Source organism: Microcaecilia unicolor, chromosome 1 (genome assembly GCF_901765095.1).
Source record: "Microcaecilia unicolor chromosome 1, aMicUni1.1, whole genome shotgun sequence".
Classification (NCBI taxonomy): Eukaryota; Metazoa; Chordata; class Amphibia; order Gymnophiona; family Siphonopidae; genus Microcaecilia; species Microcaecilia unicolor.
Window position 1 is genome coordinate 20,465,655 of NC_044031.1, and position 60,948 is coordinate 20,526,602.

Sequence of the window (60,948 nt, forward strand, 5' to 3'; positions counted from 1 at the left end):
CTCTAACTTTGTACCTGAGGCAATGGAGGGTTAAGTGACTTGCACAAGATCACAAGGAGCAGCAGCGGGATTTGAACCGGCCACCTCTGGATTGCAAGACCGGTGCTCTAACCACTAGGCCACTCCTCCATTCCATGTATATACCACACACTCGATCTCAGCCCTCTCGCCTTAATTTTAATTCTTCCACGGTTGCGACAGGAGCCGCGCTGTCTTACAGCCCCTTCAATTATTTATTTTTTTCCAGCGATTTTTATTGGTTTTATATATGAAAGTACAAGAAGTTGAGTATAAGTATATAAACGTGGACAGTAAAAGACCTAAACGTGTGCCATCTTGAAAAGGTACTCAAAGCATTAGTAATGAGAAAAATGCAACTGTAATTATTATTATTAGCATTTGTATAGCGCATTTGGGTGTAGATAATATGATGTCTGTAATATTAAACATGAATAGAACTCTTGTAGAAGAGGAGGTCTGTTTATTATAACATAGTATATTGAGTGTAATATTATGAACTTCGTAAGAAAGAGGACAAAGGAGACCATATGGAACATATGGAACTGACCAATTCTCTCAGCGCCAACCCTCGTCGTCTCTTCGCCACCCTTAACTCTCTCCTCAAAGTGCCCTCCGCTCCCACCCCCCTCACTCTCACCTCAATCACTGGCTGACTACTTCCGCGACAAGGTGCAAAAGATCAACCTTGAGTTCACTACCAAGCCACCTCCTCCCCTTCACCCTTCAACCCTCTCCCTCAACCAACCAACCCTGGCCTCTTTCTCCTCCTTTCCTGATATCACCAAGGAGGAAACCGCCCGCCTTCTTTCCTCCTCGAAATGCACCACTTGTTCCTCTGATCCCATCCCCACCAACTTACTTAACACCATCTCTCATACTGTCACCCCCTCCATCTGTCATATCCTCAACCTCTCTCTCTCCACTGCAACTGTCCCTGACACCTTCAAGCACGCCATAGTCACACCTCTCCTCAAAAAACCATCACTTGACCCTACCTGTCCCTCCAACTACCGCCCCATCTCCCTCCTACCCTTCCTCTCCAAAATATTTGAGCGTGCTGTTCACAGCCGCTGCCTTGATTTTCTCTCCTCTCATGCCATCCTCGATCTGCTTCAATCCGGTTTTCGCCCTCTACACTCGACAGAAACAGCACTCTCTAAAGTCTGTAATGACCTGTTCCTTGCCAAATCCAGAGGCCACTATTCCATCCTCATCCTCCTTGATCTATCCGCCGCTTTTGACACTGTCAATCATGATTTACTTCTTGCCACACTGTCCTCATTTGGGTTCCAGGGTTCTGTCCTCTCCTGGTTCTCCTCCTATCTCTCCCACAGCACCTTCAGAGTACACTCTCATGGATCTTCCTCCACCCCCATCCCGCTCTCTGTTGGAGTTCCCCAGGGATCTGTCCTTGGACCCCTTCTTTTTTCAATCTACACCTCTTCCCTGGGCTCACTGATCTCATCTCATGGTTTCCAGTATCATCTCTATGCTGATGACACCCAGCTGTATCTCTCCACACCAGACATCACCTCGGAGACCCAGGCCAAGGTATCGGCCTGCTTATCCGACATTGCTGCATGGATGTCCAACCGCCACCTGAAACTGAACATGTCCAAGACTGAGCTTATCGTCTTTCCACCAAAACCCACTTCTCCTCTTCCTCCACTCTCTATCTCAGTTGATGGCACCCTCATCCTCCCCGTCTCATCTGCCCGCAACCTCGGAGTCATCTTCGACTCCTCCCTCTCCTTCTCTGCGCATATCCAGCAGATAGCCAAGACCTGTCGCTTCTTTCTCTTTAACATCAGCAAAATTCGCCCTTTCCTCTCTGAACACACTACCCGTACTCTCGTCCACGCTTTCATTACCTCTCGCCTTGACTCCTGCAACCTACTCTTCACTGGCCTCCCACTTAGCCATCTATCCCCCCTTCAATCCGTTCAGAACTCTGCTGCACGTCTTATATTCCGCCTGAACCGATACACTCATATCACCCCTCTCCTCAGGTCACTTCACTGGCTTCCAATCAGATACCGCATACAGTTCAAGCTTCTCCTTACCTATAAACGCACTCAGTCTGCAGCCCCTCATTACCTCTCTACCCTCATTTCCCCTTACGTTCCCGCCCGTAACCTCCGCTCACAGGACAAATCCCTCCTCTCAGCACCCTTCTCCACCACCGCCAACTCCAGGCTCCGCTCATTCTGCCTCGCCTCACCCTATGCTTGGAATAAACTTCCTGAGCCCTTACGCCAAGCCCCCTCCCTACCCATCTTCAAATCCTTGCTCAAAGCCCACCTCTTCAATGTTGCTTTCGGCACCTAACCTTTATACCTTTCAGGAAATCTAGACTGCCCCTATTTGACTGACTGTACATTTGTCCTTTAGATTGTAAGCTCCTTGAGCAGGGACTGTCCTATGTTAAATTGTACAGCGCTGCGTAACCCTAGTAGCGCTTTAGAAATGTCAAGTAGTAGTAGTAGTAGTAGTAAGGGTAGAAGGTCGTGGTGGTGGGTTATTATAGTTGCTCGCTGTTATTATTGTTTTCTATTTGTAATTTATACACAACAGTTGTACAGCATATTGTTCCTTTTTATACTTCAATAAAAATATTTAAATATAAAATCATAATTGTTTGAGACTTCTGCAAATGAGGACAGAGCCCATGGGGATGGGGCAGGGACAGAACCTGCGGGGACAGGACAGAGACAGGGCCTGTGGGGACTGGACGTGGACAAACTTTGTCCCTGTGTCATTCTCTACTGCAGACCAGAACGGTTGTATGTTCGGGCATTCATATAACATATGCAGTAAGGTGCCAAAAGATCGGCCCTCAAATTCCTCAACCTGAACTTTCCCAGCTGTAAAGGAATGAAATACAAACAGGCTTATGCTACTACCTTTGCGTACAAAAGTACACAATTTTGGAACGCACTACCCATGGCCCTAAAAACCATGACCAATCTAACCAGCTTTCGCAAAGCTTTGAAAACACATCTCTTCAACAGAGCCTACAAAAGTCACCCGCAATGAAACAAATCATTCCTTAAATCACCCAAGTACACCAAAACACCTCTCACACGACCTTACCTAACACCTTCTACCTAAATTCCTCTTTCACCTCAGCTTATGATCGACTGTTTTCTTATATCATGTAATGATGTTCTCATTTCCATACTCTGTAAGCCATACTGAGCCTGCAAAAAGGTGGGAAAATGTGGGGTACAAATACAATAAATAAATAAATCAATTTGCATATTGCAGTGCCAGCAGAGGTTAATTGACACAGATCTGCGGCACGTAGTTTCTCGGGGGTCCAAACACCTCGATGATACAGAAAAACGTTGATTGACGTGAACGTGCTGATGATATTGACTTGAGTGTCGCCGTCCAAAGATTCTCTTTTTTTTTTTTTGTGATTGTTTTGTGTCCATTTCCCAAAGGGACCAAATGTTGTCCCCTTTGTTAAAATGATGAGCAATTAACATTTTATATAACAAGGATGCACAAAGCAGGGAGTAGGAAAAGTAGGCTCTTCCAAGAAACCGGAGACGACGTATGTAGAAAATCAAATTTTTATTCCAAGGAAAACACTGACACACTTGACTCTGACTCGACACGGCTGTGTTTCGGCACCAAAGCCCGCCTTCATCAGGAGTCTTTACTGAGGAAAATTTAATGGAAGGTCTGGAGCTCTCAGTCGTGACAGTTCTACTCCGCAGCTGCTCCAGAGGTCCTCTGCAACTCCTCACTCTGAACGTCACAGTGAGTAAACCCTGTTGCATCCACCTCTCCTGGCGCCGAAACACAGCTGTGTCGAGTCAGAGTGAAGTGTGTCAGTGTTTTCCTTGGAATAAAGATTTGATTTTCTACATACGTCTTCTCCGGTTTCTTGGAAGAGCCTACTTTTTCCTACTCCCTGCTTTGTGCATTTCTTTGCGTAGGAACTCAGTGTACCTCCACCTTTGTGGTGGTTCTTTTCTTTTGATATAACAAGGACGCTACATGTCCTTTACTGAGTGCAGAGGAGGGCGCAGGTGATTAACTCCCTTGAGAAAACGTACCACATCTGGCTGCGAGGCCAGGGAAGCACCCTTCAGGCTGGAGCCGAGCCTGCTTCTGCTTTTAATAATGGCGCCGCGACTGGAAGAAAAATGCAATATTTAAAGGTAGGGCAGCGGCAGGAAGCAAATGAGGGCTAGTGGGGAGCTGAGGGCAGACGGGATGGACGACCTGGGGAGCGGGGAAGCCTGCAGCTTGTCGCGGGGTGGGGGCAGCAGGCAAAGAAGGTCCCAAGCCTCTTATACGGGGCGCCTATGGACTGTTGCTAGTGGAGGAGTAGCCTAGTGGTTAGTGCAGCAGATTCTGATTCTGGGGAACTGAGTTCAATTCCCACTGCAGCTCCTTGTGACTCTGGGCAAGTCACTTAACCCTCCATTGCCCCTGGTACAAAATAAGTACCAGAATGTAGTTGCAAAAACCTCAGAAAGGCGGTATATCAAGTCCCATTTTCCTTTCCCTTTCCCTCTTTCTTCCTTCTTTCCTAGAACTGTTTACACCCAAGGTGATTGTGATCAGATCATGTATTTCTGAGAAACAGTGGTCACTCAGCCTGTGTCCCTGAAGGCCTTGAACCAAGGTCTGAACCAAAGTTTATAGGTGAGATATTCTACATTGGTGGGGCAATTGCAGGGGGTATTTTTCAGGAGGGGATAGTTGTGTTGGGTTGGAGCAGTTTAGGGGGGTGGTTCAATTGCTGAACTGAACGATAGTGGAGAAAAAGGGGAAAAACCCTGGTATCAACAGACAAAACTGACTCTAGAGACAAACACAGTTCCTGACAACCCGTCCTCCATCCTAAAACGTCAGGAGAATGAAGCCAGCTGAAATCTACTGCATTCTGAGCACCACCACATTTTTCTTAGTGGTTTCTGGTTTGTGTTTCAGGTGCGGGTGACATTTGAGGACATCACTGTCTCTTTTTCCCAGGAGGAGTGGGCGTATTTAGATGAAGGGCAGAAGGAGCTTTACAGGGAGGTGATGAAGGAGAACTATCAGACCTTGATCTCACTGGGTAAGGACTACATTATTTGCATTTTAAGTAACAGCATCTGATTTATTAAAAATAATTTGATACATTTTTCTGTAGCTCCTCCACTCCAGAAACTTCTATATAGGATCAAAATTTGTGTCAGCCCTGCTTTCAATCTTAAGATAGAGGAGTGTGGTAGCCGTAGCCGTGTTAGTCCACTCTTAAGGTTATCAATAGAAATCAAACAAAATGAGACATGGAAAAGAAAATAAGATGATACCTTTTTTATTGGACATAACTTAATACATTTCTTGATTAGCTTTCGAAGGTTGCCCTTCTTCGTCAGATCGGAAATAAGCAAATGTGCTAGCTGACAGTGTATATAAGTGAAAACATTCAAGCATTACTATGACAGTCTGACAGGGTGGGAGGATGGGGGTGGGTCGGAGGTATGCATGGGGACATCAAAGCATATCATTGATATTCTAACAGGATGGGTGTGGATAGGTGAGGGGTGGGGTGATCAACAGAGACATACAGCTTTATGGTTTATAATGGGCTAGGAACCCCAGATCCTTGTTAAGTCCTTTCTGTTGGGTGTTAAAATATTCAATCATTCTGACTTCAAAGGTCTTATGTTCTTGTATGGTTTTAAAGTTACCTTTCAGGATTCTCACTGTGAAGTCACTGGTACAGTGTCCTGGTCCTGTAAAATGTTGACCAACAGGTGTGGGAACCAGCATTGTTCATGTGATGTCTATGTAAATTGAATCTTGTCTTAAGCATCTGGCCTGTTTCTCCAATATAGCATCCTTCGTTACATTTTTTACACTGAATGATATATACCACATTGGAAGATGAGCAAGTGAAAGATCCTTTTATGTTGAATATCTTTCCTTTGTGGATGACTTTGGGGTCCTTTGAAATATTTTGGCATAGTTTGCAACTGGATAAATTACAGGGAAGTGTGCCCTTCTGTTCTGTGTGCCCTTCTGTTCCTCACCTATCCACACCCATCCTGTTAGAATATCAATGATATGCTTTGATGTCCCCATGCATACCTCCGACCCACCCCCATCCTCCCACCCTGTCAGACTGTCATAGTAATGCTTGAATGTTTTCACTTATATACACTGTCAGCTAGCACATTTGCTTATTTCCAATCTGACGAAGAAGGGCAACCTTCGAAAGCTAATCAAGAAATGTATTATGTCCAATAAAAAAGGTATCATCTTATTTTCTTTTCCATGTTTTATTTTGTTTGATTTCTATTGATAACCATAAAAAAAAAAATTCCCACACAAAACAGCCCAAAACCTGCCCAAAAACCGCACACACCCCACCCCGACGTCATCACCCCGCCCCTTCTGTCATCAACCCCGCCCCTTCCATCATCAACCCCGCCCCTGCCGTCATCAGCCCCACCCCTTCCGTCATCGCCCCGCCCAAAATGTCACAAACCCCGCCTCTGTCGCCATTAGCCCCACCCCCCGCCGGCCGAAAAACCGCCCCAAAACCCGCACAAAAAAACCAAAACCAGCCCAAAAAGCCGCAACCCGCCCAATTGGGCGGGAAAACCGCCCATCTGGCAATGCTGGGCGGGGCCCAGAGACTGATTTTCGAGGCTTCAGAGCTTCGAACATACGAACCTTGGCTTCAGTGACGTCAGCAGCCAATAGAACGTTGAGGGTGAATTTTATATATATATAGATATGATTTGCAGAGACCATCACAGAGCAGGATTATAGCAACTAGAAAGCTGGGACACAAAATCTTCCTTTGTAGGACCTCTGATCTCTCTCCCCACAGGAGGATCCCAGAGTCCCTTCTCCAGGTCTGCTTGGGGTCCAGACTGTGCAGTGTGTCCCAGGTTAGAAAGGTGCAGCAGTATTTGCAACAGATTAACAGGAAGATAGGGACAGTCTCCTACCTGAGCAGAAGCTCCTGCAGGCATTTTCCTGTCTGCTTTCGCAGTTTGCAGAATTAGAAATGAAGGGATCTTTCTTTGGCTGAGGAATAGGAGCTGAAGATTTGACTCTTGCAGTGCTGGGAGAAGGGACACAACAAGGGCAGAACCTGAGTCTTACAGCTGCAAATACCTTGAAAAAGCCTCCACTCCTCCTGCTCTGCTGCACAGACTGATGACATCACAATAGGACAAGGAGAGGGAGGGGCTTTAGACTGAGACCTCCTGATCCGGTTCAGAGCAAAGGAGATTAGATTGACAACAGTCTTTTCTTCTCTCCACCCCTTTTACTTCTGATTGGTCAGAATGTTAATGAAGACGGGAAGAGGAGTTTTGTCCTTTCTAGGAGCTTCTCTTCCCTCCCTTATCAGTGGAAGAGGGCGGACTCTTCTACTGCTAGTCCCACCCCAGGCACGATTCTGACCAATCAGCACTAAAAGGGGTAGCGTCAACAAGAAAAGGCTGCGTCGTTTCTCTTAACAGGCTTAGCTCTCAATGTATAGAGGAGGCTGAAATAGAGTAGTTACTTACCTGTAACAGGTGTTCTCCGAAGACAGCAGGCTGCATATTCTCACAAGTGGGTGACGTCACGTCGGCCCCAGAGGATTTTAAAGCAAAATCTAAAAAATCTCTTTAACGGCGTTCCGTCGCGCGAGCGATCGCACAGCGCATGTGCGCACACATCTTCCCGCTCGCTGTGCGGACACGCCCCTCAGTTAAATCCAAAAGATGAAGGAGACAACTCCAAAAGGGGAGGTGGGAGGGTTTGTGAGAATATGCAGCCTGCTGTCTTCGGAGAACACCTGTTACAGGTAAGTAACTACTCTTTCTCCGAAGACAAGCAGGCTGATATTCTCACAAGTGGGGTATCCCTAGCTTCCAGGCTTACACAACACAACAAACAGTGGTCAATTGAGTCTCGCAATGGCGAGGCCAGAATAAAAATTGACCTGAAAAGAAGAAACATCTAAATGAGTGTAGCCTGGAACAGAACAAAAATGGGCCTAGGAGGGTTGGAGTTGGATTCTAAACCCCAAAGAAGTTCTGCAGCCCCGACTGCCCAAACCGACTGTCGCGTCGGCTATCCTGCTGAAGGCAGTAGTGAGATGTGAATGTGTGGACTGATGACCACGCCGCAGCTTTGCAGATCTCTTCAATAGTGACTGATCTTAGATGAGCCACCGACTCAGCCATGGCTCTAATTTTGTGAGCCGTGCCATGGCCCTCTAGAGTCAGTCCAGTTTGGACAAAAACGAAGGAAATGCAATCTGCTAGCCAAGAAGAAATGGTGCGGTTTCCGACAGCAACTCCTCTCTATTGGCATTAAAAGAAATAAATAACTGGTCGGACTGTCTGAGGGGGCTCGTCCGTTCCACGTAAAAAGTGCGCTGCTTGCTTTCGCCAGGGCTTGTAAGATGAGGGAGAAAGGATGTTGGCAAGACAATTGACTGGATCAGATGGTACTCCGATACCACCGCCAGTAAGAACTTTGGCTGCATGCGGAGAACTACTCTGTTAAGATGAAAAGTAAGGTAAGGCGCTTGAGCTACTAGAGTCTGAAGCTCACCGACCTTACGAGTTGAAGGAACAGCTATCAAGGAAAATGACCTTCCAGGTCCAATACTTCAGATGGCAGGAATCCAGTGGCTCAAATTGAGTTTTCAGCAGCTGGATGAAAACGACATTGAGACCCCAAGATACTGGAGAAGGATTGATAAGGGCTTTGACTGAAGCATAAGAGCCAACTTTCAAAATAACCCCCCCTAGACACATTCAAGGAATTCTCTCAATATTGGGAGAGAAGTAAACCTCTCATGAAGTGGACAGCTAAAGGCTGACCTTTTACACGTTGATGATAAGCACTTATTGCACGAAGATGAACACTGACAGAGTTGGTCTTGAGACCAGACTCAGACAGGTGTAGAAAGAACTCAAGCAAGGTCTGTATAAGACAAGAGGCAGGATCTAGGGCCTTGCTGTCACACCAGACAGCAAACCCCTTCCATGAAAAAGAATAACACCTCTTCGTGGAATCTGGAAGACTCAACGAAATCCATACTCTCAACATCCAGACCGTGTGAGCCAGAGATTGGAGGATGGGATGTAGAAGTGCCCCCTCGTTCTGCGTAATGAGAGCTGGAAAACATTCCAACTCCAGAAGAAGAGGGAACCATATCTGACGCGGCTAGAAGGGAGCGAACAGAATCATGGCTCCACAATCTTGCTTGAGAATCAGCAAAGTCTTTTCCACCAGAGGTATGGGAGGATACGCATACAGAAAGCCTGTCCCCCAATGAAGGAGAAAGGCATCCGATGCTAGCCTACCGTGAACCTGCAGCCTGGAACAGAACTGAGGGACTTTGTGATTGGACTAAGTGGCAAAAAGATCCACTGAGGGGGTGTCTCACTCCCGGAAGATCTTTCGAGCTACAGCCACGCTCAACAACCATGACTGTAGCATTATCCTGCTCAGCCTGTCGGCCAGACTGCTGTTTACGCCAACTAGATAAGTGGCTTGGAGAAAACATGCCGCGTTGGCGGGCCCACCGCTACATCTGCATGGCATCCTGACTCAGAGGGCAAGATCCAGTACCCCTTTGTTATCGAGTACATCGCAACCCGATTGTTTGGTTGAATTAGAATAATTTGGTTGGATAGCCGACCCCAGGAGGGATGCAACCTTCGTCAGCAGCTTTTGTGGCTGAGGAAGTTGGAAGGGACGCCCCAGAATCAAATTGGAGAGAATTGACCACCTCTGAAGGGAATTCCGAAAACTGGTGAACAGTTGGGTCACATCCTCCAGATACCCTGAACTTGATACCACTGGGAAGCTAGGATGCACTGAGCGGATGTCATGTGTAAATGTGCCATGGGAGTTACGTGAACTGTGGAAGCCATGTGCCTAGAAGTCTCAATATTTACTGTGCTGTAATCTGTTGAGACGGGCAATCATCGTGTTAAGGGAACACATGCACTCCCAGTCCATGAAGAGACGCTGCAACAACAGCCAGGCACTAGGGAAACATTCTCTGGACGCAAACTGGGTATAAGTATCCTGTAAGTCCAGAGAGCATAGCCAATCGTTTTCCTGAAGTATGGGAAGAAGGATGCCCAGGGAAAGCATCCTGAACCAAATATCTGTGTAGGCCCCTTATGTCTATGATGGGACGCAACCCACAAGGAAGCACCTGGAATAGAATCTCAACCCTTCTTGCCCTGGTGGAACGGGCTTGACTGCATTGGCGCTGAGAAAGGCGGAGAGTTCCTCTGCAAGTACCCACTTGTGATGGAAGCTAAAGGATTAAGCTCCCAATGAGCAATATGGGGGGTTTGATTCCAGATTGAGAAAGTATCCTAACCGGACTATTTGAAGAATCCACCGGTTGGAGGTTACAAGAAGCAACCTTTGGTGGAGAAAAGTTAGACCTCCCCCCGACAGGCAGATTAGCCGGTACGGACATTTTTTTTTTTATGGTGGCTATTCTGAATTGGAGCCAGTCAAAAACCCGTCCCTGGTTTTTGCGGAGTAGCTGCAGGGGCCTGATTAGGTGCACGCCGTTGACTAGAACGAGCGTGCTGTGGCATAGCCTGAACCGGCTGTCGAGAAGCAGGAGTATCCGTACGATCCCTTAAGGCACAAGGAAAACTTCTCTTCTCTTTAAAGAACTTCCGAGATGAGGAAGTGTATGCACAGAATATCTACAATTTTCTGCTAAGTCCCCTCCTCCAGGTGAGAGGCACGCAGTCATGAGAGTCTGTGCATCACTATACCCAGAGCAGAAATCTAGATGTTACATTACAAGTGTTGAAAATGCCCCTGGACAGGAACCTGCGACACACCATTGAAAAGGTTTAGCCTGCTCCGGTGGGAATGCTCGTAAAGATCTGGCAGGACTCGATTTTGGACACGATCATGCCAGCCTGGTACGCCGTTCTCCCAAAAGAGGCTAAGGATGTATGCTCTGGCTCCGGGGGCGCCGAAACAAGTTTTTAGAACTCCTATCTGTTCTGAGAGCAGAATCCACCACCGCAGAATCATGAGGTAACTGAGGCCTAATGAAACTGGGTTCCCCATGGATCCGATACTGGGATTCAGTCTTCTTATATCATGTGGTAGAAGACTTAGGTGAAGATGGATAGTCCAGGACCTCGAGCATCTGGGGCCTTGGGCTGATTCACAATCTCCACTGTAATGTGTCGAGACAGATAGAAGATCTAGAGAATTCTCAGCAGAGAAAACCCCATGACCTTCATGTTCATCAGATGAGCCATCATTGAATTGAGCTAACAACTCAGACAGAGCAGCTCAGATCCAAACCCGTCCGACATGGAGGCCCGGTAACCTCTATGACGGGGTCGAGAAGTTGACTCTCCAGACGACTCCAGTGAAGGAGAATCGACCCAGTAGGCTGCGAACACCAATACCGGAGGCAGCATCGGTGAAGGAGATCTAATCCCAGGTGAAAAGCTAGATGCCGCAGGAGGCGCTAGCACCAATGGCACTCGATGGTACCCATGGTACCGTGTCCATAACAGAGATGGGACCGATGGTACCGATAGTACCCATGGCACCGACGGTACCGATGGTACACATGGTACCGATGGTACCCATGATACCCGGTACCGATGGTACCCATGATACCTGGTACCAATGGTACCCATGGTACTGATGGTACCTGGTACCGATGATAGTCATGATATCTGGTATCGATGGTACCCATGGTACCCATGACATCTGGTACCGATGGTACCCATGATACCTGGTACCGATGGCACCGACGGTACCGATGGTACACATGGTACTGATGGTACCCATGATACCCGGTACCGATGGTACCCATGATACCCGGTACCAATGGTACCCATGGTATCGATGATACCTGGTACCGATGGTACCCATGACATCTGGTACCGATGGTACCCATGGTACCGATTATACCTGGTACCGATGATACCCATGATACCTGGTACCGATGGTACCCATGACATCTGGTACCGATGGTACCCATGATACCTGGTACCAATGGTACCCATGGTATCGATGATACCTGGTACCGATGGTACCCATGACATCTGGTACCGATGGTACCCGTGGTACCGATTATACCTGGTACCGATGATACCCGTGATACCTGGTACCGATGGTACTCATGATACCTGGTACCAATGGTACCCATGGTATCGATGATACCTGGTACTGATGGTACCCATGGTACCGATGATACCCATGATACCTGGTACCGATGGTACTCATGATACCTGGTACCGATGGTACCCATGACATCTGGTACCGATGGTACCCATGATACCGATCGTACCCATGATACCCGGTACCGATGGTACCCATGATACCTGGTACCGATGGTACCGATACCTGGTACCGATGGTACCCATGACATCTGGTACTGATGGGGCCATCATGATACCTGGTACCGATGGTACCGACGTCTGATGCCAGGATACCTCCATAACAGAGGGAGCAAAGCTCTGGGCACCGATGGTACCGACGTCCGCCGATGCGCCCGAATGACCTGCAAAGCAGGAGGCGCTGAGGCAGGTGGAGACCCACTCGATGCATCACTGTACCCAGCGTGCATCAGTCTCTATAGGACTCAAAAATTGATCTCCTTTGGGCATCCCTGGCAAGTAGCATATGTCTCGTCATTTTGAGACACTACTTGCACTTCTCAGGGAGATGATCCGGCCCAAGACACGTCCGCCGATGCGCCCGAATGACCTGCAAAGCAGGAGGCGCCGAGGCGGGTGGAGACTCACTCGATGCATCCGGTTGCAGCGGGTACAAGGCTTAAAGTCAGTGGTGTGCTGGAGCAGGCTCTCACAGCTCTCGAGAGCCATTTGTTAAGTTTTAAATAATTTGGGGACTTTAACAAATGGATTCTTTTACTTTGCTGGCGAGAGAGAGCCCACAGATAACAATTTACCAGCACACTCTTTTTTAATAAGAAAAAAGAAACTTATAAAGAAATACCTATAAGTTTTGATTCTCATTTCAGGCACAGCCCCTTGTGACTCTGGCAATTACTTAACCTTTCCTTGCCCCAGGTACAAAAATTACCTGTATATGTAAGCCACAATGAGCCTGCCATGAGAAAGTACAAATTAAAAAATAAAGAACACCCAAAAGGGTAAAATAAAAAAGAGATTTAACTCCGAGGACCTGAAGAAAACACGAAGCACTAACGAACTCCGTGTCTCCTCAGACGCGGAAAAAGAAGAACTGAGGGGCGTGTCCGCACAGCGAGCGGGAAGATGTGTGCGCACATGCGCGGTGCGATCGCTCGCGCGACGGAACGCCATAAAAGAGATTTTTAGATTTTGCTTTAAAATCCTCCGGGGCCAACGTGACGTCACCCACTTGTGAGAATATCAGCCTGCTTGTCTTCGGAGAATAATCTTTACTTTGTTCTATTCATTTGCAGATTCATTAGTAACTTCCAGCTCCAAATCTCAGCTTCAGCCCTTTTGTCCCTTCTAGTTCTTCCTACACTGCAAAAGACAAATCCTTCAGCTCCTCTTCATCAACCAGAGAAAGCCCCAAATTAATTTCTAATCCTGCAAACTGCAAAAGGTGCCCCTCAGTTAGGAGATTGTCCCCAACTTCCTGTTTTGTTGCAAACACTACTACTACTTGACATTTCTAAAGCGCTACTAGGGTTACGCAGCGCTGTACAATTTAACATGGAAGGACAGTCCCTGCTCAAGGAGCTTACAATCTAAAAGACAGGTGTACAATCTAAAGACAAGTATAGAGTCCATCTGATAGGGAATACTATATTGCACAAAAGGTTAGGTGCCGAAAGCAGCATTGTACTTGTAAAATAAGGCCCGTTTCGGTGAGAAATGAAACGGGCGCTAGCAAGGTTTTCCTTTGAGTATGTATGTTTGACAGAGTGTGTTTGACAGTGACTGTGTGTGAGAGAGAGAGTGAATGTGAGAGTGTATGTGTGTGTGAGTGAGAGAGAGATAGACTGTGACAGTGTGTGTGTGTGGGAGAGAGAAAGACAGAATGTCGATTGATTGTGTTGTGTGTGTGTGTCACAGAGAGACACAGCGTGGCTGTGTGTGAGAGAGTTTTGCTGTGTGTGTGAGAGATACCGACAGAGTGTGTGTGTCAGAGAATGTGTCTGTGAGACAGAGAGAGGTAGGGTTGCGGGGTAGGCAGTTTTTGAGGAGGGGGGCGACGTGCAAAGAGGGGGATCAGCGGGGCCAGTCGGGTGGGGAGGGTAGCAGCATGGCTGTAGGCATTTCAAGGAAGTTTGTGTGCGTATGTGACTGACATTGTTGAAGTTTGTGTGCGTATGTGACTGACATTGTGTGTGTGTGTGTGTGTGTGCAACAGAGGGGTAGGCGCGGGCTTGACATGCACGGAGGGGGATCTGCAGACTTGGAGGGGGGGGAGTGGGGGAGTGTGAGAGATGGAGTGTGTGTGTGTTTAACACTGTAGGGTGTGTGTGTGTGTAAAATATGCCTTAACAATGTTCAGCCAAATACATTTTCAAGCATCCTGTATCTGGTCTGCAGCACTTTAAAAACAATTATTATTATTTGTTTTTCTGGAGGTGAAAGTGCTCTTTAATCCTAAGCCCTGGTACCATATCATGCCATAATAATTAGATACAACAGATGTTTTGACCTTCTTTGGGCTGGAATCTCATACGACAACAGAATGAAATTTCACTGATCAAGGCACAAAATACCCCATCCTGCAGATATTTTGTTGAATGAAATCATAGAAGAAAAAAAGTTATTGCACATCCATTACTTTGAAGAAACTACATTTGCCGAGTAGAGTTTCGGTTGCAAGTGTTGTTTTCTTCGTCATCATCCTGAGTCCTCAATGTATAAATTGTGCCTTTTTGTTTTGAACTCATCGCCACCTTTCTGACTGACACTGGAAACTGGTTAGTAAAAGATTGAATTCTGGCTATTGCACTTCTTTCCTAGCTTCTATTTTAATCTGTTGCTCACAGAGGGGGTGGGGAGGGGCACTCGACATATCGGGCCAAAGCAAAGATGAAGGCAACCTGAAGCTGTCGTCCCTCCGTCCCTGCTCCCCTTCACTCTTTTTAACAGCCAGCACTAATGAAGGGGAGGGGCTGCACCACATGTCCCCCTTCAGATAGGAGCAGGAAAGAGTGAATCTTTGGTTTGCAGTCCGGAGCAGTAAGAGGTGGAGGATTTTCTTTCGTGGGGGGGGGGGGGATTAACCTGTTGTCTCAGAGAAAGTGCTGATACTTTCCCCGGCACTGCTCTTCTCCTTTGGCGCCCTTGGCAGTTTCTTTTTTTTTTTAAGTAGTAAAAAAAGGCTCGTTTCTGGAGCCAATGAAACGGGCGCTAGCAAGGCTTTCCTGTGGTCCCCCCCACCCGTCGTCGATGTTGGTGAATTGCTCCGCCGTCAACGTCATAACGTTTGACGCGAGGGCAGTGAATTGCTCCGCCTCCGCCCTCAACATCATAACGACGCGAGGGCGGGGCCAGGGTTGCCATATAAAAAAAGTAGAGGAGTGTGGTAGCCGTATTAGTCCACTCTTAAGGTTATCAATAGAAATCAAACAAAATAAAACGGAAAAGAAAATAAGATGATACCTTTTTTATTGGACATAACTTAATACATTTCTTGATTAGCTTTCGAAGGTTGCCCTTCTTCCTCAGATCGGAAATAAGCAAATGTGCTAGCTGACAGTGTATATAAGTGAAAACCTTCAAGCATTACTATGAGAGTCTGACAGGGTGGGAGGAAGGGGTGGGTCGGAGGTATGCATGGGGACATCAAAGCATATCATTGATATTCTAACAGGGTGGGTGTGGATCAGGGGCGTATCTGCGTGGGGCCTCAGGGGTTTGCCCTGGACCCCCCTACCGCCATCAACCCTCCCCCGCTGCCGTTCTTACTTTTGCTGGCGGGGGACCCCAACCCCCGCCAGCCGAGGTCTGCTTCCACCTGCCGCTGCCGTAAAAACTTCTTCTTCAGCCGGCGGGGGACCCCAAACCCCCGCCAGCCGTCCTGCGGTGTTTAAAATTGATCTTCGGCCTCCGTGGCCGTGCTGCTGTGATAGGCGCTGTTGAAATCCACTTCGGAGTCTGACGTCGTTGTACGTTGTACGTGCTGCGACGTCAGACTCCGAAGTGGATTTCAACAGCGCCTATCACAGCAGCACGGCCACGGAGGCCGAAGATCAATTTTAAACACCGCGGGGCGGCTGGCGGGGGGTTGGGGTCCCCCGCCGGCTGAAGAAGAAGTTTTTGCGGCAGGTGGAAGCAGACCTCGGCTGGCGGGGGTTGGGGTCCCCCGCCAGCAAAAGTAAGAACGGCAGCGGGGGAGGGTTGGCGGTAGGAGGGGGTGGAGTCATTGGTGGCGGTGGGGGCTCGGCGGCGGCGGGGGGGGGGGCTAAAATGTGCCCCCTCCCTCTGGCTCTGGCCCCCCCTACCGCCGGAGTCCAGATACGCCCCTGGTGTGGATTAAGATAAAAAACCAAAGCCAACCTAACTTACTGTCTCAAGGTAAGGACTGTATAATTGAGATTGGTACTGAGTCGGTTGTACTGCCTTATTTCAAGATATTGGGATGCTGGGACTTTGTAATCCTTTACTGTTTGTTTTCTCTTGAACACTGCAATTATAATTTAGGAAATTGATTTGATTTATGCCACATATTTATTTGAGATATGCATGCATTTTCTCGAGAGGTAAATGATGATGCAGAGCATTATGATTGGGCACAAAGGTGCCAGATTCATATAAAAACTCAGCTCCTAGGACTTAAAGGCTAATGGTCTTCGTTCACTGAGTGTCCTCTCTTTCACACATTAGTATTACTTTTGGAGTTAGCGAGTTCTCGGTTTCCCATAATTGCAGCCTCATTGGGTTGGCTTTGTTTTTTTGTTTGTTTGTCGTTTGTCTTCCTATATGTATTTTGGTTTTGTTCAGACTTAAGATGACAAATCCTCCTCTAGGCCTTGTAAAAGGGCTCAAAATTATAATTTCCGAAGAAAAAGTTGTTCAGATTAGGAAAATTGAATTTATGGAAAATCAACTTAGAAGAAATAACCTGAGAATACTCAATTTCCCAAAGTCTCCACTAATCTCTCCTGTTGAGATGTTTAAGAAATATTTGACTGATATATTACTTGTCTCCTCAGAGAGTATTCCCCCAATAACTAAGATACAATATATTGCTGGAATTTGTAATACAAGATCTACTCAGCAACATCAAAGGGATTTAAATTTAACTGAATTTCTTCAAGACTCGTTAGAACAGATTACGGAACGAACTACTATGCTGGTGACATTTGCATTCGAACTTGACCGCAATAATGTTTTCAAGTTATATTTTTGTCATATAAATGAAGAGTTCTTGGGTGCGAAAATTCAAATTTTTCCAGATCTATCCAGGGATACCCAGAAGAGGAGAAAAGAATTTTTATTGCTGAAACCTAGATTGCTTATTCTTGGTGGGACTTTTCTCCTCAGGTATCCCTGTAGATGCCTGGTAGGATTTAATTATTTAAATTACATTTTCTTTGAACCTGAGAAACTCAGAGAGTTTATTGTGAGTAAGGAGTAGAGAATTGAACCGTGAATATTAGTGCTATTCATCGGCTGCACTCAATGAAGATGCCTTCTGCCTCTGTTTCTTTAGTTAATTTCTAAATTTTTTTTATTATTACTTTGATCTTGGGCAATATTGTGGTCTAATAATTGGTTTCCATTTCTCTTTTTAAAACTTTTAGTTATATTTTTCTTGATTTTTCCAAATTTATGTATATGCATGAGAAAATCTATAAATAAAAAAAAAAAGTAAAAGGGCTCAAAATAATGGCAGAGCAGCACAAATGCTAAGGACTTGGCTGTAAAAGATTACGGTGAAGCAGGCCTTTCAGACCAATACAACAAAAAAAATCTGTTGATGTGTCCATCGATCTTTCCTAAGCTTAAGATACTATCTGGCACAGCGAACTGCTCCTAAAGCTGCTGAATTGTCTCCAGGATCACTAAATGATAAGAGTAATTTGAGAAATCATCATTAAGGGGTCCTTTTTACTAAGGTGTGCTGAAAAGTGGCCTGCGCTGGTGTAGATGCATGTATTGTGCTGGCGCAGGTCCATTTTTCAGTGCACCTGCAAAAAAAGGCCTTTTTTTCTTTTTTTTTACCGAAAATGGACATGCAGCAAAATGAAAATTGGTGCATGGCCATTTTGGGCCTGAGACCTTACCGTCACCCATTCACTTAGCGGTAAGGTCTCAAGCGTTAACTGGGTGATAATCGTCAGCGCATGTACAATGCCAATTACCGCCTGGTTAGTGCGTAAAAAATGAAATTACCACCCGGGCCACTAGGTGTTAGTTCTGAATTGCCATGTGTTGGGTGCGTGTAGGCGCCTACACGGCTCGGTAAAAGGGCCCTTTACTGCTGCTTCCATGTGTTAATTACAGGGAAAGGTGACAGATCGGGACCTTAAAAACCATGTCCTACAGCAATCGGACTTGGTTCCTTCTCTTTTAAACCTTGATACTGCTGGTCTTCCCCACTTCTTGGGAATGAAACTTCTTGATGTGAAGACTTGGCTTCCTTCATACCAGCAGCTCTCTGGTGGAATCAGATCATTCCTCGCTCCATTAAAGATCCTCCTTCCCATCTCCCAGTACTAGAAAGAGTCAAAGTTTATTACTGAAACACAAAGGAAGGTTAGGGAACTACTGTAGGCCTCATATTCACCAGGGGTGGTGCAAGATAAAGTAATGCACCAGTGAGAGCACTTTATTCCTGTATTCATTGGCGCTGTACATGTGGAAGGGAATTTGGTAAAGGGGCATCTGATTTTAGACATAAATTCTGTAAAGGAAGTGGACACCTCCTTTCCTGTACAGAATACTAGCACAGCATCAACTCATAAAATCATAGCATTCTAGAGAGATATTAAAAAATGAAAATAAATCCAATTTTATTGGAACCGTATTCGGAGGTTTATAGAACACGACCTGGGGGAGACGATATTGAGCAACTTTTATTAGACATGCCAGGTGCTTTTAGAGGACGGAGCAGGGATAAGGCTATGTTTGATAGCACGTAAATGTGTGTTACAATATTGGACTTTTCCTGATCTGCCAGCTTATTGGCATTGGAGGAACCAAGTACGCTTATTGGCGACTTGGGAGGTTAAAGAATCTAAAAACTCACCCAAATGTAAGAAGAGATTCTTAGCGATGTGGGATTCATACCTACAAATCCTGCACCCCTGAGGTCATAGTCTGCTCCTAAACAAGAACTGAATAAGGATTTAAGATTTCGACTGTACCTGTGGGTCTATTCTTAGGATGGGAGGGGGGAGTTATATAATCCATTACTATGGCGTTAAGTCTCGAAAGGGTCACAAGAGTCCGGACCCTGTGAGGCAATATTGTTTATATATAAGGGGTGGGGGGGAATTCTCTCAGGGTTGGATGTCTGATGGCGGTAGGAGGGAGGCCGTAACAGCTTTTAGCCTCCTGTCAGTCAGGTTTTTCTACTGTTTCATTGTATTAGCAGATTTGTGTCTGAAGGATTGAAGATCCTATCTGCTACCTCTAACTCATGGACCTCAAGGGGGAGGAATGGGGGGAGTTGGGGAGGGAAGTGGGTCTCTATTGTTGTATTACAGAAGAGTAATACTGGATAGGGCAAGAATACAGAGAAGAAGAATATTTAACATGGTGGGAGGATAGGAGCATGGGCACAGGAAATGGTTCACAAAATTATCTACTGTGAAGCCCCAGGATACATGACAGACTTGATCGACTTACCTACGAGAAACACATCCAAATTATCACGAACATACCTAAACCTGCACTACCCAAGCTGCAAAGGACTCAAATACAAATCAACCTATGCATCCAACTTTTCCTACATAAGCACCCAATTCTGGAACGCATTACCAAAAGCCATGAAAACCTCGTACGACCACCTACACTTCCGGAGAACACTAAAAACTTATCTTTTTAAAAAGGCACACCCTACCAACCCAACAAATGCCTGATCTCTGCAACACAATAACACTAGAATTCAAAATGCACAAAACACAACTCTCCAGCTGTTCAACGACCTTATATGGCTGTCCCACATGAACTTTATCTCATCTCAACATCACTCTGTATTTCTAAATACCGGAGACTGCAAACGCATCTCCGGTACGATGTAAGCCACATTGAGCCTGCAAATAGGTGGGAAAATGTGAGATACAAATGCAATAAATAAAATAAATAAATAAATATACTGAATAACTTTTGCTATACAGTAATACCTCGGTCAGGGCCGGTCAAACCCGGTAAGCAGGATAAGCACTGCAGGAGGGCGCATGCCTTCAAGGGCGTTACTTTGCAAGCAATCAACCTCTGCTGAGTATCTAATCTCTGCTGCTCATCTCAGTCTGGCTCCAAAGCTGTCAGCTCTCTGTCCTGTCCCCTCCCCCCTCCCAAGCAGAGAAATACCCTCCTTGTGTTTGTCAGGATGTCACTGCTCCAACTGAGGGGTAGATGCATCAAGCAAACGTAAAAAAATCAAAATCGTTAAAGGCCCTAACGATTTTTAAAAAACGAAGAATGCACCAAAAAAAAAAGTCACACATGCTCAGATCGGTATAGAAACGTACAATGTATCAAAGAATCACAATACACATCGTTAATCGGCCCCCAAATCATGCGCAGAGCAGCCAAGCGTTATGTTAGCTGCTCTGCGCATGCCACAAACAGTCAAAACACAGTCAAATCACAAGCACATGGCTCCCAAATCAAAACAAAAAGAAAAAAAAAGGGTCGGGAGGGGGCAAGGGCGCTCATCAGGAGCGTCCTGTACGGACGGCCTTGCCCCCCCCCCCCCCGCTGCTCCCCACTTTCCGCCGCTCCCCCCACCCCGAAAAAGCAAAATTCGAGCAGCCCCTGCCCCCCTCCCTTCCTCACTACTCTCTCACCTCAGTTCCGCCTCCCGACATCCTCCGTCCTGTGCCCCGCCCCCTTTTGGGGTCGTCGCCGCCATTCCCCTCCTCCATCGGGCCCCCCTCCCTCTTACCGGGCCCGTGCAGCGCCTCTCTCCTCTGTCCGAAGGCGCTGCACGGGCAAGAAGACAGCTGATGCCTGCCTTCGCCCAGCTTCGATGGCGCGTCTTTCTCCTGCTTTCTCCTGCTGGGCCCGCCCCTGTCTGACGTCAGTAACCTACGTAGGTTACTGACGTCAGACAGGGGCGGGCCCAGCAGGAGAAAGACGCGCCATCGAAGCTGGGCGAAGGCAGGCATCAGCTGTCTTCTTGCCCGTGCAGCGCCTTCGGACAGAGGAGAGAGGCGCTGCACGGGCCCGGTAAGAGGGAGGGGGGCCCGATGGAGAAGGGGAATGGCGGCGACGACCCCAAAAGGGGGCGGGGCACAGGACGGAGGATGTCGGGAGGCGGAGCTGAGGTGAGAGAGTAGTGAGGAAGGGAGGGGGGCAGGGGCTGCTTGAATTTTGCTTTTTCGGGGTGGGGGGAGCGGCGGAAAGTGGGGAGCAGCGGGGGGGGGGGCAAGGCCGTCCATACAGGACGCCTCGGACGAGCGCCCTTGCCCCCTCCCGACCCTTTTTTTATTTTTTTATTTAATGAGTTTTCTGAGGTCCTTTGGACCAATCACAGCGCTTTTAGCTCTGCTAATGCGCTGGGATTGGCTCAAAGTTTGTTTGTTTTTTAACTTTACACTTTTTCCTGGCACAGAGCTGTCCTAACGAGAGGTCCAGACCTCTCGTTAGATTTCCTGCCTTTTTCCTGCGTAAAGGCAATCGGAAAAGGTTAGTGCATGTCGTTTCAATGGGGTTTTCACACTAATTGCTCATCTCCATTCCGTTTTCGTTAGCTGCTGGCTTCCTTGGTAAAAGCCCTTTGATGCATGCAACGGATCAAATTTTCCTCGTTGGAGAGTCATTAAAGGCTCATTTAGCTTTAGTGCATCTGCCCCTGAATCTGGCTCTGAAATAACTTGTGGGAGCTCAGCTAACCTCTGTCCTCTGCCCAGAGAGGGCTCAGACAGAGACAGCACAGCAGAGCCTGGACCCTTGTTTTGTCAGAGACTGCTGTTTAGTGCTGCACCTGACCCACCCTTTTCCACCCCCACCCCAACACAGCAACTCACAGGACAGGAGGGCTAGATGCCTGCTTTCAATTCCTAACCATCACCTATCTCTCATTCCCACTTCAGTAACTCCTGTTAGTCTGTCCAACTCAGATTGTAGAATGTTAGTTCAGTGGCGTTCCTAGGGGGGCTGGCACCCGGGGCAGATCGCCGATGTGCCCCCCCCCCCCCCGGCGAAAGAACCCCCGATCCCCCGGCGAAAGAACCCCCCCCCCCCCAGGTGCACGCCGATGCGCCCCGCCCCCCGGGTGCAGCGCCCCTCCGGAACAGCGAGATGCCCCCCCCCCCCCCCCGTGTGCACACCGCTGAGGGGGGGGGTGCACCGCGCGCCTGCCGGCTCTTTGTTTTCATGCTCCCTCCTGCCCCGGAACAGGAAGTAACCTGTTCCGGGGCAAAGGGAGCATGAAAACGAAGAGCCGACAGGCGCGCAGCACCCCCCCAGCGGCTTGCACCCGGGGCGGACTGCCCCCACCGCCCCCCCCCCCCCCCCCTTGGTACGCCACTGTGTTAGTTTATGCTGATTAAGTCTGTCCTAGCTAGATCCTAAGCTGTGCTGGATGGGAAGGCTATTGTGCTGCATGCAGAGTCTAACTTCTTAGGATTTCAGGTTAATTTTTGAAGAATTTGAAGAGGGGCTATCTCTGTTCTACATGTGTGACTGCAAGGCCAAGTGTCTGAATAGGGATCTGTTTGTTAGATTCTGAAATTTTGATAACCCATTGTTTTTCAGAGTTGGCAAGACTGTCTGTTCTCCTAATTCCTGGTCTGTGTGCTAAGTTATTTTTCTTCTATACTGGTGTAATATTTTCAATGATGCCATGGCTGGTGTGTGTCTACTGTGGGGGGCGGAGCCCTGATGATCCCGCCTCTGGATGGGTAGGGGCACCGACTAATAGACTGCAGGAGGGCGCTAGAAACCCTAGGGCCGGCCCTGACCTCGGTTTTTGTTGACTTCGGTTATCGTCGGTTTCGGTTTTTGTTGATTTTTTCCGTGCAAAATTTGTCTTGGTTTTCGTTGGTTGCCTCGGATTTCGTTGGCGTGCCCACGTGACCTCGCTGCTAATTTTGTGAAAACAAAGGGCGATCCATGCGTTCTACTCAGTGCTAATACTACAATTACATGTAATTGATTACTGCGTATATGTGTTTATTTTGCGTTTTTCAGTTTCAAATCTCATTGCCTCGGTTTTCGTTGGTTTCAGATTTTGCCGATTGTTTTTGGACGGATTATTGACGAAACCGAGGTATCACTGTATTTGTATTGTTGTGAATCACGTTTGTTCAATAAAAAAATGTTTCCCAGTAAAAAAAGAAAATAAAACCAGTGGTCTCCATCGGCCCAGTCTCCCTCCCCCTCCAACCGGACTCGACCCCAGGTATGTTTGAAAGAAAGACCCTTTGCATTAAGGGATTCCCTCTTATGAAAATTATAGCAAAGGAACTATTCAGAATACAAGTACCAATCTCTCCCACCCCCGACTCAATGCAACCCCCCCCCCCCCCCATTTAAAAAAAAAATCCCTGATGTCTAGTGGAACCCCTCCTTCTCTCCTTCAATCGGTTCAGTCTGCCACATAAGGGAATCTTTACCTTATATGGTAGACTCCACCCACACTACCAAATAGGGGAAAGGTTCCGTTATATGGCAGACTAAACCTGGTCGATGCATCCCAGGATGGATCAAGTGGGTCAGGCACTGTCATTTTCAAAGATGGCATCATTTTTATTTATTTATTTGTTACATTTTGTATCCCACTTTTTCCCAGTTATTAGTAGGCTCAAAGTGGCTTACGTAGTTCCGGAGAGGTGGTTACAGACTCCGGTGTGAGCAAATACAGTATAGGGGTACTATTACAGTGACAAGTACAGTAAAGAAGTATCAGTAAATAGGTTGGGGTGATTCAGACAAAATGTTAGGGTGTGATCATGTGTCGGGATTGAAAACTGTTCGTTTCCTGATTAAAATGCCATATTTCATTATTTGATGTTTATGTCAGATACTGTGGGGTATGCCTTCTTGAACAGGTGAGTTTTTAGTTTTTTTTCAGAATTCTAGATGATTATTTGTAGATTTCAGGCATTTTGGTAGAGAATTCCAGAGCTGTCTGCATATGTATGAGAAACTTGACGCGTATGTTGATTTATACTTCAGGCTTTTACAATTTGGGAAATAAAGAGTTAAGTACATTCTGGCTGATTCAATTATGTTTCTAATTGGTAAGTTGATTAGTTCAGACATATAGCTCGGAGCTAGACCATGTATTGTTCTGTGAACAAAGGTACAAATCTTGAAAGCGATACTTTCCTTGATTGGTAGCCAGTGTAGTATTTCCCGGAGGGGTTTTGCGCTTTCAAATTTAGATTTTTCCATCATCAAGGAAGGAGCATCGTTTCTGCCTTATTAAGGTACAGGAGCCTTGGGGGCCTAGGGGAGGTTTTGGAGAGGGGGGTGCCATTAAACACTATAGAATTATTTTTTAAGTCAGGGGAAGGTGAACGATGGGGTACGATTGTTGGGGGGGGGGGGGGGGAGGCAGGGAGAGATGCCACTATACACCAGGGATTTTTTTCTTTTTTTAATAGATGGGGTCTGATTTGGTCAGGGTGGGAGAGATTGGTACTGTGTCCTGAATAACTCCTTGGCTATAATTTTCATAAGAGGGAATTCCTTAATGCAAAGGGCCTTTCTTTCGTATATACCTGAGGTAATTATTAAGCTCTTTATTATGCATTTTAATATGCTTCCACTGATGACATCACTAAGGCAGCGGGGCTAACTTTAGTGCAAAACCTCTTTTTACATTTAGCAACCCACAGTAAGAGAGAGATTCCTGGAGACAGCATGTAACAGGATAGTGCAGTTGAAAATGCCCTGTTAGCGTCCAAGACGAAACCGGCTATTTTGGGGGCATTCGGGAGTCAGCATGTAACCGGTTAAGTGCCAAAATTCAGCACTTAACCAGTTAATAACTGCATAAATAGGACCAAATAAAAAGTAGTCCCGTCTTTATACGGTTCTTTATAGCTGGTTGAGTGCCAAATATTGCTCTTAACTGATTATGACTTATACGGTCTGTGCCAGAGCCGGTGGTGGGAGGCAGGGCTGGTGGTTGGGAGGCGGGGATAGCGCTGGGCAGACTTATACAGTCCGTGCCAGAGCCGGTGGTGGGAGGCGGGGATAGTGCTGGGCAGACTTATACGGTCCGTGCCAGAGCCGGTGGTGGGAGGCGGGACGTGGTTGGGAGGCAGGGATAGTGCTGGGCAGACTTATACGGTCTGTGCCAGAGCCGGTGGTGGGAGGCGGGACGTGGTTGGGAGGCAGGGATAGTGCTGGGCAGACTTATACGGTCTGTGCCAGAGCCGGTGGTGGGAGGCGGGGCTGGTGGTTGGGAGGCAGGGATAGTGCTGGGCAGACTTATACGGTCTGTGCCAGAGCCGGTGGTGGGAGGCGGGACGTGGTTGGGAGGCAGGGATAGTGCTGGGCAGACTTATACGGTCTGTGCCAGAGCCGGTGGTGGGAGGCGGGGCTGGTGGTTGGGAGGCGGGGATAGCGCTGGGCAGACTTATACGGTCTGTGCCAGAGCCGGTGGTGGGAGGCGGGGATAGTGCTGGGCAGACTTATACGGTCTGTGCCAGAGCCGGTGGTGGGAGGCGGGGCTGGTGGTTGGGAGGCGGGGATAGCGCTGGGCAGACTTATACGGTCCGTGCCAGAGCCGGTGGTGGGAGGCGGGGATAGTGCTGGGCAGACTTATACGGTCTGTGCCAGAGCCGGTGGTGGGAGGCGGAGCTGGTGGTTGGGAGGCGGGGATAGTGCTGGGCAGACTTGTAAGGTCTGTGCCCTGAAGAGGACAGGTACAAATCAAGGTAGGGTATACACAAAAAGTAGCTCATATGAGTTTATCTTGTTGGGCAGACTTATACGGTCCGTGCCAGAGCCGGTGGTGGGAGGCGGGGATAGCGCTGGGCAGACTTATACGGTCCGTGCCAGAGCCGGTGGTGGGAGGCGGGGATAGTGCTGGGCAGACTTATACGGTCCGTGCCAGAGCCGGTGGTGGGAGGCGGGACGTGGTTGGGAGGCAGGGATAGTGCTGGGCAGACTTATACGGTCTGTGCCAGAGCCGGTGGTGGGAGGCGGGACGTGGTTGGGAGGCAGGGATAGTGCTGGGCAGACTTATACGGTCTGTGCCAGAGCCGGTGGTGGGAGGCGGGGCTGGTGGTTGGGAGGCAGGGATAGTGCTGGGCAGACTTATACGGTCTGTGCCAGAGCCGGTGGTGGGAGGCGGGGCTGGTGGTTGGGAGGCAGGGATAGTGCTGGGCAGACTTATACGGTCTGTGCCAGAGCCGGTGGTGGGAGGCGGGACGTGGTTGGGAGGCAGGGATAGTGCTGGGCAGACTTATACGGTCTGTGCCAGAGCCGGTGGTGGGAGGCGGGGCTGGTGGTTGGGAGGCGGGGATAGCGCTGGGCAGACTTATACGGTCCGTGCCAGAGCCGGTGGTGGGAGGCGGGGATAGTGCTGGGCAGACTTATACGGTCTGTGCCAGAGCCGGTGGTGGGAGGCGGAGCTGGTGGTTGGGAGGCGGGGATAGTGCTGGGCAGACTTATACGGTCTGTGCCAGAGCCGGTGGTGGGAGGCGGGACGTGGTTGGGAGGCAGGGATAGTGCTGGGCAGACTTATACGGTCTGTGCCAGAGCCGGTGGTGGGAGGCGGGGCTGGTGGTTGGGAGGCGGGGATAGCGCTGGGCAGACTTATACGGTCCGTGCCAGAGCCGGTGGTGGGAGGCGGGGATAGTGCTGGGCAGACTTATACGGTCTGTGCCAGAGCCGGTGGTGGGAGGCGGAGCTGGTGGTTGGGAGGCGGGGATAGTGCTGGGCAGACTTGTAAGGTCTGTGCCCTGAAAAGGACAGGTACAAATCAAGGTAAGGTATACACAAAAAGTAGCACATGTGAGTTTATCTTGTTGGGCAGACTGGATGGACCGTGCAGGTCTTTTTCTGCCGTCATCTACTATGTTACTATGTGTTAACCGGCTCCCATATACCTGGAAATTCAAAGCTGGAGCCCACACATGGCCTGTCATTAGATTTCCAGGTATAATGCTGGTAGAGGTCAGCAAGACTCTGTATATGCATCTGAATTCTGGCCTTTGTATCGTCATCAGCTGATTATGTCCTGTACCAGTTCGTTTTGCTGAACAGGAACATACAGAAACCATAAATCTAACCCACCCTTTTGATAAGATACTTCAGAAGGAACTACGGGCTTCTCATCAGAGCAGCTAGGGGTTTCATTGAATCAGTCAGCGCTATGAATGAATAGAGAAATAACACCCCTGTGGCAGGTTGGGGCAGTTGCTCCCCATCTCCTTCACCCTTTTACGCTGCCGTCTTCCATGTAAGTTGTACCATTGAAATCATTTGTCTAGTGATACTGAGCATTTAACACCTGTTGTATAGCTGGAATGTTTGTGCGTCAGTAAATCCTCTCCCCCTTCCCCTTATATAGTCTAAAGAGCATTAATAGGGTATAATGTTCAAATTTCGGGTAACAGATGATGTGGGTAACTCAAAGAAATAATATAGTACTCTCCCTCTTTAGACTTTAATAATGACTCTCATCCCCTTACAGCATCCTGGCATCAGCCTCTTACATAGAAACTTGTCGGCTCTATAGTAAAGACCTTCTAGACTCAGTGAAGCCAAGGTCTGAGTGTGTAGAAATATTGATCCAGTTTAGTAGCTGAAGGATCAGCAGTGATCCTGCAAGTTGACTCTCTAGGGCCCCTTGATTAGATGATAAAATTATGTTTGACTAGTTCCAGTACCAGGGTGCTCAAAGTGAAGTATAATAACCCCCATTTATGATGGAAGCAGTAATAGTTCCTCCCTCCCGTCCCCTCCCCCATCATAAGCTGCTTCCTGGGTATTTTTCTGAGAATATAAGGGATAAACAACTCAGTTTTCTTTTTGTACCAAAATCAGGCTGTGAAAGGATAAATCCTGACATATTATCAAGGATTAAACAAGAGGAGGAGCCATCTGTCCAGGAAATGCAGGAGCCAGAAGATTGTCGCTCATACACAGGTGAGTAATTACAAAAATACTGTAGAGAGTAATAGGGTATATTCAGAGCAGAGCACAGCTGAATAATAATAGATACTGTACAGAGTAAGAAGAGGTATTGAAGAGCATAGCTAAGTGATGATATGCAGTAAGAAGAGGTATTACAGAGCACAACTGAGTAATAATAGATACTGTACAGAGTAAGAAGAGGTATTGAAGAGCATAGCTAAGTGATGATATGCATGAAGTAAGAAGAGGTATTACAGAGCACAGCTGAGTAATAATAGACACTGTACAGAGTAAGAAGAGGTATTGAAGAGCATAGCTAAGTGATGATATGCATGAAGTAAGAAGAGGTATTACAGAGCACAACTGAGTAATAATAGATACTGTACAGCGTAAGAAGAGGTATTGCAGAGCATAGCTAAGTGATGATGTGCATGAAGTAAGAAGAGGTATTACAGAGCACAGCTGAGTAATAATAGATACTGTACAGAGTAAAAAGAGGTATTACAGAGCACAACTGAGTAGTAATAGATACTGTACAGCGTAAGAAGAGGTGTTGAAGAGCATAGCTAAGTGATGATATGTATGAAGTAAGAAGAGGTATTACAGAGCACAGCTGAGTAATAATAGATACTGTACAGAGTAAGAAGAGGTATTGCAGAGCATAGCTAAGTGATGATATGCATGAAGTAAGAAGAGGTATTACAGAGCACAGCTGAGTAATAATAGATACTGTACAGAGTAAAAAGAGGTATTACAGAGCACAGCTGAGTAATAATAGATACTGTACAGAGTAAGAAGAGGTATTGCAGAGCATAGCTAAGTGATGATATGCATGAAGTAAGAAGAGGTATTACAGAGCACAGCTGAGTAATAATAGATACTGTACAGCGTAAGAAGAGGTATTGCAGAGCATAGCTAAGTGATGATGTGCATGAAGTAAGAAGAGGTATTACAGAGCACAGCTGAGTAATAATAGATACTGTACAGAGTAAAAAGAGGTATTACAGAGCACAACTTAGTAGTAATAGATACTGTACAGCGTAAGAAGAGGTGTTGAAGAGCATAGCTAAGTGATGATATGTATGAAGTAAGAAGAGGTATTACAGAGCACAGCTGAGTAATAATAGATACTGTACAGAGTAAGAAGAGGTATTGCAGAGCATAGCTAAGTGATGATATGCATGAAGTAAGAAGAGGTATTACAGAGCACAGCTGAGTAATAATAGATACTGTACAGAGTAAAAAGAGGTATTACAGAGCACAGCTGAGTAATAATAGATACTGTACAGCGTAAGAAGAGGTATTGAAGAGCATAGCTAAGTGATGATATGCATGAAGTAAGAAGAGGTATTACAGAGCACAGCTGAGTAATAATAGATACTGTACAGAGTAAGAAGAGGTATTGAAGAGCATAGCTAAGTGATGATATGCATGAAGTAAGAAGAGGTATTACAGAGCACAGCTGAGTAATAATAGATACTGTACAGAGTAAGAAGAGGTATTGAAGAGCATAGCTAAGTGATGATATGCATGAAGTAAGAAGAGGTATTACAGAGCACAGCTGAGTAATAATAGACACTGTACAGAGTAAGAAGAGGTATTGAAGAGCATAGCTAAGTGATGATATGCATGAAGTAAGAAGAGGTATTACAGAGCACAGCTGAGTAATAATAGATACTGTACAGAGTAAGAAGAGGTATTACAGAGCACAGCTGAGTAATAATAGACACTGTACAGAGTAAGAAGAGGTATTGAAGAGCATAGCTAAGTGATGATATGCATGAAGTAAGAAGAGGTATTACAGAGCACAGCTGAGTAATAATAGACACTGTACAGAGTAAGAAGAGGTATTGAAGAGCATAGCTAAGTGATGATATGCATGAAGTAAGAAGAGGTATTACAGAGCACAGCTGAGTAATAATAGATACTGTACAGAGTAAGAAGAGGTATTGCAGAGCACAGCTGAGTAATAATAGACACTGTACAGAGTAAGAAGAGGTATTACAGAGCACAGCTGAGTAATAATAGACACTGTACAGAGTAAGAAGAGGTATTGCAGAGCATAGCTAAGTGTTTATATAGTTCACAAAGTAAGAAGTATTACAGAGTCAAGATAATGCTCATAGGTACTGTACAAGGTAAGAGGAGGAGTTATAGAATAGAGCTGATTATGTTTATTCCAGCACTTTATATACCACCGTTACTTAGAACAAGGTCAAAGCCATAGGAGCCAGCTCTGTGGGTACTTGAGCACCCCCAATATTAAGCAAACTCCTTGACTGTGACCAGGGAGAGGTCATTTCTGTTGGATTTAGCACCCCCTAATGATCTTGAAACGTTGGCTCCTATGGTTAAAGCGGTTTACATAAAGCAGTATTTAAAAGTCAGAAAAGAACTCCCTTAAAAGAGGAAAGAACCCATTCACCAGTGGCGTACCAAGGGGGTGGGGGCGGTCCGCCCCGGGTGCACGCCGCTGGGGGGGGGGGGGTGCCGCGCGCCTGTCGGCTCTTCGTTTTCATGCTCCCTTTGCCCCCGGAACAGGTTACTTCCTGTTCCGGGGCAGAGGGAGCATGAAAACAAAGAGCCGGCAGGCGCGCGGTGCACCCCCCCCCCCCCCTCAGCGGCGTACACCCGGGGGGGGCATCTCGCTGTTCCGGAGGGGCGCTGCACCCGGGGGGCGGGGCGCATCGGCGATAGAGAGTTGCACGGGGACAGAAATCCTACCCATCCCCGCCCGTCCCTGCTGGAATCTTACCCGTCCCCACCCATCCCCGCTGGAATCTTACCCGTCCCCACCCATCCCCGCAAAAATTTAACCCATCCCCACTCATCCCCGTAAGAATTTAATAGTACATAAAAGAAAGTTCCAGTCAGCTCCCTTTCTGGATTTGAGCCACAGCACTGTAGGCAAGGACGGACCGGAAGTTGGAACTTGGAACACTCTGGTGCGCACATGTAAGATTTGTCTCTGATTCACTGGGATTGTGTGCTGAGAGGCCACCACATGCACGCGCCAGTAGGTCAGGTGACATCTGATTCTCGTGCCTGTGTCAGAGCTGAGGTCTGTGCACCAGCCTGGGAGCAAAGAGGATTAATAGTAACATAGTAAGTGACAGCAAATAGACCTTATCGGTCCATCCACTCTGCCCAATAGTCACACTCATGATCAATTCATCATTAAATCAACGAGTGTGATATTATATACTTGATTATGGTCTTTCTTTCGTGTTTCTAGAACAAAGACCACAGGAGTCTATCTGGCCCCATCCTTATGTTCCAACTGCTGGAGTTGCCATCGAAGCCCACTCCAGCCTATTCATGTTCTCATTTGTGGGACACAGACCGTAAAAGTCTGTCCAGCACTGTCCTCATATTCCAGCCACTGAAGTTGCTGTCTAAGACCTTTCCAGCCCATCCTACACCAGATTGCCATGTATGAGACACAGAACATACAAGTCTGCCAGGTATCAGCTCTAGTTCATCACAGCCAGAGTCGCCATCTAAGCGTCATTTGACACATCCACACACATGCAGCCATTTAAGGTTAGCTTTTATATAACTTCCATTTTCTAATTAGAGATCCTCTGTGTTCATCCCACGCCTTTTTGAATTCCGTCATCATTTGTGACTCTACCACCTCCTTAATGGAAGACTTTCCACATTTATGCTGTTAAATCAAGGAAGAAGAGGAGGAGACAGCACTCAAATAAATTGGTATTCGGTAGATGAGAGGCTGGTGCAGGTGCAGCTTACACTTCCACGGGAAGCCCACAGAACTGGTTCCATCCCCACGGGAACCCCGCAGGAACTGCCTCCGTCCCCGCGGGAATCCCGCAGAACTGCTTCCATCCCCGCGGGAACCCCGCAGGAACTGCCTCCGTCCCCGCGGGAATCCCGCGGGTTCCGCGGGATTCCCGCAGGGACGGAAGCCGTGCAGCTCTCTAATCGGCGATCCGCCCCAGGTGTCAGCCCCCCTAGGAACGCCACTGCCATTCACACAGACCACACGGCAAGAAAACTGTCACTCCAAGGGCAAATTGAAAGCAAGTTTTTAAAGAAATAGATTTTCAGGAGCAACTTGGACGGAGAAAGCTCAGATCTGATGTACGGTGGGAGGTTGTTCCAAACGTTGGGGGCGAGAAAGAAGAATGCAGAAGATCTGGTAGAGTCATAGTGGGCCTGTTTGGGGGAAGGGAGGACTAAACAGTTGGCATGAAGGGAGCAGACAGGGTTATAAGGGATAATAACAGAGGAAAGATAGGGAGGATGACCAGCATGGAGGACCTTATGGGCAAGGGCAAGGATTTTAAACCAAGATCGGTAGAACAGAGGGAGCCAGTGCAAATGCAAGAAAAGAGGGAGGGAGCCAATGCAAAAAAAAAAGAGGGGTAACATGATCCAATAGCTTGGCTTTCATTAGAAGACGAGCAGCAGAATTTTGCAAGGTTTGAAGTCACCGAAGATGGGTGGGCACCAATTGACGGATTCTTTAGGAGAGGAGTCACAATAGCTCTTTTCCTATGGAGAAGGGTAGTTAGTGGGGTCCCTCAGGGGTCTGTGCTGGGACCGCTGCTTTTTAACATATTTATAAATGACCTTGAGATGGGAGTAACTAGTGAGGTAATTAAATTCGCAGATGACACAAAGTTATCCAGGGTCGTCTCGTCACGGGAGGAGTGTGAAAGATTACAAGAGGACCTCGTGAGACTGGGGGATTGGGCGTCCAAATGGCAGATGAAGTTCAACGTTGACAAGTGCAAAGTGATGCGCGTGGGAAGGAGGAACCCGAATTACGGCTATATCATGCAAGGTTCCGCTTTAGGAGTTACGGACCGAGAAAGAGATCTGGGAGTCATCGTGGATAGGACGTTGAAATCTTCAGCTCAATGTGCTGCTGCGGCTAAGAAGGCGAATAAAATGTTGAGTATTATTAGAAAACAAGCATGAGGATGTTATAATGCTGTTATATCGCTCCATGGTGCGACCGCACCTGGAGTATTGTGTTCTATTCTGGTCGCCTCATCTCAAAAAAGATATAAAGGAATTGGAGAAGGTGCAGAGAAGGGCAACGAAAATGATGAAAGGGATGGGACGACTACCTTATGAGGAGAGGTTAAGAAGGCTAGGACTCTTTAGCCTGGAGAAAAGGCAGCTGAGGGGTGATATGATAGAGGTCTACAAAATATTGAGTGGGGTAGAGCGGACAGATGTGAAGCGTTTGTTTACGCTTTCTAACAATAATAGAACCAGGGGACACAAGATGAAACTAGAATGTGATAGGTTTAAAACAAATTGGAGAAAGTGGTTAGACTCTGGCCTTGCTGAGTTTAAAGGGGGTCTCGACAGATTCCTGAAGGAAAAGTCCATTGATAGTTATTAAATTTGGGGGTTTTGCCAGGATCTTGGGGCCTGGATTGGCCGCTGTCAGAGACAGAGTACTGGGCTTGATGGACCTTTGGTCTTTTCCCAGCGTGGCAGTACTTATGAGGGACACTAGCTGTGACTTAACTGGTTGAAATCAGATGAAAGAGAAGAGACAATCCATGGCGTGTCTATTTTAGCCAGGAAGAAGCGGATCCAGAAGGCAAGTTGTGAGATGTATCCAACCCATCAAATTTGAAAGAGAAGTGAGAGATGGAATGAACCCCACGATGTACTCAGTGTAGATGAATCAGGTGGTATCAGAGAAGGATGGGGGGGTGGGGAACCCTAGGAGGAATAGTGATTTGGGAGCTGTGCTGGGCATTTTCAGACTTGGTTTGATTGGTAACTGAGGTTACCTGTGTCCTGCTCTTAATATCTTCCTGATACCTTATTGACTCCTTTATTCTATTTCACCCTCCTTTTTTATTCTATCCTATTAGCACAAAAAACAAACAAAAAAACTGTCCTTTCACTTGCAGAGGGTCTGACCTCTATAAGTTCCTTATCTGTCTTTGTCCTATTGCCTATATTGCACTGTGATTTTATATTTTTATTGTCTTAACGGGATTTTAGAGAATTGTGTTTTGACTGTGCTAGTGATTTCATCTTTTTTATGCAGGAATTGTCTTAAAGGTGTTTTCATTGGAACTCTTTTTTAACCTGTGCCAAGTGTTTTAAACCTGTGACTTAATCTGGTGACTGTTTTCATTAGAATTGTGTGTTGAATCTACACTGCCAGAGGCTTAATTGGATCAATTTTGGTTACATAGCAGCTGGTGACTCATAGCTCTGGAGGAGGGGCAATTTTGTTTTAAGCCTTGTGGTAGAATCTAAATTTACCTTGTGAGCTGGGAGCTGCGCTGGGCATTTTCAGACTTGGTTTGATTGGTAACTGAGGTTACCTGTGTCCTAGTCCCTCCCACCCACCCCTAGGCAAACTCCCTTTCTATAGGGCAATCAAGGGACAAGTATCGTCATTACACTTAATTGGTCAATCCTAATTCTTGTTATTCCCTCTCATAGTTCACCTTTTCACACTTGTGAATCACATCATTATGACCTTCATTCAGTGCAATATATGTTCTGCTTTAATCATAAAGCAAACTATCTGGAACCTTTGAGCTTGTCCTATCTGTCTCCAAATATCAGCCTTGAAAGAAGAGATCAACAAACTCAAGAAGGAATTAACTACTATTAAAGAAGCGTCCAGGATTATTCATTTCCCAGCTAATTTACCACCACCACTGCCTCAGAGAATGAAACATCAGAGGAATAGATGGGTCACAGTAGGCTCTGGTAGACTAAGATCTGTGACACAGAAACACTCGCCCTTCCAAGCTTTGCCCCAGTCAAATTCTTTTGCAGCGTTGCATCATTATGATGGCGAAAAAAGAAGTACTGTGGTAGAACCAGAGGCAATGAAAATAGCACAACCCCAGAACATCCCCCAACTAATGACAGAATTGTGAAAAGCAGAAAATTATTACTGCTCGGAGACTCCATTATCAGAGGCATTAACTTAGGAACACAGCTCAGGGATTCCAACATAGTGAAATGTCTTCCAGGATCTTCAGCTACAAGATGTACAGACCAAATACTGAAAGTGATCGAGAAGAGAGCGAGGCTTCAAACGCTGATGTTGTCATTCACCCGGGGACAAATGACCTGGCCAACAATAGCAAGTTTACAGCACAGAGAGCGTTCCAGAAGCTTGGGGAGGGACTGAAATCTTTGGTTTGGACTGTGGCTTTTTCTGAAGTAATTCCTACATTGGGGAGGGGAGAGGAAAGACTACGTAAAACAGAGGAATTCAATAAGTGGCTTGAGCCTTGGTGTAAAGCAGGGGCGTAGCCACGGGTGGGCCCAGGCCCACCCACTTTCCGTCCAGGCCCGCCCGCGTCGCTCGCAGAAATTCGTTCTCCTCCCCGCCAGCGCTGCATTCTTTTCTTCGATCGTCGCCGGCACTGCAGCGCTGCCATTCACACAGGCAGCTCCGCCCCACTTTGCCGCGTCCATCTGGCCCTACGTACACAGGAAGTGCATCAGAGTGGGCCGGATGGACGCAGCAGAAGGGAGCGAAGCTGCCTGTGTGAATGGCAGCGCTGCCGGCGACGATCGAAGAAAAAAACGCAGGGACCGAAGCTACCTTCTCTTGCCGGTTCAAAGGGTTGCTGGCAGTGTGTAAGAATCACTGCTGCTGGCTGAGTCTGACCTGAAATCCTTCCCTCTGCCATGTCTTCCCCCCAACTATGATGTCATTTCCTGGGAGGAACGCGCAGGAGAGGGAAGGCTTCTGGGTCATCAGCAGCCATGCAGCAATTCTCTCTTACATGCTGCCAGCAACCCTTTGAAACGTGCTGCGGTGCCGTGATGCTCCTGATGCTGCATGGAGGGGGGGGGGGGTTGGCGAGGATAAAATTGTTGGGCTGCTTGGGCATGGGAGTGGAGGGGAGGGAAAGAAAAGAGATGCTATACAGGGGATGTAGGAGTGAGGGAAATTGTTAGGGAGGGGAGGGAGAGATGCAGACTCGTCCTTCCCTACACCCCTTCCCGTGCACTCCGCTCCATGGATAAATCCTTCTTATCTGTTCCCTTCTCCACTACTGCCAACTCCAGACTTCGCGCCTTCTGTCTCGCTGCACCCTACGCCTGGAATAAACTTCCTGAGCCCCTACGTCTTGCCCCATCCTTGCCCACCTTTAAATCTAGACTGAAAGCCCACCTCTTTAACATTGCTTTTGACTCGTAACCACTCGCCTCCACCTACCCTCCTCTCTTCCTTCCCGTTCACATTAATTGATTTGATTTGCTTACTTTATTTATTTTTTGTCTATTAGATTGTAAGCTCTTTGAGCAGGGACTGTCTTTCTTCTATGTTTGTACAGCGCTGCGTATGCCTTGTAGCGCTATAGAAATGCTAAATAGTAGTAGTAGTAGTAGTAGGGGTGTAGGAGAGGGAGACATGCATGGGAGAGTAGAAGAAAGGGGATCTATTGGGATATGGGGGGAGAGAGAGGGATAATTGCTGGATGTAGGGTGGGGAGGGAAGGAGGGGTGAATGACAAAAGAAGGAGAAATGTTGGACCTGGGAGGGAGGGGAGGAAAAGGTACTGCACAGGGGAGAGAGGGATGAAGGAGAAATGTTACATGGTGGTGGAAGAGATGCTGCAAGGGGGGAAACAGATGTTAGACTTGGGATGCAAGGGTGAGAGAGAAGAGGAAAAGAGGGAACAATGTTGAACATGAGGGCGGAGAAGGGGGAAGAAGGAGGGAGATGTAGGATCCAGGGGTAGAAGACAGTGAGGGAGAAATGCTGGAATGTGGGTGGGAGGGAAAAGGGGGAGAAATGCTGGCCCCTGGGGGAAGGGGCAAGAGGAAAGAGAAAGGACAGGAAGATGCTAGGAGGGGATAGAGGGTGGAGAGAGGAGAAAGAGGGAGCAGATGCTGGGCTAGAAGGGTTGGAAGGAGGCAGACACTGGGATGGTGGAACCATGTGGAAGGCCAAGGGGGTGGTAAGGAAATGAACGAGAGGATGATAGTGATTACGGGGAGTAGATTGATGATGGAAGGCTGGAGAAGGAGTGAGATGGGGAATAGGAGAGCTAGTGGGTGAAAGAAGGAGATGGAAATCAGATAGGTATCTGAAAAGTAAAAAGGAAAAGGATTAGAAGATGAAATTTGAGTGGACAGAGAGCAGGAAAGAAAGAAAAAAAGATAGGAAAGAGCTAAAATGAAACAAACATCAATATGTCAGTGTAGTGAGGGAATGGAGAAAAGACAAATGAATAGCAGCTGCTTGAAGGAGAATTAACAGAAAGACAGGGAAGTGGAAAAGAGAAACTTGAACCAACATAATGGAAAAATAAAATGACCAGACAACAAAGGTAGGAAAGACATTTTATTTTGAATGTATTAACTGGAATTTGTTAGCTTGAGAAATGTGCACAGCGGATATCATTTTATTGTGTTCAGTAGAAAAAAAGAAATATATTTCTGATTTTATTTCTCCACTGTAACATGCCGAGGTTCCGAGTTCAATTTTTGTCTACATATTTTTATTTCTAATTTGTGATCCCTTGTTTTGTATTTGGTGAGAGTCTGGGCCATAGCATGTCTAACACTAGTCCCAACCCTTGCTATAGCTGGTGGGGATCCCCAACCTACATCAGCTGAGGACCTCCTCTAAAAGCAGCTAAAACTCCCTTCTACTAAGCTTGGCAGATGACGGCAACATCCTTGAGCCACCGATAACTAAGCATGCATGGGGTGCCAGGCATTGTTGCTATTGCTGCCTGCCAAGCTTGGTAAAAGGGATTTGTGGCTGTCTTCGAAGGAAGTTTTCAGCTGACAGAGCTTGGGGATCTTTATGAGCTAAAGTATATTTTGAATTGGGAGGTGCCAGGGGAGATGTGGAGAGTGCGGGGAGGAAGGGGGCAGAGACAGAGAGAACATTTTGTGCCCACCCACTTTGGGCTCAGGCCCACCCAAAATTGGCCGTCTGGCTACGCCACTGGTGTAAAGAAGAAGGTTTTAGATACATAGGAGAATGGGGTAATACGTGGAAAAACAACAGGTTGTACTGTAATGATGGACTACATCTTTCTGTGATGGGAAAAAGGATCCTTGTGAAGAAATTCAGACAGTATGTTTCTAGATATTTAAACTAGAGGGTGGGGGTGACAAAAGGAAACAGGGGATTTCGGAAAGTCACCCCCAGAATAAACATGATGGCAGACCTAAACGACACAGAGGGAAAGGTCATGTAAATGTAAAAAAAACACCCAAACTCACTAAGCACATGGAAAGCTATTTGCACAAACGCTCATAGTCTAAGTAAAAAGGTTCAAGACTTGCAAGCCCTGATGTTTGAAGAAAACTTGGATATTGTTGCTATTAAGGAGACGTGGTTCAACGATTCTCATGAATGGGATGTGACCGTACCGGGCTATATTCTTTTTAGGAAGGATAGAGAGGGCCAAAGAGGTGGAGGAGTGGCTCTGTATGTGAGAGAGAATATCAGAGCGGCTGAAATGCGGGGAACCTGGGGAAAAAAAGAAGCTTTATGGATCGTCCTGGAAAGAGAAGACGGTGCTTGTATCCACACGGGAGTTATCTACAGACCTCCTGCGCAAACAGAGAAGTTAGACAAGGATCTGATAGAAGATATTCAAAAGATTGGTATGAAAGGGGAGGTGCTACTGTTGGGAGATTTCAATTTGTCTGACGTGGATTGGAACGTCCCGTCTGCGGAATCGGAAAGAAGTAGGGAGATTGTGGATGACTATCAAAGGCCTTGCTCAGACAAATGGTGACGGAACTCACGAGGTAAGGGTCGATGCTGGATCTAGTGCTCACTAATGGAGGTAGGGTTTCCGATATCCGGGTGGGTGCCCACCTATGTAATAGTGGTCATCACACTGTATGGTTTGATATAAGGGGAAAGGCGGAGTGCGGACGCACAAAACTCAAAAGTACTGGATTTCAGACGTACTGATTTTGATAAAATGGGGGAATACCTGAAGAAGGAGCTGTTGGCGTGGGAAGGTGTAGGAGAAGTGGAAAAACAGTGGTCCAAGCTAAAGGCTGCTATAAATATAGCGACTGATCTTTTTGTGAGGAAAGTAAACAAAAACAAGAGAAGCAGGAAGCCTATATGGTTCTCCAAACAAGTAGCAGAAAAAATAAGAGCAAAAGAGGCTTTGTTCAAGAAATACAAAAGAACACAACGAGAGGATCACGGAAAAGATTATCACATTAAACTCAAAGATGCGAAGAGGGAAATACGGCTAGCGAAAGCGCGAGCGGAAGAAAAAATGGCTAAAGATGTAAAGAGAGGTGACAAGACTTTTTTCAGATATATTGGAGAAAGGAGAAGAGATAGGAATGGAATTGCGAGACTGAAAGATAATGAGACTGGCTATGTGGAGAGTGATGAAGATAAAGCGAACGTGCTAAACAATTATTTCTCTTCGGTGGTCACGGAGGAAAATCCTGGAGAAGGACCGCGGTTGGCTGCTGAGGGAACGTCTGGGAATGGAGTGGATACTGCGCCGTTTACGGAGGAAAGAGTTTATAAACAACTGGAGAATCTGAAGGTGGACAAAGCTATGGGGCCGGATGGGATACATCCCAGGATACTGATGGAGCTCAGAGAGGTCCTGGCGGGACCTCTTAAAGATTTATTTAATAGATCTTTAGAGACGAGAGAGGTTCCGCGAGATTGTAGATGAGCGGATGTGGTCCACAAAAGTGGAGACAGGGAAGAAGTGGGGAAACTAATAAACGACGACTTACCCTTTAGAAAAATGCTGAAAGCTCATCTCTTTAAGCAAGCCTACCCTAATGCCCCAACATAATCTTACCAACCTCCACTCCCAATTCTGTTCTGACTTAGATACCGACCTCCCATCTTTCTCTTCGCCATCTCTCCTTACTTTTATCCCTCCTTACCCCTTTTCTCGCAAATCATACTATCCTATCTTGTCTAACCTCTCTTTTCCTAGTCATATATTATCAAGCTCAACTTATCATACACTACCAAGCCCAACTTTACATTGTTTCACTACTGTTTTTGAAATTTCTATTCTATAACTTTGTATAGCAAATTACTATGTAAGCCGCATTGAGCCTGCATTGTGTGGGAAAGCACGGGGTACAAATGAAATAAATAAATACAGACTGGTAAGTCTCACATCAGTGGTAGGAAAAATAATGGAGTCGCTGCTGAAAGAAAGGATAGTTAACTTTCTAGAAGCCGACGGGTTACAGGACCTGAGGCAACATGGCTTTACCAAAGGAAAATCCTGCCAAACGAATCTTATTGACTTTTTTGACTGGGTGACCAAAGAACTGGATGAGGGACGTGCGCTAGATGTAATCTACTTGGACTTCAGCAAAACCTTTGATACGGTCCCCCACAGAAGACTCGTGAATAAGCTGAAAGGGTTGAACTTAGGACCAAAAGTGGTGAACTGGATAAGAAACTAGTTGACCGACAGGTGGCAGAGGTTGGTGGTAAATGGAATCCGCTTGGAGGAAAGGAAGGTGAGCAGTGGCGTTCCTCAGGGGTCGGTGCTGGGGCCTATTCTGTTTAATATATTTGTGGGAGATATTGCTGAAGAGTTGGAAGGAAAGGTGTGCCTTTTTGTGGATGACACCAAAATAGCCAATAGAGTGGATACCCTGGAGGGAGTAGAAACGATGAGAAGTTAAAATTTAATGCCAAGAAGTGTAGAGTAATGCACTTGGGGTGCGGAAACCCAAAAGAGAGATACCGAATAGGAGGGGAGAGATTAGTAAACTCGACTCAGGAGAGAGATCTTGGGGTGTTGGTGTCGGAGGATTGAAGGTGAAGAAACAATGTGACAAGGCGATGGCCGTGGCCAGAAGGATACTAGGCTGCGTAGAGAAGGGGCATAACCAGCAGAAGAAAGGAGATGTTGGGGGTGGACAGAACAAGGGTCTTGCTGGGAGTTAGGAGAGAGAGGAAGGGTATGGGAACAGTTGCTGGACCTCGGGGGGAGGTAGAAGATGTCAGTTCTTGGGGGGGCATGCATTTGTGGATTATAATGGTTCTCGGGGGGGGGGGGGTGCGCGGGTGGAAGATGATGGTTCTCAAGGGGCAGGCATGGGTGGAAGATGTCGGTTCAGTAAGGGGAGGGGGCATGGGTAGAAAATACCAGTTCGTGGTGGGGTCTGAGTGGAAGATGCCATTTCCGAGGGGGACACATGCGGGTGCACTCTTTGGGTAAATGCTGCTGGAAAAACTGGGTATAACCTCCTGCTTACTGAGTCATCTGTATGGGTTCGTCTCCTGCTTTGATGAAGTGCTGCTGACGCTGAGGCTCTTTATATTGTATCTAGTCCTTTATTTTAAAGGCAACAAACCTTTATATTAGAAAATTACATAAAAGTTAAGAGGAAAAGAGGGCTGCTCTGGTTCTCAAACATAGTAGTTGAAAAAAATAAGGGAAAGAAGGTTAGCCTTCTTACATTACAAGATGACTCAAAAAAGAGGAAGACAGGCAGAAATACTTCGAAAAGCTAAGAGAAGCTGGAAAGGTTGTCAGGAAAGCAAAGAGGCAAATGGAAGAAAAGATAGCCGATACGGTAAAATTGGAGGACAAGACATTCTTTATATATGTATATGACAGGAGGAAGTGCCATAACAGCATTGTGAGGCTCAAACCTAAGAGGGAGGAATACCTAGAAACCGGTAAGAATAAAGCTCAACTGCTTAACAATTATTTATGTTCTGTGTTCACGGATGAAAGGACCACAGAAAACAAATGCTAATGGGGTTGGATATACGGTAGACTAGGACCAATTCACAGAAGACTGTGTTCGTGAGGAGCTAGCTAAACTAAAAGTAGACAAAGCGATGGGGGCCAAAGAGCTCGGAGATGTTCTAGTGACTCCGCCATCTGACCTCTTCAATGCTTCCTTACAATCGGGGGTGGTCCAGAGAGCTAGAGAAGGGCAGATGTGGTCCCTCTGCACAAGAGCGGAAGCAAGGAGGAGTTTGGGAATTACTACTACTACTACTTAACATTTCTAAAGCGCTACTAGGGTTACGCAGCGCTGTACAATTTAACATGGAAGGACAGTCCCTGCTCAAGGAGCTTACAATCTAAAAAGACAGGTGTACAATCTAAAGACAAGTGTAGAGTCCGTCTGGTAGGTGATACTATATTTCATGAGAGGTTAGGTGCCGAACGCGGCATTGAAGAGGTGAGTTTTAAGCAGAGATTTGAAAATGGGTAGGGAGGGAGCTTGGCGTAGGGGTTGAGGAAGATTGTTCCAGGCAAAGGGTGAGGCAAGGCAGAATGAGCGAAGCCTGGAGTTGGCAGTGGTGGAGAAGGGAACTGACAGGAAGGATTTGTCCTGTGAGCGGAGGTTACGGGCGGGGACATAGGGGGAGATGAGGGTAGAGAGGTAGTGAGGAGCCGCAGACCGGGTGCATTTGTAGGTAAGGAGGAGAAGCTTGAATTGTATGCGGTATCTGATCGGAAGCCGGTGAAGTGATTTGAGGAGAGGAGTGATGTGAGTATATCGGTTCTGGCGGAATATAAGACGTGCGGCAGCGTTCTGAACGGATTGAAGGGGGGATAGATGGCTACGTGGGAGGCCGGTGAGGAGTAGGTTGCAGTAGTCAAGGCGAGAGGTAATGAGAGCATGGACGAGAGTTCGTGTGGTTTGCTCAGATAGGAAAGGGCGAATTTTGCTGATGTTGAAGAGGAAGAAGCGACAGGTCTTGGCAGTCTGTTGGATATGCGCAGAGAAGGAGAGGGAGGAGTCGAAGATGACTCCGAGGTTGCGGGCAGATGGGACGGGGAGGATGAGGGTGTTATCAACTGAGAGAGTGGAGGAAGAGGAGAGGTGGGTTTGGGTGGAGAGACAAGGAGCTCGGTTTTGGCCATGTTTAGCTTCAGGTGGCGGTTGGACATCCAGGCTGCAATGTCAGATAAGCAGGCCAATACCTTGGCCTGGGTCTCCGTGGTGATGTCTGGTGTGGAGAGATATAGCTGGGTGTCATCAGCATAAAGATGATACTGAAAACCATGAGATGAGATCAGTGAGCCTAGGGAGGAGGTGTAGATTGAGAAGAGAAGCGGTCCAAGGACAGATCCCTGGGGAACTCCAACAGATAGTGGGATGGAAGTGGAGGAGGATCCATGAGAGTGTACTCTGAAGGTGCGGTGGGAGAGATAAGAGGAGAACCAGGAGAGGACAGAGCCTTGGAACCCAAAAGAGGACAATGTGGTAAGAAGTAAATCATGATTGACAGTGTCAAACGCAGTGGATAGATCGAGCAGGATGAGGATGGAATAGTGGCCTCTGGATTTGGCGAGGAGGAGGTCGTTGCAGACTTTAGAGAGTGCTGTTTCTGTCGAGTGTAGAGGGCGAAAGCCGGATTGAAGTGGATCTAGGATGGCATGAGAGGAGAGAAAATCAAGGCAGCGACTGTGAATGGCGCGTTCAAGAATTTTGGAGAGGAAGGGGAGGAGAGAGATGGGGCGGTAGTTGGAGGGGCAGGTAGGGTCAAGTGATGATTTTTTTAGGAGAGGTGTGACTACTGCGTGCTTGAAAGTGTCAGGGACCGTTGCAGTGGAGAGAGAAAGGTTAATGATGCGACAGATGGAGGGGGTGACATTACAGACCTGTCAGTCTGATATCCATGGTGAGTAAACTGATGGAAATGGTTCTAAAGCAAAGGATTGTGAGGTTTCTCAAATCGAATGGACTGTAGGACCAAAGGCAGCATGGCTTCACTAGAGGCAGGTCATGTCAGACAAATCTGATTGATTTCTTTGACTGGGTGACCAAACAGTTGGACATGGGAGGGGTGATAGATGTGGTATACTTAGATTTCTGCAAAGCCTTTGACACGGTTCCTCACAGGCGACATAAATAAATTGACTGGGTTAAAAACTGGTTAAATGGAAGGAGACAGAGGGTAGTGGTAAATGGAGCTTGCTCTGAGGAAAGGGATGTTATCATTGGTGTACCACAGGAATTGGTCCTCAGGCGAGGGGGCATGTCAAGATGGTGGTGTGATTTGGCGGTGAGTGAAACGCTGTGTTTTTGCTGGATGTAATATTGGATTCCTCATGTAATATGACTTATTCAAAGAGAAAAGGGACAGTGAGGTTCTATCCCCCGCCTACCTCGACCCCCTCTTCAATCCAGCAGAGCCTAGACCGTTTCCTCACTGGAGCCTCGTCAAATGAATTGAGGGTGGCAATTCCCGTAGCGGAGGTTACCGGTGGAGCGGATCCTCTGCCGGGACTGGAAACATCTTTTTTTTTTTTGTTACATTTGTACCCTGCGCTTTCCCACTCATGACAGGCTCAATGCGGCTTACATGGGGCAATGGAGGGTTAAGTGACTTGCCCAGTCACAAGGAGCTGCCTGTGCCTGAAGTGGGAATCGAACTCAGTTCCTCAGTTCCCCAGGACCAAAGTCCACCACCCTAACCACTAGGCCACTCCTCCACTCTTTATCTCTCCCCCCCCCCTCAGATTCCAACATTCCTCCGTGCCCGGCACTAACAGCGACGTTGGGAGATAGTTTCCACACTACCAGAATTGCAGTGGGTGAACTTCCTGGCGAGGGCCCAGCGCCGCGGCAGAAACGCTTGAAGATTGAGGCCCATAACTCAGTCGGGGCCCCAGAAACAACTATGGAGGTTAGTCTTGGAAAAATTTGGTTAAAGCTTAATGAAATGGATGTGACTTTTCAAAAATCTTCAGGTGAGATATCTGCTTTGTCTCTAAAATTTGAAGAAGTGGTAAAGACAGTGGAAGTAGTGAAGGAAGAACTAACCACTCGGGTTAATTTGATTCAAAAAGATATGAAACTATTACAAGAATTTAACTCTATAACAGTTAAAGACAAATTGTCTCTTCATAGAAAAATTGAGCAGATAGAGAACTATAATTGGCGTTTGAATCTTCGCCTCTTGAATATCCCAAAAGTACCAGGGTTTTTACCTATTGATTTATCTAAAATGTATTTGCTTGAAAATCTGAAAATTCCCCAAGACTCTATTCCCCCAATTAATAAGATTTACTATGTTCCTAAAAAGCCTGAGAAAAATGAGGAAGACTACAGAGGTGGGGGTGAAAGTATTGATTTGGATAATATATCTGCTATTCTTGAACAATCGATAGAAAATGCTACGGACAGAGCTACATTATTAGTCTCCTTTGTATTTGAACAAGATCTCAGTACTATTCGAAGACTCTATTTTAAACATTCCAAGGAACTCTTTGGAGGTGGGAAAATATGGATTTATGCAGATGTTACCAAAACAACTCAAGAAAGGAGAAAGATTTTTCTGACAATGAAGCATGATGTGTTGGGGGTACATTCTTCCTTGCTTAGCCATGTAAATGCTCGATCCGATTTGGAGGGACTAAGTATATATTTTATACACCTGAACAATTGAAAGCTTTTCTAGATTTGAAATAGTTAAAATAACGTTGGATATTGTAAAATTAGAGGTATCACATGTAGCCTTTAATGCATTGAATTTTACCTATGATATTTCCTATTTCACGTCTCCCACTGATTGTGGTCTAAGAAAGCTGATTTAATCTAATTTTTCTTTAATAATTCTTTTCCTACTGGTATTTTTCAATAGCTGTGTTTCTGTTAACAAGTGTATGACTTGTAAAAGCGATGTTAAAAAATTATTATAAATAATTTTTTTTTAAAAAGGAATTGGTCCTCAGGCCGGCTCTTTTTAACATCTTTGTGAGTGATATTGCAGAAGACTGTCAGGTAAGGTTTGTCTCTGCGAATGATACCAAACTCTGTAAGAGGTTGGACACCCTGGAGGGTGGTCCAATAATTGGCAACTAAGATTTAATTCTAAGAAATGCAGGGTCATGACCTTGGGTTACAAGAATCCAAGGGCACAGTACGACATAGGGGGTGACGTGATTCTCTGTACAAAAGAAGAGCGGAACTTGGGGATGATTGTGTCTGATGACCTTAAGGTGGCCAAGCAAGTAGAAAAGGCGATGGTCAAAGACAGAAGGATCCTTGGGTGCATAAGGAGAGGGATGACCAGCAGGAAAGAAGCCCAACAGGAAAGAAGAATGGAAAGATATATAAACTGGATGGAATTGGTCTAGAGGGCGGCTACAAAATTGGTAAGCGGTCTCCGTCATGAAACATATAAAGACAGGCTTATGAAAATCAACATATATACGCTTGAAGAGAGGCGGGAGAGAGGGGATATGATAGAGATACTTCAGTGGCGTTAATGTACAGGAAGTGAGCCTTTTTTTTAAATGAAGGAAAACTCTGGAATGAGGGGGTATAGGATGAAGTTAAGAGGAAATAGGCTGAGGAGGAATCTAAGAGTATAGTCATTCACGGAAAGAGTTGTGGAGGCATTGAATGGCCTCCCAGTGGAGGTCGTGGAAATGAGGACTGTGTCAAAATTTTTAAAAGCGTGGGACAGGCATGTGGGATCCCTTAGGAAAAGGAGCTGTTAGTGGTTACTGAGGAGGGGCAAATTGGATGGGCCATTTGACCCTTATGTGCTGTCATGTTTCTATGTTTCTAGATATCTCTTCTTTAATCACTTTCAGACACATTTAACAGGTTCACTATAAACATTTCTGTCATATGTCTCCATAAGATGTTCTTTTTGTAAGTTAGGGTAAAGATAAACTTGCCCTGACAGTGGCCATGTTTCAGTAGGCATCTGGATCTAGGGTCGTTACTTCATCGCTGTTGAAAAAATTCCCTGACAACCACACATTATAACGTTCTCATTCAGACCATTTTTCAAGGTTTGTATCTACACACTATCATCTCCAAGGGACATTTCATCCTCTCCCAAACCTGTGGTGTGTGCAGACAAATGTTTGAAGAAATGGTTTGCAGATAAGTAACCACCCAAACCTGTGGTGTGTGCAGACAAATGTTTGAAGAAATGGTTTGCAGATAAGTAACCACCCGCTTTTAAAGCCACACAGAACGTAGTGCAAAAAAAAAAAACTATCCTTCCACTTATGCTACACAGCTAATATTATAGAAATCACCCCTGTCTTCTAACATATGATTAATACTTTTTGTTTATATCCACCAGATCAGCCAATCACAGAAGAACAAAACAGAGAAAAGAATCAAGGAAATGATCATGTAAAAATAGGACAAATGCAAAGGCAATCAGAAAATGTCTGTGAGAATATTTCACAGGAATCGCAGAAGAAAAACACGAGCAATGATCACCAGGAATCAGAAGAGAAAAGAGATCCTGCAGGGTACTCACAGGATGAAGTCACAAAGTGTAAGAGAAGTTACAGGGAGCTCACTAACAAGCATTGGCACCAGCGACGCTTAGCAGAGAGACCCTTCCAAAAGAATAATAGTGGTTACATGACTTCCTACCTTGACAAGGGAGAGGAGAAAAGAAAAAAAGACCAGCAAGAATTTTTATCTGCTATGTCTACCAGGAGAATCTATTGGTTTTTAAAGCTCCAAATGCAGAAAACAAGTCCCTCAAAAGACAAAGGAGAAAAACCATTTACATGTACTGAGTATAATGAAAGCTTCGCTGAGCTTTCCCATCTGAAAAGCCAACAAATGGTCCACACAGAAGAGAAACGATTTATGTGTACAGAGTGTAAGAAAAGCTTCCCTCATCTTTCAGTGCTAAAAAGACATCAAATGATCCACACTGGAGAGAAACGACATAAATGTACTGAGTGTAATAAAAAGTTTGCACGTCTTTCAAGTCTAAAAACTCACGAGATGATCCATAGTGGAGAGAAACCATTTACATGTACTGAGTGTAATAAAAGCTTCTCTCAGCTGGCACATTTAAAACGTCACCAAATGATTGAGAGAGGAGAAAAACCATTTACATGTACTGAGTGTACTAAAACGTTTATTTATGCTTCAAGTCTGAAAACTCACCAAAGGATTCACACAGGAGAACAACCATTTAAATGTACTGATTGTAATAAAAAGTTCACATGTCTTTCACGGCTCAATAGACATCAAAAGATCCACACAGGAGAGAAGCCATTTAAATGTACTGAGTGTGGTAAAAGGTTCATTCAGCTTTCAGAATTAAAAAAACACCAAATGGTCCACACTGGAGAGAAGCCATTTATTTGTTCTGAGTGTAATAAAAGGTTTACTTCTGTTTCAAGACTAAAAACCCACCAAAGGATACACACAGGTGAGAAACCGTTTAAATGTACTGAGTGCAATGAAAGCTTCACTCAGCTTTCAAAATTAAGAAGACATCAAATGATCCACAATGGGGAGAAGCCATTTGTATGTATTGAGTGTAAAAAAGGCTTCATTTGGCTTTCAAGGTTAAAAAGTCATCAAATGATCCATACCGGAGAGAAACCATTTAAATGTACTGAGTGTAAGAAAAGGTTTACTCAGTTTTCGGGTCTGAAAAGCCACCAACTGATCCATGTGGGAGAGAAAGCATTTACATGTGCTGAGTGTAATAAATGCTTCTCTGGGCTTTTATGGCTAAAAAGCCATCAAAGGATCCACACAGGAGAGAAGACATTTAAGTGTAGTGAGTGTGATAAAAGCTTCTCTAGGCTTTCAGGGTTGAAAAGCCACCAAATGATCCATACTGCAGAGAAGCCATTTGTTTGTTCTGAGTGTAATAAAAGTTTTACTTGTGTTTCAAGACTAAAAACCCATCAAAGGATCCACACAGGTGAGAAACCATTTAAATGTACTGAGTGCAATGAAAGCTTCTCTCAGCTTTCAAAACTAAGAAGACACCAAGTGAGCCACAATGGGGAGAAGCCATTTGTGTGTACTGAGTGTGAAAAAAGCTTCATTTGGCTTTCACGATTAAAAAGTCATCAAATGATCCATACTGGAGAGAAACCATTTAAATGTACTGAGTGCAAGAAAAGCTTTACTCAGTTTTCAGGTCTGAAAAGCCACCAACTGATCCATGTGGGAGAGAAAACATTTACATGTGCTGAGTGCAATAAATGCTTCTCTGGGCGTTTACAGCTAAAAAGCCACCAAAGGATCCACACCAGAAAGAAACTATTTACATGTACTGAATGTGATAAAAGCTTCTCTAGGCTTTCAGGGTTGAAAAGCCACCAAATGATCCATACTGGAGAGAAACCATTTGCATGTACTGAGTGTAAAAAGAGTTTCACTCAGGTTTCAGCTCTAAGGAGACACAAAATGAGCCATTCAGGAGAGAAGCCATTCACATGTACTGAGTGTAATAAAAGCTTCTCTCGGATTTCAAGTCTAAAATACCATCAAAGTATTCACACTGGAGTGAAACCACTTACATGTCCTTAGAAAGGGAATTGGGACTTGATATACTGCCTTTCTGTGGTTTTTGCAACTACGTTCAAAGCGGTTTACATATATTCAGGTACTTATTTTGTACCAGGAGCAATGGAGGGTTAAGTGACTGCAGTAGGAATCGAACTCAGTTCCCCAGGATCAAAGTCCACTGCACTAACCACTAGGGTACTCCTAGTGTAATGACAAGTTCTCTTATTTTTCAAATCTAAAAAGTCACCAAATGACCCATATGGGAGAAAAAACATTTACATATACAGAATGTAATAGAAGCTTCACTGGCTTTCAGACCTACAAAAAAAAAAACCCATCCACTGTGCAGCAGTAGATTTGAGAGACTGAGATCATACACCACATACCCTGGCTTAAGAGTGAGCTGCATTTGTGTTATGTTATGCACAGAACTAACCTATTTGGATAAATTGCCCATGAGAGAAATCATTTATATATTCTGATTATAATAAAAGTTTCACTTGGCCTTCAAATCTATAAAAGTGCAGGAAATGAACCACACTGGAGACAAAGGGTGTTAAAGGGAGTGCAGTATAAATTCAGCAACAGTAGCTGGTAGATTACTGTGTATCTCTGAGGGAAATAGATTTTTTTCCCCTCAAGTTTTGCTGAGTACTTTAATGTGGTGACCCCAGTGTATAGCATCTTTAGCGAACCTCAGCACTGCTATGCTACAATTAAAGTATGATTTCAAAGAAAGGGAAGAGTGTATACTGGCCACACATTGCCCAGTATAAAAGTTGTCCACCCGTAGGCTATACACTAGGGCTAACGATGGTGGTAGCAATAATGCAGATGAAGCCTTGGTGGTTTTGTTCATGGACTTACTAGAGCAGGAGATCAGCTACACAAGTTAATGAAAAAGTTGAGAAAATTAATTATAATTAAGTGGGCTTCTGCAGATAAAGAGGAGATAATGTGCTGCTGCTTTTATGATATACTCCCTATGTTTGGATCAAGGGTGTATACCAAGAGAATTTGACAATAACTGGAGAAAAGAGGAATATTGTCATGGGAAAAGTTTCAGAAAGTTAGTGATAGCTTCTTTTTAAAACCTTTTTCTTTATGCTTTAAAGAATAATTCACAATATACAAAGGGCCCTGTTTACTAACGCTAGTGATAGAGACATCCATTATATTCCTATAGGTCGTCTCTATCGTTAGCGCACCCTAATTTTTAGTGTTCGTTAAAAAATTTGCGTGCCTCCAGCGCAGCTTAGTAAACGTGAATAAAGAAATAGGCACTAATATTTTCAAGAAAAACTATGCGTTACCACAAATAAAGATAACTTAAACCACCATAGTAAAGGGATCAATAATAATCAATAATAATCACAAAGTAATCAAAGGGCCAGACTACGGTGAATACTAGACTTGTCAGCCATCCTATGCAATGCTTAACTTTAGTAGGCAAACTCTCTTTTAATTGAAGAAATTCAAGACATTGTTTCAGGTAAAAGGGGGAAAAAAAAGATTTAGCCTAAAAAATAACCAATCATATACAAGGAAATTTCAATTTATAGTTTGTACAAGAGCCGGAGTTCTGGACCTTAAGGCCAGAAAATTTTGATGCCTCTTCTGCTTACTTCTTGACAAGTCAGGAAATATTCAAATCTGTGTCCCTCCAAAAAATATCATTCATAATAACGTAACATAGTAGATGAAAGCAGATAAAGAACTGTATGGTCCATCCAGTCTGCCCAGTAACATAAAGTCATTGCATATGGTATGAAGTGGTACATGATATGTATACCTGATCTTGAGTTTTCCTTGCCATTTTTAGGACATAGACCGTAGAAGTCTGTCCGGCGCTATTTTAAAATTTCTGAAGTTCTCAGAGCCCCTGAATAGCTCCATTCAGCTCATCCAAATCTATTCGGCCTCGATCAGGGCACAGACCGTAGAAGCCTGCCCAGCACTGACTTTCCTACTTAATCTCTGCTAAGCTTTGTTGGATCTGATCCTTCTAAACAGAATTCCTTTGTGTTTGTCCCACGCATTTTTGAATTCCATTACCATTTTCATCTCTACCACCTTCCATGGGAGAGCATTCCAGGTATCTACCAACCTCTCAGTGAAAAAATACTTCCTGACATTCCTGAGTTGGCCCCCTTTCAACCTCAGTTCATGCCCTCTGGTTCTACCACATTCCCATCTCTGGAAAAGGTTTGTTTGCAGATCAGTACCTTTCAAATATTTGAAGGTCTGGATCGTATCACCCCTGTTTCTCCTTTCCTCCAGTTGTATACATGTTTAGGTCAGAAACAGGCTCATTTTTGAAATTGATGGACGTCCATCTTTCAACACAAATCGGAACATGGATGTCCATCTCCAAGAGACATCCAAAGTGGTATAATTGAAACCCGATTTTGGACGTCTCCAACTGCAGTCCGTTGCAAGGTCGTCCAAATCTCAAGGGGGTGTATCAGAGGCGTGGTGAAGGTGGGACTTGGATGTCTTTGAGCCATAATTGAAAAAAGCAGGGATGTAACATTGACGTTTTCACCTGGACGTGTTTTTATAACGAATAAGGCACAAAAAGATGCCCAAAATGACCAGATGACCACTGAAGGGAATCGGGGATGACCTCCTATTACTCTCGCAGTGGTCACTAACCCCCTCCCACCCTCAAAAAACATCTTTAAAAATATTTCATGCCAGCCTCAGATGTGATACTCAGGTCTATGACAGCAGTTTGCAGGTCTCTGGAGTATTTTAGTGCAATTCAGACAGGTGGACCCAGGCCCATACCCCCACTACCTGTTACACTTGTGCAGGAAACTGTGAGCCCTCCAAAACCCATTGTACCCACATATAGGTGCCCCTTTCACCCATAAGGGCTATGGTAGTGGTGTACAGTTGGGGGAAGTGGGTTTTGGGGGCTCAGCACACAAGGTAAGGGAGCTGTGTACCTGGGAGCATTTTGTGAAGTCCACTGCAGTGTCCCCTAGGGTGCCCGGTTGGTGTCCTGGCATGTCAGGGGGACCAGTGCACTACAAATGCTGGCTCCTCCCATGTCCAAATGGCTTGCATTGGTTTCGAAAATCGCCGAAAGTCAAAGACGTCCATCTCTAGGGACATCCAAATCCAAGGACATCCTTGGTATTTTCGAAACGAAAAATGGACGTCCATCTTTTTCGAAAATACAGTTTTCCCGTCCCCAACCTGGACGTTTCTTTTGAAAATGCCCCTGTAAGTCTCTTCACATATGTTTTGCTGTGTAAACCCTCTACCATTTTAGTCGCTTTTCTCCGAACTGTTTCAAGTCTTTTTACGTTCATAAGGCCTCCAAAACTGAATACAATACTCCAAGTCGGGCCTCACCAACGACTTGACAAGGGGCATCAACCCCTCCTTTTTTCTGCTGGTTATACCTCTCTTTATGCAGTCTAGCATTTTCTGGCCGCAGCCACCGCCTTGTCGCAATGTTTTGTCACCTTGAGATCTTCAGACACCATCACCTCAAGCTCCCTCTCCAGAGCCGAACTTACCAATCTCTTCCCTCCTATCCGGTACATCTCTTTTGTATTTCTGCATCCAAAGTGCATCACTCTGCACTTCTTGACATTAAATTTTAACTACAAATCATACAAAGAAACCAATTCACTAGAACAATAAACTTAAAAAGTGCATTGTGTGTGCATCACTCTGCACTTCTTGACATTAAATTTTAACTACAAATCATACAAAGAAACCAGTTCACTAGAACAATAAACTTAAAAAGTGCATTGTGTGTGCAATCAATATTTTTTCTTTTTTTATTTGCTAATGGTGCTCAGTAGGAGGGGTCGTGTTCCCAGAACTCTCTTTTAACGTTTGGAGATCCGTTCTCATGGTTTCTACTCCCGCCATGGAGTATCCACCGTATTGACTAACTTTGTGTCATCCGCAAAAAGGCAAACATTTCCTTCTAACCCTTCAGCAATGTCTCTCCCAAATCTATTAAACAGAAATGGCCCCAGCACCAACCCTTGAGGCACTCCACTACTCATCTTTCTTTCCTCTGATCCGATTCAATTTACCACCACCCTCTGCCGCCTGTCGATCAACCAGTTTCCAATCCAGTTCACCACTTTGGGTCCAAAGTTCAACCCTCTCAGCTTATTCACGAGTCTTCTGTGGGGGACCGTATCAAAGGCTTTGCTGAAATCCAAGTAGATTACATCTAGCACACGTCCTTCATCCAGTTCTTTGGTCACCCAGTCATAGAAGTCAATCAGATTTGTTTGGCAGGATTTTCCTTTAGTAAAGCCATGTTGCCTCGGATTTTGTAACCCATTGGTTTCTAGAAAGTCAACTATCCTTTACTTCAGCAGTGATTCCATTATTTTTCCTACCACTGATGTGAGGCTTACCAGTCTGTAGTTTCCCATTTCTGTGGAGGAGTAGCCTAGTGGTTAGTGCAGCGGACTCTGATCCTGGGGAACTGGGTTTGATTCCCACTGCTGCTCCTTGTGACTCTAGGCAAGTCACAACCCTCCATTGTCCCAGGTACAAATAAGTACCTGTATATAATATTTAAACCACTTTGAATGTAGTTGGAAAAACCACAGAAAGGTGATATGTAAGTCCCATTCCCCTTTCCCTTCCCTGTCTCCATTTTTATGAAGAAGGACCACATCAGGTTGTCTCCAATCCCCCATTCAAGTGGCCAAAGTAAATACGCAAAATTCGGTCTTGACCAGGCTCCATTGCAAAAGTAACAATCATAGTTGATCTCTGCGTAACCATCTCCAATGATGACTCAAGGAAACCGATCAAGTCCATAGTCGCTATCTCCCCACCTTGCTCCCCGCCAGCTCTTTCAAGGCCAGGAAGATAGTATACTCTGAATCTTCAAGATTTCAAGGAAATACTTGCAAACTGTATCTATAGCAGTAATTAATGGAGAACGTGGAAAATTTAATCACCTCAAATGATTTTTCTTTGATTCTCCAAAAATTTAAACTTTCGATGCAAATATTCTTTGTCCTTCATTAAGGCAACCACTCCCCCACTCCCTCCTGAGTCTGAGAAGATTTCCCTTCAATGGACTCCAACCTTGCGGTCTGGTATTGCTGGACCTTTCTGAAATCTTTATCTATCGCCCATTTGCTGTACTACTGTTTATAAAGAAGAGTTCACCACATGAATCGCTTCACAGAGTGACTCTAAAGTCACAACAGTAGGTTTTATTTTGGCCTCAAAACTTCCAGATTGCAGATTTCCCAATTGCCTTTCTCCAGGCACTCCACAGGAAGCAGCAGCTCCAGACAGAGATGATGCTACTATGCACCTGGCACTGAGAGAAGAAAAAGCCACAGGAGGACCCCCCAAGTGAGGACGGCGTCCGTACCAGCCCCATTCCACTACTGTGCTCACCTCTCATGAGCAGTGCACTTCTGGGTTGTGAGGCTGCTGTCTCTACAGGGCTCAATGGGACGACCTCGGCACTGCAATCTGACAATGCAGACCGGGTCAAAGACACAGCCAGAGTTGCTGATTCGGTCCTCATCCCCGCATGCCTCCAAGATTAACTGCTTGGAAGCTGGGGTAGGTTCAGTCACTGAGCCTTAACTGCCCCTTCCTCTTTTTCCCCATTACAAAGGATGATGCCCTGCTGTAGCATTGACCTGGGTTAGTATGGAGCTCAGGATCGAGTGACTAGCGCCAACTCCATCTTGACTCCTCCAGAACTCAGTGACAGGATCTTAACACAACTGAAGGCTTTTGTGGAAAAAGAAGGAGGAAACCTTGATGGGAGCATCAGAGCTAAGGTATTTGCTGAAAAAGAAGTCGGAGTCTTAGAAGGAAACAATAGAATAGTGAGAGAAGGGGTTTGAGAAAAAAAAATCACCAAAAGAAAGACTGATGCACAGGGAAGGGGGATCCAGAAAGGAGTGCAAATATGAGTGTTGATGTTGAGAGCGAGAAGAGATTTAGGAAGGGACTCAGGGCAAAGGTTGAGAAGAGAGCAGGAGGGAACTCAGAACAGAGTACTAATATCACCAATAAGGTAATGATAGAGAGAAGAATTCTAGAATTGCATGTCAGTGAAATAAATGAAAGGCAAGCTAAGTTGTTAAGTGGAGGGAAGAGAAAAGACATAGACCAATTGCAGTGCATCCCTTGATGACTAGATTCATGAAAGGTTTATACCACACTAAACCTCCCGTCAAACCACTTCCAGCGGAGTGGAATCTCAACATCATTCTAGCTTCTCTCATGGTTATCAATAGAAATCAAACAAATAAAACATGGAAAAGAAAATAAGATGATACCTTTTTTATTGGACATAACTTAATACATTTCTTGATTAGCTTTCGAAGGTTGCCCTTTCCGATCTGACGAAGAAGGGCAACCTTCGAAAGCTAATCAAGAAATGTATTAAGTTATGTCCAATAAAAAAGGTATCATCTTATTTTCTTTTCCATGTTTTATTTTGTTTGATTTCTATTGATAACCTTAAGAGTGGACTAACACGGCTACCACACTCCTCTAGCTTCTCTCGTGAAACCTCGAAGTTCCAGATTCTACGACGACAGGGGTTGTACTCCGAACATACCCCAAGTTCCTCCTAAAGGTTGTTTTGGAGTTTCATCTCAATCAATCCTTAGTTCTTTCTGTCTTCTTTCCTAAAACTTATTCTCATCCTGGAGAAGTAGCACTGCATACGTTGAACTGCAAACGTGCTCTGGCATACTATCTAGAACACACAAAGCCAGCTCTTTGTATCCTTTGATCCAAACAGAGTGGGAATTCCCATCACCAAGCATACCCGATTGTGTCTCCTTCATCTGTGCTCAGGCTGGGCTGACCCTTGGTGGCTGTGACACCGCTCATAATGTGTGAGTTATGGCGGACTCAGTTGCCCATTTCCGCTCTGACTCTATTCAAGACATTTGCAATGCAGCTACGTGGTATTCTGGTCATACTTTTACTACTGTCTGGACCAATATTCCAGATGGGATAACCAGTTTGGACAAGCAGCTCTGCAAAATCCAACTCCACCCTCCAGCCTCTTTTCCACCAGGCTCACTGTTTGAGTCACTGTCAGAATATATTTTTCTGGCGAGTGTGGTAGCTAGTGAGTCCCATTTGTGAGAATATCATGTCTGCTTGTCCTGGGAAAAAGCAGAGTTCTCCAAGGACAGTAGGCATATATTCTTACAACCTGTCCACCTCCTCTTGGAGTTCTTTTCTTAGCTTTAACATTGTCCGCCAGGCACTCGCACATGTGCAGTGGGTGACACTGACTTAAAGTATGGCAGTAAACTTTGGCAGTGTCCACACCGGGCTCCGCCGGATGACGTCACCCATTTGTGAGAATATGCTTCAGGTGTTTACAAGCAGAGGTGTTCCTGATAGATGGGGTATCTCATAGAATTAACATCAGTAAAGATAATGAGAGAGAGAGAGAGCCAAAACATGGAATTGAGGTCTGCTGCATTAGCAGAGGAAGACCTTACATCTCTATGGTCCTATAATAAGTTAGAACAAGCAGCAGAAGTTCAAAAGCTACAGAGATATGAAGAGAACAGAGAAGAGAGACCTCAAAATAATTGTTCAGCGAGAACTCGAAACAGTTGTGCAAGGAAATAGGGAAGAGCTTAAGTACAGTGGCTGGCTGTGAAGTTCTGATGGCAAAATATCTCTATATTGATGTTCCAACCTTTCAAACAAGTGGAGGGGAGGGCATGTTCGATATGACGCCTACATCCAACTTTAGACGTTTTGCTGAAAACGTCCAAAAATCGGGTGGTGAACATTCTGTTCTTGAACCTGAAAAGCATCTATCTTTTTGTTTTAAAAATGACCATTTCTAGACTTTTTACATATTTTGTACTCAGTGCATTTTTCTTTTGTGACCATTTTAAAAAAGAAAAAAAAACCCCATCCAATAGAAGACCATACAAAAACAAGCCATTGGAACGTATTGGGGGGAGGGCAGCATTCTTAGTAGACTGGACACACAGACATCCCAGCCATTAGTGGACTTTACATAAAAGGTCTCAGGTACACATCTCACCGTTACCCCCTTATATTGTATGAGGAGTCCTCTAAAACCCACCAAAAATCTGCTGTACCCAACAATAGCCCTTATGCCTGCAGGTGTCACCTGTATGTGAGTACAGTAGGCTTTTGGTGGGTTTGGGAGGGCTCACGCTTTCCACCACAAGTTAGAGTGGGATATGAGCCTGGGTCACCTTCTCCACAGTGCACTGCACCGGCCACTAGGCTGCTCCAGGGACCTGCTTGTTGCTCTAATAGGACTGACCATAACATCAGAAGGTGGGAGGGGGTCAGTGACCACTGGGGGTGTAAGAGGGAGGTCGTGCCCATAATCCCTCCAGTGGTCATATGGTCATTTAGGGCACCTTTTTATGACTTAGTCTTGATTGAAACAGGTCCAGACCAACTTTTAGCCCTGGACGTTTTTGCTTTGTTCCATTATGGCGGGAACGCCCAAATCCTGCCCCCAGCATACCCCTGATGCACCCCCCCCCCCTTATGATTTGGACGCACTGCAGATGACACGTAGAAAAACGTCTTAAATATTTGTTTCGAAACTGACTCGATGATGTTCAGAGAGCAATTAAACAGCACCACGGGCCTTTAAAAATGGAACACAGTTCTCCTTGACAAAAAGACCCGACACGGGCCGTGTTTCGGTGACTAGCACCTGCGTCAGGGGTCACAGTGATGACGTGGAAAACTTGGGGAATAACTCGAATATATTCCTCTACAATATATTATTCCTTACCCCACGTCTCATATAGTAAAGGCTACAAAGCACCAAGGCACTTTCACTTTCTGTATCCCTGTCTTTTGTTATATCCAGAGAGCAATTAAAACCATACCTGTTTTCTATATGGATCCCAAATGGTGAGTGCCCAATTTATATAATGGATCATATTGAATATATATCCAAAATAATAGGGATAGATCATTTCTAAGCTCACTTTTCATCTTTCCATGTTTGATAGACTTCTTGCAGTTCAAGCATCGAGGTCCTGGAGTGGTTTTTAACATTTGTTTTTTGCTTCCCAAGAGACTGTCTTGGGTTTTTTAAAATTATTATTAGTGGCTAAGAACCTGAAGGTATCAGTGGTATAGAAGTGTATTGTAATGTAATGTAATTTGGTGAAATGTACAGCCCAAGAAACAAATAGTTAAGGTGTCCTTTTTAGGGTTTGAATTCCCTGACCTTGTGTTTGATGTTGATTGTTTTAAAAAAATTGAACTCATTGAGGGATCTTTTTACTAAGCTGCAGTAAAACGGAGCCTGCGTTAACGTCATTTTTTTGCACGCTAAGGCCCCCTTTTACTGTGGCAGGTAAAAGGCTGGCCATTTTTTTTGGGGGGGGGGGGGGAAGAAATGGCCGTGCGGTAAGTGAACCACGGCCATTTCGGTGGGGAGCTCTTACCACCATCCATTGAGCCTGGCAGTGCTGATTACCGCCGATTAAGTTACGGTACTACAAAAATCTAAAAAATGACTTTAGTGCCGGAAATGGCACATGCCTGGGGGTGGAAAGTACTGCCAGGCTCTTGCGATAGCCCGGTGATATTTCCGGATTGCTGCGTGCCAACCCTTTAGTAAAAGGGCTGCTGAATTTTTTTTTTAATGTTTAAATTCTTTATTAATTTTCAATTTTACAAGTACAACAACTTGCATAGGAAACACAGAAAGCAATAATTTCAAGAATCAGTTATAATACATTCATTGTCTACATTGTGACAATTTTCATTCTTCCTTAGACCTCAAATGTAGGGGGTGTTAAGAAACATGAGGAGAAATGTTAAAACATAACAATTAATTAAATAAATCGGCTAACCTTAATTCCACAAACTATCTTAATTGATCTGATGTTATTACACTGTGGGGGATTGGATCCTTTTAGCTTCCACAATGGATCAGAAAAAACATACTTATTTCCCTGGATGTTAACTCTACACTTACAGGGATAAGCTAGCAAGAACGGTGCTCCCAAAGCTTTTACATTCTGTCTTAAATCCAAGAATTGTCTCCTTCTCTCCTGAGTTGCCTTCGCAACGTCAGGGTACATCCAAATTTTCTGTCCATAGAACAGTTTGGAAGAATTCTTAAAATATAATTTAAACACATGGTTCAGATCTTTCTCAAATACAAACTGGACTAACAATGTTCCTCGATCTGTAATCTCAAAATTTGAGTCTTCAAGGAATGCAGTTAAATTTTGAGGTTTTTGAGCCACCCCTTGTAACAATCCTGTAGAGTCTACAGTCGAAACTTTCTTTTGAGGTAAATAATATATTTTAGTATAAGGAGGTAAACTTGAATCTGGCCACTGCAGGATTTCCTTCAAATACATTGAAAATAAAGGAGAAATGGGAAAGTTCAAAAGTCTCAAATTCAAATGTCTGTTTTGTTCTCCATTGACTCGATTTTCCTATGAATTATTTGTTTGTCCTTAATTAAAGCCGTTACTGAGGATTTCAAACCAGGCATTTCCTCATGTGTCTTTTGTATTTGGCCATCCACATCGTTCTTAATTTTGGGCTGCTGTATTTTTAAATTGTATTCTCAGTATTGTTTTTGTGTTTAAATAAATTATGTCTGTTGATTTGTGATCCGCCTAGAATTTAGAACTGTTGTGAAGAATAATTGTTTTATTTTAATAAATAAAATATACAGAAAGGCACAGCAAAGTGGCATATCTCTTCTGTTGGAAAAACTTCCTGTAACCTGAAAGAGAAATTCCTCGTACCATGGTCTTGTAGGTCCCTGTTTTGCAATATCATGAACCATGTCGGTTCTATTAAAGCTTTTGGACGTAGGCTGGGAACTGACAACTTCTTATAAAAGCTTATCAATCCATCAGAAAAAGAGAGAGGTTGCTAAACTGCAAACCTCCTCATAAGGGGGGGGGGGGGTATTATCGGGGTGCTTTTACTGCACCTTGATTTACCACAGGAGTCAGCAAACTACAGTATCTCTGTACCACAGGTTGTGGACTCCGGTGGTAAAGAACCTTTGTATGAATGGTTTAAATCAGTGTTCCCCAAGTCCGGTCCTGGAGTATTATTATTTATTGCATTTGTTTCCCACATTTTCCCACCTATTTGCAGGCTCAATGTGGCTTACAGAGTTTTGTTATGACATGGTCATTCCAGGATGTCAAATACAATTAGTAATGTAAAAAGATTAAGTAAGGGAAGAGAGAAGGAAAGTGTTAAGCAGGATTGTATAGAAGGTGGACTTTAATAACTGGGTAGGTTGGTGAGGTAGTTTTGTAAGGCTGTGTGTTCTCTTTGTAGGCCTTGTTGAAGAGATGTGTCTTCAAAGATTTGCGAAAATTAGTTGTTTCGTCAATAGTTTTCAGGGTTGTAGGTAGTGCATTCCACAGCTGGGTGCTCATGTACGAGAAGGTGGTGGCGTGCATCAGTTTGTACTTTAGTCCTTTACGGCTGGGGAAGTGTAGAT

At 45.4% G+C, this 60,948-nt stretch overlaps 1 protein-coding gene across 1 annotated transcript; it reads left to right on the top strand.

Moving 5' to 3' along the window:
* The first annotated feature begins 5,032 nt into the window (after positions 1–5,032).
* LOC115463317 (oocyte zinc finger protein XlCOF6-like) lies at positions 5,033–49,501 on the top strand. Its single transcript, XM_030193723.1, has 3 exons — positions 5,033–5,098; positions 28,149–28,250; positions 47,269–49,501. The coding sequence occupies exons 1-3, from the start codon at positions 5,065–5,067 to the stop codon at positions 49,482–49,484; spliced, it is 2,352 nt and encodes a 783-aa protein (XP_030049583.1). The 5' UTR covers positions 5,033–5,064; the 3' UTR covers positions 49,485–49,501.
* The last annotated feature ends 11,447 nt before the right edge of the window (positions 49,502–60,948 follow it).

What these genes read in the sequence shown, in the direction of transcription:
- LOC115463317 (XM_030193723.1), top strand. Translation starts at nt 5,065, where the DNA reads ATGAAGGAGAACTATCAGACCTTGATCTCACTGG. An exon ending in TCAGACCTTGATCTCACTGG is followed by an intron (nt 5,099 to 28,148) that starts GTAAGGACTACA and finishes TACCAAAATCAG; the next exon opens with GCTGTGAAAGGATAAATCCT. An exon ending in AGATTGTCGCTCATACACAG is followed by an intron (nt 28,251 to 47,268) that starts GTGAGTAATTAC and finishes TATATCCACCAG; the next exon opens with ATCAGCCAATCACAGAAGAA.